Source organism: Anguilla rostrata, chromosome 7 (genome assembly GCF_018555375.3).
Source record: "Anguilla rostrata isolate EN2019 chromosome 7, ASM1855537v3, whole genome shotgun sequence".
In the NCBI taxonomy this organism is placed as follows: domain Eukaryota; kingdom Metazoa; phylum Chordata; class Actinopteri; order Anguilliformes; family Anguillidae; genus Anguilla; species Anguilla rostrata.
Window position 1 is genome coordinate 24760090 of NC_057939.1, and position 72089 is coordinate 24832178.

Consider the following 72089-nt stretch of genomic DNA (forward strand, 5'->3'; position numbering starts at 1 on the left):
AAGGATTTTGGTGAAAAAATAAATAAATAAATAAATAAACATGGAGTCTCACTTTTGAGTTTTAACAGCAATAGGTGGGAACAAGCACCACAAGCACGTTGTTCTCAGATGTGATTCTCCCAAAGTGTACATTTTTCACAATAAATGAACTTTAACAAGTACAAAAGAAGTGAAAAGTGGAGCCACTGAGTGGAGATGTGAATATCAGGCTGATGAAGGCGAAGCACAAGCAAATGGGTTTCTGGAGTTTAAAAAAAGGTCTGTCAGTGAGATGATACAGTCAAATGAAAGTCAAGTTTGTTCAGGGCTTGAATCACATAATCTGTGTGGGGCCCTCCTCAATCTCACTTTTACACCTGCTATTTCATAGTATTTAGAAATATAATTGTTTATTTTTGCTATTAATTTTCTATTATGCACCCTGTTTCCTGTTTGGGGGGAGTCAACATTATCAGTAGCATACAGTAGGCAATTTCAAATTCATTGGCGTCATGGGGGATAGCATTATTTTCAAAACCGTTTTTTAATTTGATCTGGAAATGCATGAGTGTGGGCGCAGGGGATAATTGCACCTAGATAGATATGCATATGCATTTGAAAGGGTTTTTTTTAAAAGATGTGCTGTACAATGTTTTCAGAACATTTTAATGTGTTCAGTCTGGTGCTTGGAGTCCCAAAAATGGCAAACACGAGTACCCACCATTTTATACCTGCAAGGAAAACCAATTTAGCAGGTCAAAGTCTAAGCTTGGGCAGTTGTCTGAAAATGTCTCTCCTGAATGTAGTTTTTAACAGTTTGATGGTCTCTTAGCACAAAGTTCCTGGCCACATAAAGTTGTGGATTCGATGCTGGGCTGAACTTTACCAGAAACTTGTGCGCAACTGTGGGTGCTTCACATTTCAACTGTGTTCACCCACCCAGCTATTCTTCAAGGGAACAGTAGTTTCTCAGTGATGCTGTTCCACCCAACCTCCCCCACTTACCCCAGTTTTCGTCTCCCCCGGTGACGGCGACCCAGAGGCCTGTGCAGCCGGACGTTACGGCCGACACGGTCTTTATTAGACGCGTTGGCCTGGCTCAGCGTGTAACCGCAATGAGGGGTGACTGCGCTCTAATGGTCAATGATGATTGCCTTCTCCCGGCCCACACTGATCCATTTATATCCCTCTGCGAGGGAGATAAAGATGTGCTAACACAGAGGCGCCCCAGCCATCTCCTTCGCAACATATGGGCTTTGCTCATGCTCTGACAGATTGCAGCCAATGATAGGGTTCCCCAGAGACATTCTCTCTCTGCCTCTCTCTCTCTCTCTCTTTCTCTGTAGCTCGCTCTCTTTCTCTCGCTTTCTCTCACTTTCTCTCACTGTGCCAGCTTAATTCTCTCACCTCTATTTCTTTCCCTCTCACTTTCTCTCTCTCTCTCTCTATTTCGTTATCCCTCTCTCTCTCTTTACCTCTGTCGCTATCTCTCGCTGCTTTGATCTACCCCTTTCTTACTCTCTCTTCCTCTTACTGCGAGCCGCCTTCTTTTCTCTATCTCTGTATTTCTGTCCCTCCCTCCCTCGCCTTATCAGAAGAATCTGTGAAAATATCACAGAAAAATAATGGCTGTCACACTTGTTTACGCTGAACATTACCAATTCCTGACACAACTGGTGATCAATCCCCATCAAAGGATATGTTACGGCTCGTAATAAGGATGTCACTGGGCCAGACACATCACGCAGGCTGCAGACGCATGCTTTTGCATGATCTGATTATGAAGCAGTGAGTTTTTTCTTGAGTCTTGAATCCATCCATTCAGTCTCCTATCATTTTTATGAAGTCCATTTGAATGTAAAATCTCCCAACAAATAAATATATAAAAATGTAACATGTAAACAGATGGATAAGTTTGTGAAAGTTTATTTTCAAAAAAATGAATATACCTCATAACTTGGGTACCCAAAGCCATGCAAAAATACTGCAAGAATGCATGAGGATGAATTGACATGATTTCCACATATGGTGAAAAGTGACACATGGGACATTGAGGACAAGATCCATTTCCAGGGTCTCCCTGCCCTTTTGTGTACACTCAGAGTTAAATGTTCAGTGTTAAATCAACTCTCACGAAGGACATGTGGTACCTAATGGAGTCCTGTGTTCCGTTGAGTTGAATTAACACTGGGGATTTTACTGTGCTGGTTGGCATTGTTTTCCCTGTAGTTTTAATATGATCCAATTTTAAGATATTTGCAGGTCTATGTTTGCCAAATACTCTCAACTTCTAATGTTACAATTTTTATGCAGCATCCAAACTTTTATTGGAACCAAGTAATGGGTCAGACGAGACTAGAATTTATTTTTCGGGCTGTTCACACCAGCGGTGGAATTGGCATCAGTAGAAGGACACTTATACTGAAAAGGGTGTCGTAACCACGGTGAAATATGACGGCAGTAGTTTGATTTTATGTGGTTGTTTCACATCGACTGGTCCTCTGGCTCTTGTTAAAGTCAGTGTAATCATGAACTCCAATAAGTACCAAAGCACTTTGACCAAAGATTTGGCCACAAATACAATTGATATTATGAGAAACGTGTCATTTTGCGTGATTTCATCGAATCTTAATACCTTAGTTTGTGCATTACTTGTTTTATATTCCTTTTCATTCATCTTTCTCCTGAGGGTAATTTTAGGGGGCACAATAATGGTGCTGTCTGTGGCTAACAGCTGGAGGAGAGTTCATTTGATTTATTATAGGAAATTAAGTCATGAAATGAATTTAAATGCAGTATGTTTATATTCATATGGCAAAACACTCACTTTATTAAACTCTCTTGTAAAAATGCACAGGAAGCCCACAATGCCCTCATTTATGGACATTGTTCTCACATTTCGTACCCTAGTTCAAATACAACCATGAGTCATTGCTGGGAGTTTCTTAGAAAGCAGGTTATGTTAGTATTTTCTCATATACTTTCGTTTACTCTCAGTTACTTTGTCATAAGGTGTTTTGCATGGAACTTTTTTTTTTTTATTAAATTAAGCAGTGAGCAGGAACATAAGTCTACAGTCCTCTGGACAGGGGTAAAACAGTTTGTGTTCTCTCTGTCAGAGGATATTCACTTTTTTCTAAAATTATTTTACTCCTTTATTCTATTAACCAGAGGTAAAACAAAAAGTAAAAGTCCTCCCCGGTATTTTGTTCCAATAGCCTGGATTTGCTAATTAGCACAATTCCTCAGCCAGGAGGTAGAACTAATTAGTGAAATTAGCTGGCTGAGTTAATGGGTGGAAGAAACACAAGGCAGAACTTTTATTGTCTGACCACTGGATTTTCTCTGCTATTTTCACCTTCCTCTGCTGTTAGCCACTTTGCCTACATACTGAAACATCCATATCGGGCGGCAATGTGTCATGTGTGAGGTGTTGGTATTGTAACCTAAAGGTCGCAGGTTCAATACCCCGGCAGGACACTGTCGTTGTACCCTTGAGCAAGGTACTTAACCTGCATTGCTTCAGTATAAAAAAGTTGTGCCAGTCGCTCTGGATAAGATGCTAAATGCCTGTAATGGAATGTAACGTAATTTAATCCAGACATAATTCTGTGATGGAAAACTAAAGAAGCGGAGAGAATGGGTCTGAGTATGTGTGTCACACTGATCTGAGAAACTTTATTCCTTGTGTCGTGCAGTGATTGCTTAATCAATGTGCCAAGGAATGCACGTTTTGCTCCACACGGGCACAGTGCTCACACACAGTACACAGTGAATTGGTCAGTGTTACTGTAAATAAACTATTACAGTGTTCATGTGGTCCAAACTGTGTTAGAGTTGAATTAACACTGGATACTTTACAATGTACCATTTTCTGTTTAATACTATAATCTCATATTCTGGATTTATGCATATCAATGGTCAGCACTGGAAAGAAAAGTGTTTTGTCCAGCGAACACTACCTTTATTGCAAAAAGAATATCTGGGTCCATATACACCCCCAATTATTGTCATACACTGATAGGGAAACATGTTTGAATAATTGTTTTTCTTTTTGCTAATAAAATTTGTGTTTTTCTTAGTATTTTTCTTGAATGCAGTCAACATACTTATGAATATTGCTTAGCATGTTTCATCAATACAGCTACATTTCCTGAGAACAGTACCTGAATAATTTCTGAAGCATTACTTGCAAGAGTATAGTCAAACTAACTCCAATATATAATGATTTACCTATCCCTTCAGGCTAAGAAGAGGAAATCATTACAGTGCCTCATGGTTTTAATCATTTATCTATTTATTTAAATGTCTTTCTCTAAAATATTACATTACATTTATTTATTTGGCAGACACTTTTATCCAAAGCGACATACAATAAGTGCATACCAAAGGCAATTGGAACAACTACAAAACACAGGTCCAATGAGGTTCAAATACTCATTTTGTACACTTATCCATAGCCATGAGCACATTAAGTCCAGTTCTTCTCATAGGAAACAATTACCCTGACCTAACCTATGCTAAGAAGCTACAAATGATACAAGGCACAATAAAATATGTTCTCATGTAACATGTTGGAAATCATTTTTACATGCAATTCTAAAAGAGAGTACAACTGGTACAAGCAGGGGGGGGGGGGAAAGTATGAGTGAACTGACTGAACACAGATTCTGGGGCTTAATTTAACGCTACGACATTAAAAGGAAATTAAAACTGCCATTTGGAAAGCTCCAAAGTTCCAAACCAAAGGTTTTTAGCGATGTTGATTTAAACAAAGGGTGTCTTCCCTTGCTTCCTTGAATATTTTAATACTTTTGCTGATGCTCATTTTAATTAAAACCATGCATATTCTTCCCTGCTCCTCAGAACATATGCAGCTTAAGTCTTAGTCAAGGACAACATTACTTAATATTAAATCTGGCTTATTTGCCTGCATTTTTCTTTGATAAATTTTAAAAGTACAATGTTTGTTTTATTAGGGTGAGGTTGAGTTTACTACCAGAAATATGCATGCCTGTAATAGAAATTTAAATGAATAAAGGTAATATCTGACTCCGCTCAGAATGTTATATAATCTTCTGTTCCTTACAGTTACAGTGCTATCGAACACGAATAGGAGTCAGAAGGACAGGCCATAAATTGAGTCTTTTCATATTTAATGCTTTATTCTGAAATTAGGGTGACTAATGTGACAACGCTATTTCATTTATGGCACCCTATATATCATTTCTCCAAGAATTTAGGCCACATAACTGTAGATAAATGACTGGTCTGCCAGATTTGAGGAACATAATCAATCACTGGCATCTACTGCTTTCTGGGGGGGGGAAAGAGCATGCTGTATGCATACACATACACATAGCATACACACACACAAGACAGAATCTTATGTGATTATTTATTTTTACATTTTTACACGCTGTGTGTGTGTGTTTGTGTGTGTGATGTTTGCATAGTAGTTGAGTAATGAGCATGCGGAGCAATAATTTTAACACATTGCTATAGCCTTAGGCACGGCAGTTTTCTTGCGATCAGATGTTTTCTTTGCTACATGTAATGTCCGTGTTTGTATTCCTCACGTGCTTAGGTTTTGAGTGAGATAAAAGAGAGATTTGACCTCACTTTAAAACAACGTAACACTGTATGAATTCCTCTGGCAACTCAGTTGATCATTAAGTTCTCTGAGCATGCTGTCATGTAAGGCCGACCCTCAAGGAAACAGGCCTGCATTGTAAATTCGTTTTGACCAGGAATTTGAATCTGTTTTTGAATCAATTCATTTTGACTGGATGGTGACATACCAAATGTCCAAATTTGTATTCTAAGGTCCCTTTAAAAGAGCAAAGTAAACTAAGAGCAATCACAGCTTGAAATGGCACCCCACTGCAGAGGGCTCAATATACAACATACATTACATGCATTAATGCATATCATGATCTCATCCATGTACTTTCCCCCCTTCCAAGATGAGACAGGAAATGATATCACTGTATGGTTTCAAGATGATGGTCTATTTTTATCAAGAAACGCATGTTTTTGTCAAGGTCTAAATAACACTCTCTGGGAAAGATTGATCATCAATCCCTCACTTTAAGATGCATTTCAGGTTCAGCACAGTTCGCCGTGTTGCTGCAGCGACGGGCACGTACAAGCAAGCATTCGCCCCGGTTGCTGTCTAAGGGTCGAGTTTGACAGGAGACAAAACCTGGACACGCATACCTGGAAGACACGCCGTTGTATTACTTGGTCAAGGTCGGCGGTTTGAATGGGACGCAGAGCGGATTTATGTGCAACTCTTTCCTGTCTCGTGGGATCCGCAAAAATAAAATTTCCCATTACTAGCCAGCAGTAGGGAGGCATTCATCAGAAGGCAGTCAAGCAGACAATGATCACTTAAAGTTTTCCTTTTTCCATGCTATTCTCCAAAGGTCAAATGGAATTTAGAATCTGACTTTGTCACTTAATGACCATTTAAGTTTTTCTTTGCAACTTAATAACCGAAAAGAAATGAAACCTTAACCCCCGACTCCCTTTGGCCTATAAGATATGAAAATGATATGGCTGAGTTATGGGCTGGCGTAAGGTCAGGACCACGTATGGTCATGGGTGCGGCATCCATTGTGTTTCATAGGCCCCCGATCATTTCCGTAATGTATTTACAGCACAGGAATGATTCGGTTGTCTGACACAGGGGTTTGAGGGACACCGCAAGAACCTAATTTGGGCTTGACGGTCAATTTATATGTTCTGCTGATGGATTTTCTAAAGATGAATTGCTTGAATCTTGCGCAATAATTTAATCAGGAAAAGCAAAGTGATTTTGAAGAGAAATGACTTGGGCCTACTAAGGGGCTTGGATGGAGATGGCAGGCCACTGTAAATGGAGGGTTATCTCATTGAAAGGTGGAGCCACGGATATTTAATTTATTAAACAATCTGTACGCTTACCTCACCGGGATTTTCCACTCCAATTATTGCTCTGCTTTTGTTAAAACTTAAGAAGTAACAAGATCACCTGCACTTATTGTGTATACCTGGTTGGCTAATAACATTTAAAAAACTTTTTTCTGTATCAAAATCTATGAGATATTGTTGTCTTGCCTTGTAATTTTGTTGAGTCATAAACACAAGATTGTAACTTTTTCCCATCGGAAATAAAAGTATATGCGTGATCGGGACCTATTTGGAATATAGCTTAAAAGTTATGGCTTTGGGGTGATTAAAAAAAGGTTGGTACAATGTTGTCATTCTCTCTTTTAATCAGTTAAAACTTCAGACAACCTAACTGCAACGTTGTAAGCTTTTTCAGTCCCATTGTATGTAACCTAGGTATTCATTGTTTTCAGAGATCCAGCATCCAAAGGCTTTGCAGACTGCACCAGAATATTCTGCCACCAGCCAGTACCTGCTAGCTATGGAAGTGTGGAAGAGAGAGAAAAAAACTGAGAACTGATATTAGCCTTCTCCACATTCCCTCGCCTGAATAAACACAGGGGCGGCTATATGACATCATTTGGGGGAAGGGGTTGTGGTTTTAAATGTAACACTATTTATTCGTAACAATTCCAGGTTTATTATTTATCACTTACATTCAGTTTCAGTTTGCAGCACAGGTTGATTATATATCAAGCAGAATTTGACTAGATATTCACAGATGGGTTATGCACAGGACAAATGCCACGCTGTGCAGAAAAGTGGGTCGTCCCGGCTAATATGTAAAGTTATCGTGTACGTAATTTGTAATATGTGTCATAACCACCTGACAGCCTCTCCATTTAATTGTCTCTGGAGTACTGTACATGTCTGTTGGAGGCCACAGCCCCATACCTGTTGCTCAGGAAGTGTCTGGCTCACGGGTGTCAAAATGGCCTCTTGTGTTCAAACAGTCTCTCAGCTGCTGACAGAGGTATCCTCTTTCTGAGCCACAGCTTGTTTTCTTTGATGCAAAGCCCTGTCTGGACCCTCTCTGTGATGTCATAGGCGTCGGCTGCAAGACTATTCCAACCATCTACCTAAAGTCACTGCAGAGCGTTTCCATCAGCACAATAGGCAATGTTGTCTCAGGTGCTTTGATTGGATCAACAGAAACACATTACTCGGAAAGTAATTCGCCATGAAATACATCAGCACCTTTATATTGCAGATATTGCATTTAAATATCTTCTAAATGTAATAATTTGGCTGCGTACCTTGCATAATTGGAGTAATTCTCAAGGGGAAGCTTTGTTTGTGTGTGTTTTTTTCTCTCACACTAATCAAAAAGCATCTGTAGCATCCAAACTTTTTTTTCGCCCAAAATGAATTAGCAGAACAACAGAATTTAAAATTTCAGTCGAATGATCTCATTTTGTTGTCAAACTTGGCAGACTTTGTCAGTGTAGACTAGGCCAATATGACTCACCCAAAGCGTTTCTTATAAGCTTTTCTGTTCATAACTTAATTTGATTGGCCTCGGCTGATTAAACTCACCCCCCTTTGAAAAGTGAACTCTATCAATAATAATGGAAATTAGAGGCTCTCTCTCTCTCTCTCTCTCTCTCTCTCTCTCTCATTGGGCTGGCTGGTACAATATCAGTTCAGCCACACTGCTGTTTATTCCTCCGTGGACTCCCCAAAAGCGAGGGATGCTGAAAAAGAATCAAATATGATAATTCAAACTACAAAATCAGTTATAATAGAAAAGCCTAGAAGAAAAAGGGGAGGAAATAATACAGGCACTGACAGGCATGAAACTTAAGGACACCGGTATGAGTTTGAGTAGTTTTGGAACTATTGTGCTTTTTTTAGCAGTTAAAATGGACTTTGAGGAGCAAGCAGGACTGAAATCTTCAGTTAGCGTCAAGATTCTGATATTTACCCACCCAGAGGTGACAGAGAAAACTATGCTAATGTCAAAAGCTCAAAGAAATTCACTGTGTGAGATTATGCTTCTTTTCTTTGAGTGAATGAGTAGTTTTCAGATTTCAAGCCTTCTGATTATCACAGAGTGCACTCAACAAGATATACTGCTTTTCTCCGTGTTGCAAAATAGGCTAACAATAAACCTTGTATTCCACATCACCGCATTTGTTAGTTTGGTCTTCTTTCTTTTCAATCTCTTCCTTTCTAATGAAGAGAGGATTTCAATTAAGCCTTTGAAGTTTGCAGGACCTGGGATATGTGCAAGTACACAGATTTCAATTACAAGAGACCTGTTTGACATTTCCAGTGGATTTAATGAGAATCCCTTCATTTTCCTTTCTGCTGGATGTTACACTTTGGTGGCAAGAAAATGTCACCACCGAGAGTCAGTGCCCTTGGCAAATGACAGGGTCACAAAGAAGATTAAGGCACCTGTAAGTAAGTGCTTCAGCCAGGAAAGACATTCAGCCAGAGCAGCACACTTTGACCTTTAACCTTTCACCTGTTGACTCCCGCCTAATGCAGCAGACTGGCTCAGGAAGCAATCTTTTTTTTTTTTTTTCCTATCATGTCAACTTTTGTTTTATCACAAAATAGACTGTCCTTACAATCTCTCTCCTCACAACCTAAGCTTTATTGTGTGTTGACAACTCCTGTTACACATTTTGTCCTTGAAAGACACAATTACCTTTTTATTTTATTGTGGATTCAATTTGTGACATATAACAGCCTTAGGCAATAAAGTATATAACTACTATTACTATACAACTTGTAAAGAATGGGTTATGTCAAAAGAAAAAAAAAACACTCAACTATCATCATTTAATCCAAGGGATGATTCAATATTCTGTAATATTTTACAGGGTCATTTTGGAGCCACATGTATATTAAAGAATCATGATAACATGAATGACTTCCCTCTGAATAAAAACATAGTAGCCCATAAAGAAAACGACAGTAATGTTTTGTGAAGAGGGTCCATAAACTTGGTTTTGTGAGATTAGAATCATAACGTACCAATACCAACAAAATTGTGTTTAACATTATGACTGTGTTTACAGTCATAATATAATAAAACCTACACCGATCATCCTAGTACTGCTGCAGTAATGTGCCATAAAAAGATGCGGCATCCCTCTCTGTTACAGTTTCATTCTGAATGCACAATATGGCCCGTCTCCCAGGTTACCCCACGAAGTTAATTGGATTTGATTGAAATTGAAGATCCACGCATGCCACAGAAGACATAAAAAGGTGGCTGTTGTGCGGTTATTTAAAGTCTGATTGAGTTCAAATCCAGACTTGCCCATGCCTGTGCTGAATGCCTGAATATGTTGTTGAGACATCTCACTTAAGCCAAGCACTTAAACACACCTCCTTCTTCTCCTAGACTTAATCTTCTGGGTGTTATTTATGTGCTTTTGAAATTCACTGAAGATTGTCAGCTATTGTAGGCTGCTTCCAAACACTGATGGTATATTACTTATTTCTTAGGCCATGTAGTTGTTAACGAATACAGTAAGCCTCAGAGGCAATTCAAAAGAGAAATACATCTCCAAAATCAAACTTTTCATCCATGAAAACAGACTTAATTCCCTTTCAATCAGCAATATATAAGTGTGCATCTGACAGCTCTTTCGTGTGTGAAATCCGTCTGGACAGAAAGAGGGTTTTACTACATCTGCAAATCCCTAGAAAATCAGAGGTGTGAGGACTTAATTTCCGTGGCAACTCTAGCATGCACAGATGTGCCTGTCCCAACACTACTACGCTTCTCCAATGGAGCTTGCAGCACTTCTGCCTCCACTGCAGGGGATTCCTCCTTAATTCATCATTAATATAGCGCCTTTCCACATCACAGGGCTCATCACTTTAAAGACACACCCCTCAACAGTCCCTGTAATATATGCATAAACACAGACACCCTGACACACAGAATGACCTGACACACACCATATACTGTGCCATATACATACACAAGCACACACACATGCAGGCTCCAACAAATGTTTTATTTTTAATCGCATGATCTCATAAATCTCACAATTAATGAGGTTTCAGTTACATCACATTATACCACAACTTTGTGGGATACTTGAGTTTGATAGGGATCGTTAACTAATGTTTGTTATTGTTAACTAGGTGACACCTTGCACCCAAAGTATATTGCAGTAATATTAAAGCAATTACCAGATATCAATAAATCCAACGTCCAATTAATTTTTAGTAAATAGTGTGAACTACATGAAATTAAAAATGTCCTGAGCTACCCTGTTTGTGGTTGCTAGGATACCAAATCCACTGTTGTTGTTTATTGGAACAATTTAATTTTTGTGGTGGAAATGGTAGAAATATGCACATTAAAATCACTTTAAACAATATTTTGTGGCAAATCATTTCTTTAGCTCATAGCCATTATATAAGTTGGATAATGGACAGCAAACAATTGTCCATTATCAATAGCAAACAGTAAACTTTTTCAATTGTTTCAAAATGTAACGACGGAAAACTTTCAAAATAAAGCCCCTTCTGGGTGAATTAAGACCACTCCGCTTAACATACATTATCCTTTACTTCTCCCCTTAATTAAAATAGTTTTACCTTTCTTCCCTTCCCTTCATTCACTTCCAGCGAATAATTTCTTGTATTAGCGACTCATTTCATCTGTTCTCCTTAGAACAGAGAAAGAACCACCTTAAGATGTGGTTGCCATCTAATATTTCTATCGTCCCTGTTATTACTAGAAGGCAAGAATTTCAAAAATGCACTGACTCGAGGCGTGTGCGTGTCTGGAGATTAATTTGCCCTCTTGGGATTTTTTGGCTTACAACTAAGTGAAAATCAGAGCCAAACACTGCCCCAGATATTGCACTAGATCTACAAATTTTTCACACATCATCTACCTCATTCTACCAAAGTGGTGAGTGGTGCAATATATATTCAGTTCTATACATTGATATACTAGTAATATAAAACATAGTAGTATATATATATATATATATATATATATATATATATATATATATCATTTTAATTTTTTTACATCCAGATTCTTAGTTTGTCGGCTTCATTCTGCATGGGCTGGTGCTTCTTCTCCAAATAATGAGCTAAAAATAAATATAATGCTCCTCTCACAAAGGGTGTAGGTAAATGGGAGGAGAGATTGGAGGACTTGCTGTGCTGTCTGTTAATGTTTCCATGCAATCGCCTGTTCGTCTCATGGAAAATGAAGTTCCAGGCACGGATCTCCTCTTAACGTCACAGTCCATTATGCTTGTGAAGTTAATAGGAGGAACAAGCAACAAGCAAGTAATTAATTTGGCCTGACTCTGACATGGAGTGCATTGAAATTCCACATTGCTTTGGGTCTCACAGTCCATGCAGAGCTGTAATTTCAGCAGTACAGTCGGATAGAGAGAGTGGGGTTGTGTTCCATAACTACTGTCAGACAGAAAGAGTGGGTTGTGTTTCATAACTACAGGCAGACAGAGATTGGTGCTGTGTTCCATAACTACAGTCAGAGAGTGGGGTTGTAGTTTATAATTACAGTCAGACAGAGAGTGGGGTCTTGTTTCATAACTGTAGTCAGACAGAGATTGGGGCTGTGCTTCATAACTGCAGTCAGAGAGTAGGGCTGTAGTTTTTAACTACAGTCAGACAGAGATTGGTGCTGTGTTCCATAACTACAGTCTGAGAGTGGGGTTGTAGTTTATAACTACAGTCAGACAGAGAGTGGGGTCTTGTTTCATAACTGTAGTCAGACAGAGATTGGGGCTGTGCTTCATAACTGCAGTCAGAGAGTAGGGCTGTAGTTTTTAACTACAGTCAGACAGAGAGGGGTTTTGTTTCATAACTACAGTCAGAGAGTAGGGTGTGTTTTAACTACAGTCAGACAGAGATTGCTCTGTAGTCATAACTACAGCAGACAGAGAGGGGTTTTGTTTCATAACTACAGTCAGAGAGTGGGGTTGTAGTTTATAACTACAGTCAGACAGAGAGTGGGGTCTTGTTTCATAACTGTAGTCAGACAGAGATTGGGGCTGTGTTCCATAACTACAGTCAGAGAGTGAGGTTGTAGTTTATAACTACAGTCAGACAGAGATGGGGCTTGTTCATAACTACAGTCGAGAGTGGGGTGTAGTTATAACTGCAGCAGAGAGTGGGGTCTTGTTTCATAACTGTAGTCAGACAGAGATTGGGGCTGTGCTTCATAACTGCAGTCAGAGAGTAGGGCTGTAGTTTTTAACTACAGTCAGACAGAGAGAGGGGTTTTGTTTCATAACTACAGTCAGAGAGTAGGGCTGTAGTTTTTAACTACAGTCAGACAGAGAGAGGGGTTTTGTTTCATAACTACAGTCAGAGAGTGGGGCTGTAGTTTATAACAAGTCGGACAGAGAGTCGGGTTGTGTTTCATAACTACAGTCAGAGAGTGGGGCTGCAGTTCATAACAAGTCGGACAGAGAGAGTGGTTGTGTTTCATAACTACAGTCAGAGAGTGGGGTTGCAGTTCATAACAAGTCGGACAGAGAGTGGGATTGTGTTTCATAACTACAGTCAGAGAGTGGGGCTGCAGTTCATAACAGTCGGAATGTAGATTGCTGTTTTAACTACAGTCAGAGTGGGCTGCATTATAATACAGTCATGTACACTGTTATTCATGGATTCCCCAATTTGGTAAATTCATATTTGCTGGTTGTTGGAGAATAAACCTCTCAGATAATGTCTGATGCCCCATTCATTTTCAATAGTCAAACATTCCCAGCAAGCACGTAGCCTCCCTCAAGTGAAGAAAAAATAAATAAATAAAATAACTCTGGCACAGCACCACCAAAGGGTAGGACCAATTGTAAGTGTCACAAAAAAGGGGGGAAAATGTTGCGAAACTGCATTTTCCTAGGGATTTCTAGAAGCATTTTTGCGCATTAGACATGTTAGATGATCTCTTGCCTGGACAGTTTAGAGAAAGCCAAACAGGTTCCCTGGAAACGCCCTGTTTCCACATCCGAGCATATGTTACAGTATTTCTTGACTCACTCTTATGTTAATGCATTCTGAACAGTCTCAAAATATAACTGCTACAGTATGACTGCAAATTAAAAATGCAACACGTGTTTGGTGTGGAATAGGAAATGGCGCATTATCTTGGAGTTTGGAAATCTTCCATAAATAGTACAGTCACATGTTATTACAACATTTTACCACAGGAATCCACCGTATAAAAGACTGACAAAACATTTTCAGATAGTCTCTCCCTTAAAGTTTAACCACACCAAAGACGCATGCTTCTCTTATGGCACTTACAATACAAGCAGAATAATGTCATTTGGTTATTATACATCTGTGAAATGAGTTTGACCTTTTCGAGTTTTTAATGTCGAATCATTGTTTTTTATCAATATTGTCTGGACTGTATTCAGTCAACATTTGTCCTGAACTGTGACTCATAAGCAGACGTGGGCGTTAGACATTTTCTTCGCAAACTCAGTTTAGCAAGTTAGTTTTAATGATTCTTGAACTTGGCAATGTGTGTCTGTGAAGAATAACTAATAGTTATTGATTTTAACTGTTAATGAAATTTAGGAACAACAGTTGATTGAATCCCACCCTTTGTTTTCTACTCAAAAAATACAGACAACCTATTTCAGGGAAGAACTGAATAGTATCATATGCTTCAATCAACCCCGCAATGAGCTATCACATGTTGTCAGTCATTGATGTGCACCAATTACAGTATTTCACTGTCTGTAGGACACCACTCTTATTGGCTCAAACGTCATATGTTGGTTCGACCCATATCTTTTAGGCTCACATTTTTTCCGATCTTCCTTTTCTTAGCCTCAACTCTATCAGCCAGTAATCCCATGTAACTGAGGGACGGAATCCCACCTCGTTAGGACGTGAAATCGCATTAGACGTAGGGAAGGTGTTGCAACAGGAGACGTGCCTCATTTACACTCGAAGTTCCATAAAAAGCGACCCCTCGCCTGAAATCAGCAGTGTCTTCGCTTGCCAGGGCTGTGAATAGAGACGCACGTCTGCTTGCACAGTCCTGCTGGGACTCTGTCGAGACCCACAATGCCTCTCTTCTTGCCAAAAGATTCCAACAGCGTACATTCAATAAGCTCCGTGTTTATCAGGCTCGGCAAAGGAACCTTATAGGTACACAAAGAAGGTTTTATGAATTTAACTGTGCGTGTGTGTGTGTGTGTGTGTGTGAGAGAGAGAGAGAGAAAGAGAGAGAAAGAGAGAGAGTTGGTATGGTGGAGTAGTTTGTGTGGATGGGTGGGGGTGTAAACTCAGACATGGAGAGGTTGTAAACACTGTTCCCCATTCCTGCTGGTTTAGCTAATCAGGGATTGTGTTATTTCTGCAGGAAACACTAAGGTGTTTGTTGCCATAAAGGCTGACACAGAGAGCAGAGGGAAATAAACATGGATAAGATCATCAGGAAGAGACAGTAGAAAAAAGAAAGTTTACAGAGGAAAATGAAACTGATATCAGCTCTAACAAACTGAGGGGCTTTCTTCCTTTGTGATGGTGAAAGAGGACTATACACCCAAACCGCATAACCTGCTATTCACAAAGCAAAAAGAACTCAGTCATGATTAACAGCAATCCTCTGCCAGGGGTATACTTCTGCCTTCAATACTTCTCACAGCAACACCTACAGCATATGCATTCCAAAACTGCTTTCCAGTAATTGTTTTTGTGATTTTTTTCAATTTCCAATTTTTATATATTTTATTTTTATCTGAAAGAATAGGTTACAGGGTTTTACACAGGGTACCTTGTTTTCTTAGTTTTCCATACAGATTTTTAGTTTTGTTGCACAAGGTCAGACATATTTGGGCAAATCCCAGGGGATCCCTTCCAACAGAGAATTTAGGTCTCTCCTAAGCCCTGTTTCTGGGATGTTGCATACAAACAAGGACATGGCGAAAATTAAGCTAATTAAACGTCCCAATTAATTCACAACTGCCTGAAATAATTACACAGTACTATTGACTGCCAGCAGCTGTCAACGACTCAGCACAAAGTTGCTCGCTTTTAAAAAGCTAGCGCTAATAATCAGAAAATTAGTCCAGGAGAGGGCCTTTAGGGCAATGGCTTCACAATGGCGAACTGAAATACTAATGGTAACCCATTACTGCTTTTTCTCTGGCATCCACTTCCATCCCACGGTGACTGACACACTTCTTGCTCTGACAGTAGACAGACCTCGTGGAGGTGCTAGTGCACAATACAGCACATAGCTCATTTTTCACGTGTCTCTTGGCATTGCGCCATTGTTTAGTTGCATTTCCTCCTGGCTATAACCTTGCTATACGTAAACAAATAATTTCATGTGTGAATTCCACACCTACTTCATTTTCCCTGATGAGGTGTGACTGTATCTCCATCTAATGCTGATTCACATGGTGATACCTACTCAACTAACAGCTAAATTTCAGAAACACACATTATCTGCTGTTTAGTTGCTCTACGTTTAGTTGCTCCTTTTTGTTTTGCCCATTGGGATTATGGATTGCATCACACTTTAAAACTTGATTTTTATTGGTCTGTCTCTTCATTTACTGCGACCAGGGTGAATAATTGTATGGTTGACTGCAAAATTAGCTCTTTAATTTAGGGGCATTAAATTGATTTTGTTGAGATGATGATTGATTGGCTGCGGTAATTATTAATTAGATTAAATTGGTTTGGCTGAGGTGATGATTGATGATGATGATTGATTGATGATGAAATTAATAGTATACATGGCAGACACAATAGCATGGCAGCTGTTCTGAGTAGCTGAAATACTGCAGCCTTTCAGGACAAGTTTTGAGTTGCCCTGTTGAAATGTAGTCCTCGGGAGCTAGGGTTGAGTTGCCCTGTAAGCATGTGTGGGCCTTCAGGACAAGTTTAGAGTAGCCCTGCAGAAATGTAGTCCTGTAAAGCTAGGGTTGAGTGGCCCTGTAGACAGCACAGACCTACAGGGCCAGGATTAAGTAGCCATGGCATTGCTGTTGACCTCCAGAGCAGAAATGAGCAGCCCTGCAGGCATTGTGGCCTCACAGGGCTAGGGTTGAGTATCCTTGCAGGCCCCCAAAGCCAGAGTTGAGGCCCCACTGACCCCTCAGCCCACCAAGGCTAATTTTTTGCAACACCTGTATGCTCAGGAGGGGAAAAGACAGCCGGCATGTGTCTCCGCCGTCTCCCCCAGCAGGCTGCTCCACCTGCGTCGGCATCCATTATGTGCCTCACTCTTTCGCATGTGAGTGACTTTGCCCCCAGCAAGTCATCAATCTGCCAGAAATCCACAGAGCCAGAAAAACCCAGCCACCATTCTATTGTGGTGTTTGCCAGCTGAATCACCCCTCCTCCCCCCAAAAAAACCCTGCCCCCCTCCCCTCTCAAAAACACCGGGTGCAGTGTTCAGACTTTTGCACCCCACTGGTTCATGTTCAAACAGCAATCCACCAGAATGTTACACTCCATTAAAGTTTTGAAATATCTAACCATTTCACCATGCAGCTAGTACCTAGCGAGCATTTACTTGATCTGAAACACTTCTGGCTTATTGTAATATGATTTAGTGAAAGCCTTTGTTGCACTTCAGCGGTTGAGGTTCGTTCCATTCATCATCGCTCCCTTTTGAGGGGGAGTTCATTGTCCTGTGCGAAGCAAGATTCAATTATTCATTTCATTTCTCTGAAAAGGAGTTTTTGCACGATACCCAAGTTACTACCCACGTGTAAATTAGTGATGTTAAATACGTTGACTTACATTACGTTTGTGCGTTGCAACTCATTGCAGCTGAACAAACTGGTTATTTTGCCAGTGGTTGTTCATTGAAGTCACTGAACTGGAATTATATGAATGGTGGAAACACATTGTTTGATTGTCTGCTGAGTGAACACCTTGTCCTGTTCCAATGCACAGTCCTGAAAAACGTTTTTTTTTTTTTTTTTTTTTCAGTTTTACAGTTAGTCTGTCATACCCCAGATGTCAAGTATTCCGAACAATTAAACCAGGGGTTCTCAACCATTTCAGATCCAGAGACCCCCTCCCAGATGGGAGATGAATACGTGCCATCACGGACCCCTGGTTGAAAACCCACTTGCATAACGTGGAACACTGGCCCATGAATGGGGCGGTGTTCCACTGGCCCATAAACTTGATGATGATACAAGTTTATTCCTATTGAATAAACTTGCATCATCGTCATGAAAACACACTTACGTAATGTGGAACACTGGCCCATGAAGGGGGGGGGGTATATAAACCAAACATCAGACACAAGCAGACAGGATCCTGCACTTCAAAGGTAATCAATCGTCTTTCTTATGAGCCATAAAGGTTGAGCTTTGATAATGGGCAAGAAGGACATTAGACAAATGCTGCACTATCAGACACATAAATCACACGGTGTCAAGGCAGAGACCACCGTGTCACCTACTGCGCATACATCCTGATCCGATCACTCATCGCAGAATGATGACCTGCTATTTCCTTTTGTTCATTTATTCATCGCATGCACTCCTCACTTTATCAGTAATGGAGCCATAAATGGCACCCCTGTTCACGTATGTGATGTTGTGGCATCAATAGATGTCCCTGATGAATTAATTTAATGGTGCCAGAAAAATAGCACATTTGAACTTGTACATATTAAAGGGAGGGAGGGAGGGGGAGAGAGAGAGAGAGAGAGAGTGTGTCTGTGAGTGAGTGTTGAAGAGAGAAGGTGGCTATTTATCAGAAAGTAATATGATAACATCTGATAAATTGCTGGCTGTCTTGGTTCAGCATTCAGGTGTTAGTGATGGAAATTCTACATGATAAACTCATGTACAACTCGCAGTTCATACACATCAGTCTTTCAGATTGTTTTAAGAATATATTTAAACATAGATCATATTTTATCAACCTGTTTACTGAAATGAATACAAATGTTCTGACATACAGCACCCCAAGCCTCAGGCAAAAATATTTAAAAAATATATATATGAGTTGGATTGCTGTAAAATGTTGAGATATGATTTATAACCAACAAAACACCAGCAGACATTTATTCCAAATACACTCCACAGACTTAAGTTCCTTATTTGTATAGCCATACAAAATCCTGACTCTTGCATCTGGGTCTAGCCAGCTCTGTAAAACCTATTACATAAACCCTTTATTTTTTTAAAACCCCTTTGAGAGATGGTTCTCAAAATGTAACCAATCCAAAGCACAAACAAAAAGTGTGTGTGTGTGTGTGTACGTGTGTGTGTGTGTAGGTGTGTGTGTATGTGTGTGTTGGCATGTGTTTGTGTGCGTGTGTGTACGTGTGTGGGCATGTGTTGCATGTTTGCACTGTCCGTGTAATCACACACAGCCACACGTTTACTCTATTATCACAGTAATGAGGATGTGCATTAAAAGCTGTAGCCTCTGAACAGCTACAGTTCTGGGATTAACTGGAGAGCAGCCTGGTGCAGACAAGGCAGAGGTGTGAATCCCATCCAAAGCATTCATTATGTAAGCAGCTGCATCATAATTACATCAAATATTTATAAAAGGCAGTTTAAAAAAACTGAGTCCTCAGGGCATGGATATGTAGAATATTTAGAAACAGCACAGGAATCTAAAAAAGTATGTTGTGTTAAATATGTGATTGTAAATATTTATTTAAAAAATCTGTATATAGAGGTCTAGGTTTCCTGTCATTTCTGCAGTGAAAATACACATATTCTAAGATTTTTTGGAACAAAATCAAACCTGCATATTAGCAGAAAAGTAAATGTCAGTCTGTCCTCTTAGACAAAGTGAGAGTTTTGCTTTCACTCATAAGGGAGTTGAATATGAAGCCATTTAACTGAATTTTCATTTTATCTGACCTAGATTGTAAGACTTCATTTATCTATTTATTTCTTTATTTACTTATTTATGTGAAAAGCCCCAGCTCTCAGGTGGGAATTGTGCCACGCTGGGAGAATGGGATAAATTTGGGGAAAACTGGGAGCACGCATGGGAGTCTAGCCTTGGGACGGAGAGCCGAGGAATTTGGAACAGGGGGCCCCTGGCACTGCCGATCCGCTGGACGGGTTAATTAACCGTCCCGCCTGTAATCTCATAAAAACCTGGCTGTGACAATATTGGGACTCGGAGCAGAATAATGCAGCGTCTCATCTCCTCATGTATTAAACTTTGGGTTTGAGACCACCCCCTCCCCTTTTCCCCCTTCCTCATCCCCCCTTCCACAGAAGAGGGAAAATAGATAGCAGGGCTGAGGGAGGGAGATAAGGCGGAAGGAGAAAAGGAAGGATCTAAGCGAAGCCCGTGCAGAAGAGCCAGAAATAATGTTTGAATTGGGTGTGGAATGTGGCATTGCAGTGCAGGGAAATGTGCGTGTTTGTGGTGTGTGTGTGCCTGTGTGTGTGTTTGTGTCTGTCTGTCCGTCTGTTTGAGTGTGTGTGTGCGTGTGCATGTGTGTGCGTGTATGTGTGTGCATGTGTCCGTGAGAGCATGTGTGTGCGAATACCTGTGTGTGTTTACGATTGTCTGTGTGCAAGTGTATGTGGAAGTGTGTGTGTGTGTGTGTGTGTGTGTGTGTATGTGCGTGTGTTTGCGTGTGCATGTCTGTGTGTGTGCACAGACATGCACAGTACATTTTCACAAAAAATATTGTTAATACCTGGACTAGGTTACCAGGTCACATAGCAGACTGTCGACTCAAGATCAGGCCTGCCACACGGCATATTCCCGAGAGAGCAGGTGAACTGACAGACCTAGATGGGCTGAACTATCTCCGGGTCTTCAGACATCTCTGCTTTCTTAAACTCTCTTCTGTGGAGTACAGCCAAACTCCCTGTAACCTGCCCTGAGGTGCTGTGTATCTCCTCTGTCAGTGCTCTCATAAGGAAGTAAATTGCGACAGCTCATTTACATAAAGTTTTTTTCTGGATTCTGTCAAGTAAAGTATTCTCCGCAGATCCCTGGGGGAACAACCAACGCCCCCCGGCTCCTGCACCTGGTGCCTGACTCCACCTTTCGATGTTTGCTCAGGGGCAGCTGATAGCCAGGTGCACACAACACCCCGCTGCATTCTGGGTATCCTGCACGAACGGCAATGGAGTGCGTGGGAGGGTTGGGGGGTTGACTGAAGCGCTGATCGGTGTGCTAAGCTACGCGGTGGGGGCCATCATCACTCAATTGTACTGACCTGGTTTAACCCCTGCAGCTGTGGAACCACAAGTTGGCCACAGACCGTTTGAACTCCAGACACGTTATATTACATTTCATTCTATTTGGCAGATGCTTTTATCTGCAATAAGTGCATACCGCATGTCATTGGAATGACTACAGAACACAGGTCTGATACGGTACAATTGTAGACATTAGCACTAAAACCCACTTCTAAAACTGTTTCTTCTCCTTAAAATGGTCAAATCCACACTATCAGGGGTTCCAAAAACATTTCATTTAGACCCCGTGGAGGTAAGATCCAAAATGTTTTGAAAACCCTTAATTGGTTTTAGTGGTTAATGCATAATTGGTTTTCGAAACCTAACTGTAGAATCATTTTCCTTGTGTCATAAATCATTATGTAGAGTTCCACAGGAATTTCAAACATCTTCACATTTAAAAATTTTATTCATTATAACAATCACATTTTATTTCTATATTATGCCGATCGCAGTTCAACTTGAACGGAGACATGTTGCAAACACTTGGTAAGCGACAAATCGTTTCATTTTTTTCAACTGTAAACTATGGTTACCAAGTAACACAAAAGATCAAATCTGCTGTTAAGGAAATGTGCTGTGTGGATCGCATCCTAAGGTTTTAAAAATGATTGAAGTAATGTGGATGGACACGTGAAGGTAGTGAAAACCTCTCAACTAAAACATTTCTGAAGCGTTTTGAAACTAAAGCCGCTAGTGTGTCTGAGGCCTCTGAGTTAGTCAAGGTACAGTCCGAAGAGATGCATCTTCAGACCACACATGGGCAGTGATGGAGTGGTTAAATTAGCATGTCGGGTTCAATTCTGTCCTGTAGGTAGTAAGGGGCTGTCCTGATGGCTGCAGCACAGGACAGAGTCAGGACTTTGAACCTGACCCTGGAGGCAACTTGTTACGGGGAGCTAGGCTGGTGAACCCAAGTGCAAGACACAAAGGCAGGGAGACTGGACTATGGTTAAGCAGTGTATTTATTTGGGGTAGAGGGAACAGGGAATGGAAAGCCAAGGAGAGGACAGAGCTGGGAAAATGGCTGGGTGAATGGAGAGCCGGGCTAGCAGCTGGCAGTGGAAGCAGGGGAGAATGCAGAGGGAGAGCTGGGGGGCCGAGCCGAGCAGATCCGGAGCGTAATCCAAGGAGGAGCTGAGCAGAGCGGGATCCAGAGCTGGGGAGCAGGACTGACAAGACGGGGGGCAGAGGACAGGGACCGGAGACAGAGCAGACGGGACTGCAAGGGAGAGAGCACAGGTTCAGGCCAAACAAACAAGCTATCAGAATGGCTAGGTCTAACGACAGGAAAAAATGGCTAGAAGCATAGACTGACTGAGCAGAGGCTACGATCTGGCAGCGTGGATGTGGTAGGGCTGAGTATTTGTAGGAGTCTTGCTTATGAGATGCAGCTGGTGGCGCTTATGCTCTGGCTCCAGTACACCTGTCTCCGCTCAGACAATCACACACAGACAAACAGGGAGAGAGAAGGAAGAGCTACTGGGAAGGTGACAGATTAGGGAGACACCGAATGGGAAGTGGAGGGTGTGTCCGGGGAACTAGCAGAGGCGGATGCAACACAACTGGTAGCCAGTGGAGTGACCTCAGCAGGGGAGTGACATGCGAGAACGTTGGAAGGTTGAAGACAAGTTGTGCAGCAGAATTCTGAATGAGCTGTAGTGTCTGTATGGTACAGGCTGGAAGGCTTGCAAGAAGGGAGCTACAGTAATCTCAGCAGGAGATTACCATGGTCTGGATGATTAGCTGGGTAGAGTATGTTCAGGTGTAGGAAAATCCTCCTGACGTTCTACAGGAGGAATCTGCGGGACTGAGATGTTGTTGTGATGTGCTCCTTGAAGTCCAGCTGGTCATCCAGGACCACCCAGGCCCATGGCAGGCACTGTGGCCCTACAGGGTAAGGGTTGAGTAGCCTTGCAGGCTCCCAAAACAAGAGTTGAGTCCCCACTAAGGCAAGATTTTGTAACACCCGCAAGTTTGTAACTTGCTATCATCTCCCCCACAGGCAGCTCTGCACCATAGCATTATGGCGTTTGCCAAGTGAATCGTCCCGTCCGGTCCCCCCCAATTCAAAAAGACCAGGTGAAATGTTCAGAATTGTGCACCCCACTGGTTTAAGTCCAAACAGCAATCCAACAGAATGTTACACTTCATTAAATTGCTAATCTTTTCACCATGCAGCTAGTACCTAGCGAGCCTTTACTTGACCTGAAACACTTCTCTCTTATTGTAATACGCTTTAGTGAAAGCCTTTGTTGCACTTCAGCAGTCGAGATTCATTCCATTCATCATCGCTCTGTTCATTTTGAGGGGGAGTTCATTGTCCAGTGCAAAGCACAATTAAATGAATCACTGCATTTCTGTGAAAAGGAGTTTTTTCGTGATACCCAAGTTACTACCCAAGTGTAAATTTGTGAAGTTAAATACGTTGAATGACATTATGTTTGTGTGCTGCGACTCATCCTAAAGTTTCAGCTCGTTGCAGCCGAATAAATTGATTATTTTTCTAGTGGTTGACCATGGAAGTCATTGAACTGGAATAATATAAATGGGGGAAACACATTGTTTCATCCCTCCTGAGTGAACACAGCATTCTGTTCCAATACACTTTTCCAGTTAGTCTGTCATATCCCAGATGTCAAGTCTTCCAAACAATTAAACCAGGGGATTTAAACCTTTTCTGACCCAGAGACTCCCTCCCAGACTCAAAGGCATTTACATAACCCCTGTCATAAATTCAAAAAAGGTTATATGTAAAAATATAGATAAGACAGATTAGGCTCTTACATGTACAAGTGCCTCCGTCACAGCCAGGAGAGCAGTCTCAGTTGAGTGCCCAATTCGAAAGCCAGACTTATGAGGGTCAAACAGATTGTGATAAGCACTGCTCATCCAAGAGTTTTGGACAGAAAAGGCAAAAGTGATATAAGTCAATAGTGATCAGTGATCAGGAGTGTAACAATACATTGATCTAGACTGATATATTTGTTCAAAGGCCAATATTATGTACCACTGATAAGTACCCAACATAATCATTGCCAACACCAGGTTTGCCAAAATAGAATCGTTGTTATTCCCAAAAAAGTTTGCTACATCTAAGCAAAAACAACAATGTCTGAAGTAGCAGGAATCATGGCCAAAGCAAAGTGGTCCAGGTGAGAAGGAGAGAGGACGAAGAAGCCAACCAGGGCTTCTTAAATATGATCCTTATAGGTCCTCCCCATTACCTCCCCATTACGAAAAAGAATTACATAGTCTAGGGGGCGACTAGCTCCCCCTGCTGGCATATGGGCATAACCCTCCCACCGCCAGCTGGGGACACTATTTCCCACAATTGACATACATCCAAGCCCAAATGACACCATGGATGAGAACACATCACACACCTCCTTCCTCACTACCACTACATGTCTCCGTTCAAGATGAAAGCATCAGTAAGAAACACCAGAGCCAAGGCCTCTTCCTCAATCGTGGAGCAGTTATGTTTATGTTTGTTAAACCTGCATGAAAAATAGCGAACATGGTGATCCATGTGGTGCTCATCTGCCTGTAAAAGCACAGCATTGGCACCAATGTTGCTGGCATCCACAGCGAGTTCAAAACACTCTGTCAAAGTGAGGAGCAGCCAAAATGGGAGTGCAACACAAGAGTTTTTACCTCACCAAGCTAATTTACATATTCTTTCAAACATAGTTTAAGGCTTCTTTCTGGCTGAAACTACAGATTAGCTATTCTACTGCGTACTGACTTACTTTCACTATTTTCACTGCAATATAAGCTGCACTTTCTTGGGCTTATTATGCAAAACTTTGATAAAAATACAGCAGTAGTGATAAAGGGCATAATATTGTAATAGTTTGATTCATTTATTTTGTTATTTCTCTTGTGAGTTTTCCCTGGTGATCGAGGTATACTGCTGACAAGCAGTCTGGCAGCTGATTGCAGGTCTGAGTACACAGCAATGTAAAACCAAATGGTTTAATTGTTTCTAAGTTTGTGTGATGATGAACCGTTATGGCATTATGAACATATTTTATAAATATAAGCTCTCCAAAAGGACAGCATCTGACTGAAATACGTGGCTTAGTCAAAAAGAGAGAATGGGTAAATAAAGAATATTTATTTTGTGGAGCTCCAGAGGGTACCATCGTCAATTAAATTAACATCTGGAAGAATACGACTGGGAAAAAGCTATAAACAATATTCTAAATTGGAGAGGTTTGGTGCCATTTGCAAAAGTTTTCAGGAGATTTTGGCCCACCCTTGGAAAAATGCATGTAAAATTTTAATGCTTTGTTCAGTCCACTCCTGGTGTTGAATACATACTTGGGTACGATTGGAAAAATATATCTGGTTTTGTACAGTATTAGAAGTACATATGATCACTACAGAATAAAGAAAATGCAAAACTATTTTCCAGAATGAGTATGTCCTGTATGTTTACGCAGTGAGACTCCCATAGGATCAGGGGATTTAGCCGTTTTGGTGCTTTATTTCAAGATTTGAACCATGTCTGTACTAAATATAATTTTGGAGATAATGGGTTTATTTAAGACAGGGGGTATCATTACAAAAAACCCTTGATTTTAAGTGGGGTTTAAGGGATTAAACCACACCCCTGGATTTGATGAAAACCACCAAGGCATCTTAAACAAAAGAGATATTCAATCAAAAAACAGGCCATATTATTTGAGACATTAAGAAAACAAACAAAACAAAGCCATTGATTCATCTCAGGGCAAAGAAAGGTACAGTTGCTATAATGTGTTTTCATCCATTTAACAGAAAAAAAAAAAATCTTATTTTTGAAGTAATTCCTAGGGGCTAAAAATATTGTGTACTGTAAAGGTTAGAGTGCAAACAGAATCACGATTATGGCAAGGATTAGTTGTTGATTTTGATTACCCAATTTGCTTTCACTTTTCGGAATAAAAGATAATAGCCTTATGTATTTTCATATTTTTTCGGAGAAATAGGTTTTTCATAATAAATTACTTCAAGCACATTTTTACATTTGAGTTGTTCATATTTACATTTGAATGTAATTCATTTTATCATGAATCACATTTTAGAAATGCTCCTTGGTTTGAAAATCTGGGTTAGGGTTAGAATTATGGTTACGGTTATGGTTATGGCTAAATAAGAACCGTGTGTACCTGTTCCGACTTACCTACAAATTCGACTTAAAGACAGACTTAGGAACGGATCTCGTTCGTAACCTGGGAACTGACTGTATACACTCATGAAATCCTCCATATCTATTGCTACTGTATATGAAAATATTTCAAATTTACGTGCCATTCAACTTTGTAATCGAAGGCTGCTGTGCTGTTTTTTGTTTGTAGTAGGGGGTACACAGAGTTGTAGTTAAAAATGTTTATAGCGGGGGCTGCTGGAAGGCTCGCTGTGTTAAGGTACTGTTCTAAAATTTAAATGATTTCTGAAGTTTTCTCAGCAATATTACTTATGAACAAGAACTTACTCAAAATTTGATGGCAGGTGAAATTTACTGTAAATATAGTTTTGCTGTAAATCTCAATACAGCAACTGGCCTATTTGACTGGCAGTTTTCCTGCCACAAAAGGCTAAGCTAACATTGCTGTCCTTAAAATATTGGTTATTTTTATCATTGATCATGTTTTCTATAGTTTTGCCATAACACCGATCATAGCCTACTTTCATGCCCTGTTTTGCATTGTAGCCTACACTGAATTCTCGCAATGATAGCAAACAATAAATAAACAGAATTGCAATTGTTCAAAAAGCATATCCTAACAACCAATGTACTGTATCTTAATCCAAGAAAGCACAAATATAACACAAGGGTAGCCAAAATCATCTATTTCCACACTACTGGAGAGATCATTGTTGTCAAAATTTGATAAGCAGCCTATTCATCTATTTTAAACCAGTTCCAGTTCCTTAGCAATTACATTAAACTGCTTCCCAGGCTTGTAACCTAAAGGACACAGATTCAATTCCCTGATGGGACACTATCATTGTACCCTGGAGCAAGATAATTAGTTCAAATTGCTTCAGTAATTGCCAGCTGTATAAATACGTAAGAAAATGCAAAACCTGGGTAAAGCAAAATTCTTGTAATGTAATAGAAACACAGATGCTAAAGGCTAGTTGGGCAAGATAGAAATATCTGTTCATCTGTCTCTGTCTTTGTCTTCTGCTTTGCTCTATCAGCTCATTAGGCATTTGTGTCATACTATTAACAGAATGTGTGATTTTTAAAGATTGGTTGAGTGACATTTTAGGAAACTGGTGGTAATTGGATGTTCATAATACGGAACAGGACACCAATGTAATAATATTGATGTCCCAGGGTTTGTTCCCTATGACCACATTGTTGTTGTTGATTAGCTTGAACAGAAACTGTTCAAGCTAATTTTTTTCCCCATTGATTCATGCAAAAAAATGTTTTCTGTTAATTTCAGTGACAAACTGTATCAGGGTCTTCATGTTGTGTACAGGAAAACAGATGAACAATATGTTTTCTTATGTTACTCAAGGTTAGGGAGAAAGTGTAGCATTCACCCATCTTATGGTGTTTGATATTTAGTTTCATTCAGTGCTTTGTTTTGTTTTTGGTCAGTTATATATTATATATATAATCCTGCTCAAAGTCTTTCTTTTACCTATACAACTCCTTGTCATTCATTTCAACTCATTTTCTGTTGACTGGAGAAACAAATCTATAAATTATAGTGGGAAAGGAAAAGAAACTACAAAGACACTTATTGGTTTTCTTCAAAACTAAAGTGGCATTCATTGATTATTCCACATTGAATAGGCATTTGTTCATTAATACAAAAGTCATAACTTCTGTTTTCCTGAAAAAAAGCCTCTGTCACACACCCGGCGTGACACCCCTGGGAGGAAGATGTGGCAGTTTGGGCAACACTGTTGGTTGCCGCATAGAGAGAGAGAGAGCACACCCACACAAACATGAAATCAAATAAACAGACACCTTCACCCTTCCCCCTCACGGGTTCCAGGCAAAAACAATAAACAAAAACAACAGGCTAAAATAACAAAGACAAAATAAAGTAAAATGGCGCAACCACTTTCCAGCCGGTGCCAGCTCCTCCAACATCCCAGGATTACTTTCTCGGTCTTTCTTGCTTGCTTGCTGGACCAAATCTCCAAAAATAAAATGAAGCGAAAATCATAAACACGCTCTTGGCGTGAGCTCCCGATCTCGCTCCCGAACTGTGGAGAGCAGCACGCTTTTAAGCACCTGAGCTGATTAGCTAACGCAGCCCAGGTGTGTGTGCTCTCTCCACCAGCCGGCGCAACCGAGACCAAACCGCTTCTCCGGCGGTCCGAATGCTACAGCCTCCTTTCCTTATTTTATATGGTTGGAATTCATACTCGGGCTCCTTCCCGATCAGCTGGTTTGTGAAAATGGTACCGCTACAAAAGTGCATTACTGTAAGACTGAACTACGCCCTTGTGCCATTTCTGAACACAGTTTGTGTCTGTGTGTGCCAAAACTGCTACCTAATTTTAAGGGTAATCTGCCTCTCAGAGCGGTGGTCCATCAGTGGCTATTTTCTGAGAGCATAGACGTGGGAAGTATAGGGTGCTGAGGGTGCTGTTGCACCCCCTACTGGTTGATAGCCTACTCTAATAATGAGATTGCCGTTCTAGAAAATACCTTGTTGGTCACTGACACTTAAAATTTTAGTTACACTAAGAAAAATTACAAATGAAATCACATTTGCGACCCAAACAATTTGATGTTAGACAGTCTTGAAACAACTTTTAAGAAATGGTTGCTGGAGAAAAGCGATTACAAGGTTTAATCAATGCGAGATGATGAATTTGCAACAGGCTGGGTCCAGAGAGTGACCCATGACACTGAACGAGACAAATACATGGCATCTTTTCCTTAGGCTGTATATGAATTCACAACATTAAAGCCCATGACTTCTGCTTTTTAAGCCTTTGTGAATCATTAAGCCAGTGGAAAGGCTTTAAAAGCAGAAGTCATGGGTTGTAGTGCTGTGAATTCATATGTGAAGAAAAGATGCTGAGTTTTTGTTTTGTTCAGTGACCTGAATCACTCTCTGGATACAGCCTGTTTTTATTCTGTATGCAAGGTACAGAGGTATGTGCAAGGACTTTTGCTTATTTTGTATTGTGAAGGAGCTTTTTGTATTGCATTTGTGCAAAATTTATATCGGATAAATCTGTGTTTGCCTTAGTTATGTGATCATGTGCATGAAGTTAAAATGTAATTGAAAATGATCTATTTCCAAGCCACGCCCTGCTACTTAGTTAAAATACAGTTAAAGCAACTAATATTTAAATAGTGATGTTACGATTTATAATTTCTGCAGGCAGCACCCCCTGCTCAAAACACCTTCCCATGCCCCTGCCTGAGAGCTTTTCGTTTTAAAATCTCCATCGCACAATGATACAGATTAAGGATAAATACAGCTGAAATGATCAAACCCAAGTGTATCAGCATCCTGATGTGGTGTTTAAAAATATTGGTATTGTGACGGTTCGGGTGCTGGGACCCAGGCGCAGAGTGGGAAAAAAACACGAAACTCAAAAAGGGGAAAATTAACAAAGACTTTACTAACGGGTAAACAAACAGGGAACAAACAAGGCCACAATGGGCAAAACCACAAACTCAAAAAATAACTAAAAGCAGAAAACAAGAGGGACTCACAATTACAGGCAGGGCAGAACACGGTCAGGGCAGAACACAGGCAGGCAGAGCACAAAGGAAGGTCAAACAAAACAGTCAGGAACAAAATACAGGCAGGTACATATAAGTCATGAAACAAACACAAGCAGGGCAGAACACGGGAAGGCAGAGCACAAAGGAAGGTCAAACAAAACAGTTAGGAACAAAATACAGGCAAGTACATATAAATCATGAAACAAACACAAGCAGGGCAAAACACGGTTAGGCAGAGCACAAAGGAAGGTCAAACAAAACAGTCAGGAACAAAATACAGGCAGGTACATATAAGTCATGAAACAAACACAGGCAGGTACATACGGTCTCAACAAACGCTAGTCGGGAACAAACACAAGGCAGAACAAACGCAGGCAGGTAAATACAGTTTGCAACAGGATTGGAAACAAACACAAGCAGGCAGGAACATGTATGTCAGGTAACAAACACAAGGAACCAGCACCCGAGTCAAGGGAACAGAGAACTTAAATAGACAGGGGTAACAAGACACAGGTGAATTCAAAAAACAATCAAACCAGAAGGAGGGGATAAGACACAGGTGGGAACAATGATGGGATAACGAGACAATGAAACAATCATACAATTAACAGGGGGGGAGCAGGACACAAAACAGAAGTGCCGCCATCTGGCGGCCCAACAGGGGAAACACAGACAGGAAAACAGGACCATGACAGGTATAAAATAGACAAAAGCCAGATCACCACACCATCGTGTTTTCATCTTTTAAAATGTAAGCAGTCAAAACAAATAGTTGTTAAACTGACCTTGGAATCTGTATGGATATGTATGATTGGAGATAAAACTGAAGATACATTTGATGGATAATAAAGTTCTATTCTATTCTATTCTATCTATTGTTCTTCAACAACATTGAAAAATGTGAACATCTTGACTGTGCAAAACTTGGCTGTATGAAACTTTCTCAGAGCACAGAACAGACACGTATAAAGGAGTGAAATGTCACTATGTGAGGATATTTCAGTATTCACTGAAGGGAGAACAATGGGGCCGATTCAAAGCACACTCCACTAAAACTCTGTTTACAAAGGCAATAAATCAAACTGCTGCAAGCAGCTCAACACAGAAAAATTATTCCATCAGAGAAACCAACAAAATTCTTTGTTGCTTGCCGCATTTAGCTCAGGGAAACGCGAACATTGTCAAGATGCTGTACAGGGCTCCTCTCTGTGCTCAATGTGTCCTGTCTGACACCTTGCCAGCAGGGCATAAGAAAATGTTTTTAAAAATAAGTAGAGGTGTTGAAGGACATGTTCTTGAATGGCAAGGAAAGTGCTAAACAGTGGGACTCTGAGAATCATGAAGTTTTGCAGGAGAAATTATTGATTGTTTTGGTCTTGAGGCCTGATGAGAAGCCTGAGGTAGGTAATCGGCTAGCAGGGGCACTACACTGTGACCACAGGCCCCGAGGACCCGAATAGTGCAGCCTTCCATTGTCTGAATTGCCCAGAACATGCAGCTGATAGGTGCATTTGGAGCCACAGAAGTCAACAGCATGTTCCCTCCGAGCCAAACCAGGTAGGGCTCTGCTGGCCAATATCTGCTGATCCTATATCAGCCCCCCTCTACTCTGAGACTCTTTATAAATACAGGCCCTGACCAGAAATATTACCAGTTTTGTCTACAAACAATAGGGGTGAGCGGGGCCAAATCTAAAAAGGAGTAAAATGTAACAGACTTTTTAGGTAAATACAGTAAACTTGAACTACGTATTTCAGGTCAAACATGCAGCATTACCATATTTTTGTCTGTAATGAATTGTGGGAGAGTTGAATAAATATTTCTGGAGATATTGCCAAAAGTCTGTTTTTGCTATATGCAAGTTAATTTTTTTTAATGAAAGTTATTTTCGCCTACTGTATTGTGCATGTATGTCAAATAATAAAAATTAATGTAATTGTAAACAGTGGTTTAGTGACTAACAATTTGCATAGTTTTGATATAGCATGCTAGCTTGCTGGGATTGCTAGCCAGGAAAAAGTGCAGACACCTCCCCCTGCAGGTTTTAACCAAACAGGGTTGTTAACCTGTTGTTTGTGAACTACTGATTAACCAATTGATTGAATTTGTTAAACTCTGACCTGATCTTCATACATATATTAAACTCAACTTTAACTTTAGGCTACGGGGTGACATGTGACATTAACGGATACAGCTGTTTGGCTCAAAAAGACATTAGATGGAACCAGGGAATAATGTACAGTTATGTGATAGATGTTCACAAATATAGGTAGGCTACGAAAAACATACAAATGTAATAAACAAATAGATTAAAGGTTAGTTTGTATCATATAGCATGGAATTGTATTTAATTGCCTTACTTTGTGTTAACCTTTAAAGTTATTTAGACTGTTAGGTGTACCCCATGCCTCGCTCATTTTTACTCCGACTACAAGGTTAAATGTAACATTTCACTCTTTGTAATTTTGGTCAGATTGCTAGTGAATGGTATGTCCTAGAAACATCATTATGGTGTGTACTCATAGCCAAGGGGTGTAGGTTGTCCATTTTAAAAAGAAATATTAATCTATATCTAGTAATATTTTCAGAATTGAGCCAAAAACGAAAACCTTTTGTTATTTCCTCACTCTCCCCTACAGCAGAGCGAAGAAAGCTCATACACTTAAAGATCCTTCAAACCTGCAAAATTCACAGCCTATAGTGCAGTAACACTGCTCCGCGATCATTCATGTTGTTATATTTCCTGTTTCATCTTCAGGAGCCTTAGACCATGCAGACTTCCAAAGCTAATTAAGGTTTAATTAGGGTTAATCAATGTTTAATTGCCACATAACAGAGCGGAGGTGGTTGCCAGCCAATGTCGATACATGTCAAATGGTCCACTAGGCTGCCCCGTTGTACTGGACGGTCTAATTTATCGGCCGCCGTAGAGCCAGCCTGTGGGAAATCTCACCATGGCTGTCCAGCATAAACCCCCCATGGGCAGGCTTGCTGTGCATCCAGTATACGCTTCTGTGCTTACAGTGTGTTACATCACTAGCTTAATCATTGACACTGTCACGATACGGGTGCAGTGTAGGCGCAAGTCATCTGCTATTGGCTTGGGCGTGCACGGCACCGATCCAAACAACACGCTCGATTTCTGGCCTGTTTTACCACATGATCCCCTCTCCTTTCAATGCGACTTCTTCCGTACGTGTGCGTCAGTGCGAAGCTGTGAGCCACGGGGTGCGCACAACACGCCCCTGGCCTTTTCACAGCATTTTTACGTTCAATTATTCCACGCATTCGCCGTGAAACTGAATAGCGTTGCAAATAAATGGTAAAGTACCTTGACTTGCGGCCAGATGCTCTCAATGATTGGACTGCAGTGAAGGGGCTGTCGCTGCATCCTAGAAAAGCACTTCAATTCTTAAACGCACTTAACCTGCTTAACCTGCTTCATTGAGTACTCGGCTGTTATGAATGAGGACTAAGAAAAATATGTCTTTTTTTTTGTAGGTGCAACTATACTAAACTGGCTCAGAGCAGCAGGTGCTGTGACTCTGCTCTACCAATCAAGAGCAGGCAAATTACTTTGGAAGCCAAAGCAACGGTTAAAGTTTTTTTTTTGTTTTGATGGCCCAGCTGGGCTGTAACATAGAAAAGTTAAGAGGGAGCCAAAGAGTAATAAAACTACCAAAATATGGACTAATAAATGCAACATAAAGACACCTGCTGAACATCATGATAAAACCTCCATATGGACACGTCACCTGCTCTTCCTGTGGCAAATACAAAAGTTGCAACCATTCCAATGTCGATTTAAAGAAAACCTTTTGCCTTAAGATCTGGCTGCAAGCTATCTAAACAGAGCCAGTGATGAGCCAGCAGGTCACAGCTGTAGTCATTAATGAGCATGATACTTATGCCTGTAAGTAGAATTGGGTGGGAAGGTAATATAATGGTTAGGGAACTGAGGTTGTGGGTTCACTTCTGGATAGGACTCAACTGTGACCAGTGCCCAGTGCTTAGGCATATCCTGCTCCTGCCCTTTTCATCCTTCATAAAGCATTTATAAAGCATTCATTAATGTTTTATGAAGCATTTCACATTTATAAAGCATTAACAATCATGTTGACTGCTTTCTGACCACTAATGCAGGGGGATGTTTTGCAGAATATTGCATTATACTTGTAGATGAAAGCAACTAAATAAATCACTAAATTAGAGGGTGGACATGTACAATTTCTATCCCCTGGCCCCAACTGATTAATGTGGTTGTTGTCTTTGAAATGTGCTTAGGTGACAGAGGAAAATATTTGTTCTAAAACACAGATGAGTCGTCAGCATGAAACAAAAATATATAAATAAAATCCCCTTGCCAAGAAATCTGCAGGCTCTGAAAGTGTCTGCTTTTGCAACACTTTAATGTAATATGTTTACAAAAAAAGACCTCAGTTAGCAAATGGCCCGGAAAATGATCATTTCTTTCCACATTAAATTTTTTCCTCACTTATATCTGCCTCAGAGGTGCGACCATGGTGTCACCATGTATTCAGTTATTCGGTGCCAGCCAAGACAAAGCAAAAGTTGTCAAGAGCATTCCAACAAAGCGCAAGTCTCAGCTCTTATAGCCTTCCGGAATGAAGATCATCTGCAGCATGTTGGCATGACAAAGGACTCCGTGTCGCTTGTAAAGGGATATAGAGAAGTGAAAGATGATAGAAAGAAGGGCAGAGGCACGAAAAAGTACAACTTTTCTCGCAATCTAACCACTAGCTGTTTCCTTTTTTTTTCCAGGGATGGAGAAACATCAAAAGGAGGCTTTCTGGGATTATGTCCTGTGCCAATACTGAGTCAATACACACAAGCGTCAGAGCCTCTGCGCTCTGACGCTTGTGAAGCCAGGAGTTCACAACTTGTTTTACAGACTTACAGAAGGCCCTCGACAGCAGAGGATGTGCCAGGAATAATTTATTTGGTGAGCAAACCAAGTGAGAATTCCACACGCCTTAAATCCAGTCTGTACAAAACTTCTGGTTCATCACTGGTACAGTTCTTACAGGGCGAGCGTTTTCAGGGGAGGGATTTTACCGGAACCTTGCTGCATTGGGTTGACACACAGTTACAACCGTACAGAGCCAAATCAATAAAAAAAGTATATTGTTTGGTCCCAAACATTATGGAGCTCACTTTATGTCACTCTAGATAAGAGTATCCAGTCATCGCTTCAAAAAATGTAAATAGGTTAAATTGAGTACCTCTGAGTTAAAAAAAAAAATGGAAATGTTATTCAACTATTAATAACTTTTCCATTATTTTTAAGAAATGTTTTCTGGCTGTTTGTGTAAGCCATTTCCCAAAGGTTTACAGGATTAAAATGTGATCTGAGGGAGGAGGAGCTCAGGCATCTTCACTGAACACATGGCTCTCAGCACCTGGCCGCCTGGCTTCAGTGCAAGTGCAACTAAGAGCAGGTGATTGACAGACGTGGTTTTAATTATTCAAATTGTAATAAATGAGGAAGAACATTCCATTAAGCGGTTGAGCGGAAACCGAGGATGAGTCAGCGGGAGGCGACCAGCGAGTGGGATTCGGGTAAATAAGGGGGGACACCCACTGCTAAAAACAGTTTGAAAGAACAGGAACCATATGGGATTACAGATACGCCTCACACTGCGAAACTAGAGAGGGGGAAAAAGGAGCTTTTAGAGCATTAACAAGAAAAATACACAGGGAAGCATGTCACATCTTGCACATTTCTGGAAGATTAAAGGAAGCACAAATCCGTATATTTATACAGTACATTATTTGGCAGGAAATTGCACCAAATCCTTGAGGCTGAGTCAAACTTGAGAAAACGAAAACTATAGGAAATATTTTAAAGTGTTATATACAGGTCAATGTGAAGGGGGGGAAGGAAGGAGTAGCCTGGTTATGGTGAGTTCTGTGGTCTCATTTGGAGTCCTGACATTATTGGTGATTGCTGTTGCCACAGGTCCCATAAATCACTATATTATTGGCTATAGCATGTCCAAAGAGGGAGGGTTAGGGTTAGGGTCAGGGGTCAGGTTAAGGTTAGGTTTCAGGGTTGTGTTATGATTAAAGTCAGGGTTATGATTTGGGTTCTAGGTTAGGCTTGGGGCCCGGTTACTGGCTGAATATGTATCAAGGGTCAAGGAATCCATAATTAGTGCTCCAAAGGGATTATTGTTACCATTTTGTCCTTGTGTTGTAAGTAATTGAGTTTCTCCCTTAATTTGAGAAATAAGCTGTTACAAGTAAAATTAAATAATAATGAAGTGGCTGAATGTAAATATGATAGATTGGAACAAATCCTAAAAAAAAGTATGATTTGGGATTTAATTACACCTTTGAACATGTGATCTGTTTCTTTCATCGGGTAATTAGTCGCATATTAAGAGGGATAATCCATGTCGAGGTGGTCAGCTATTGAGAAATGATGATTTTCATGGAGGGTTCTTCACGTCTGCGTTGGTAATTATTTCTAAATTTCTGACCACCTCACCGTGAATTATTCTTTACATAATTTCCAAGCTAACTCCGTAATTTAGAATTTGTTGTTTTATGCGCTTAGGCACATGTATCTTCCCAATATTCATCCGCCATTTCCAGGCCGTTTTCCAGTATTTTATATTGTGGAAAACACACCTGCCACAGGCCACCTTGGGGCCCTCCAGCACAGAGACACAGGGCGAAGATGTTCAAACAGTCCAGATTTATTTTACGAGGGTTTGGCAAGGTGGTACAGCCAAATGAGCAGATCTTAAACCCTGTCATGACAGAGAGCTCCCCGTGTGAGTGGGGATGGCAGATTTAACCTGTGCGCAGTGATTACCTCACTACGCACAGGTGCAGCCACTCCTGTTCCTGGGCCCAATTAGCCTGGCCAATTATCTAATTCTTAAGCAATTATCCAATTGGCCAGGTCTAACTAGCTTGACCCAGGGCAGGTGTGGCTGCTTAAACCAGCCATCCCCACACCACATATATATTTTCAAAAAGGATTTTATTTCTTATTTTTTTGGTTTTTAATGAAAATGAAACATTAACATTCTGAAGGTATTTTTAAAAATGGTAATTCATATTTTGATAATACTGATTCAAATGAGTCAAATTAGTTTATCATCTGGAAGTGTGCTTTTAATCATGTCATTATATTAATGTCAATATTTGTAAAATATTGTCCATTGTATAGGGTCTGAAGTCTTGATCCCATGCCATTCCTCTAAGAAATAGTAAGTCCTTATTTATTTTCTGAGTTTTACATATTGGTTCTGAATTACCATTACAGTTGTTAAATTCCAAGTTTCAATAATTTGCATAATTGTAACAATTTTTCACTTTACCGAATTACTTAAAGCCAATGCACTCAAAAGCTGTGAAATCACACTGCAAAAGTGCGTACACTTGTCTGCTACAATAAATAACATTAAGTTTGAGGAAATCACAAACGGTACATGTGCAATTTAAACAGTTGTTAATATGGTCCGATGTTATAGTTGTGAAGTATGCGCAGGACAGTTAGAACAGGGGTAACTTAAAATAACTACATACATTGGTAGTATCTGAAATGTTTACAGGATAAAATGCTGTTGTTTCTAAAGAGCATACATGAATGTTTAAACCAGCAAATATTTATTTATTTTTATTGCCAAAAATGGGCAGGATCAGTTATGGTTTCATCATATTTTAATTACACTTGTTTTTTCTATGTAGTCAGGTAAGTAGGGAAGAGTGAAGAAACCTTTTTCAGCCAATCCTGATTTTCTGTAGGCTTCATTTCATTTGTTGACCAGTTACTAATCACATGTGAGGTGGAAACCAGGCTTTTGCCTCCTCTATACGCTTCTATATGTATGTTATTTTCTGTATGTAGATGTGACAGCCATGTCACATGGGGATACACTTGTTGTTTTGTTAGACCTATGCTGATCTGGAGCCGGCAAATAAATAATCGAAATAAGTGTATTTAAAACATGACAAAACCACTACTCATCCAATCCCACTCAGTTCAGCTAGGCAATGCCATTGTTGTGAATTAATGATGGACTTGTATGTTGTAATTTTAATTTATTTCATTCTTTCAACACCGATTCACTCCCTTGGTTTTATTTTATTTAATGAAACTTGAAGATACTGCCATCATTGTTTCTTAGTTATGCAGCATTTTAGCTATTAGCTACAGGTTTAATAGGAAGTTAAAACTGACCCATAATAAACATTTAGCCAATGTTCTAATTCTGATAGAAGAGAGTTAGAACAAACAAATTAGAACACATTTTTCTTAACTAAATGTTTGAGTCTTCCATTGCACACGGCTCTTAAAGGGAATGAAAAAAAGGTAATTTGATTGGCTATTAACAAATGCAGCTGCACCACACCCACTGTTAATATATTCAACATAACCCCACCTTGTTGCCAGGTGCATTACAGATTTTATGCGGTGCACTGCTTGCCTCTGGTCCCAGAAACACCAAGAATGGTAAATGGTAAATGGACTGCATTTATATAGCGCTTTTATCCAAAGCGCTTTACAATTGATGCCTCTCATTCGCCAAAGCAGCTAGGGGTTAGGGGTTAGGTGTCTTGCTCAAGGACACTTCGACATGCCCAGGGTGGGGTTTGAACCGGCAACCCTTTGACTGCCGGACAATCGGTCTTACCTCTTGAGCTATGTCGCCCCATAGAATCATAAGGCATGCCCAGTGCACCACACGTCGTGGCATTGACTCCGCCCATGCTCCGTGCACTGGAAAATAGAGCCCTCTATGTCAGTTAAGGAAAGGTAAAGTAATCTTTATTATCCCCGAGGGGCAATTTGTTGCACAGCCAGCAGTAAATGCAATCATCATCAACAATCAACACACACCAATCAACACACAACAATTCACACAAAAACATATAATTACATAATGTTATTCAAAAGGCCAATAGCAGCAGGGACAAATTAGTTCTTAAATCTATTGGTCCTGCATCTTGGCAGATTATATCTGCGACCAGATGGAAGCAACCTGAACTCACTGAAGAAGAGGTGACTAGGGTCAGCAAGGATTGACTGGGCCTTCGTTGTGGCTCTGATTTTGTGCAGTTGGGAGAGGTCATTTAGTTGTGAAGAGGAAAGCATTCGAAGGAATGGTAACGGATCACAGCTTTTCTTGGAAATCATATGTATCCTTGATGTAACTGGAGTGGATCAGTCAGCAGGATTGTCCCTGACTCATTTTACATGAGTGATTCTTCTGGCTAATGGAGGCCCAATAACAGACACACATGACGTGTATATTTTCAATTGCAATGACTGCGCAGCTCAGCATGGGGCAATGTAGAGTGAATTGAAGAGGCAGCTAGATGCTGTGGAGGACAGAGTGTGCTAGTTTACACGCATCAGAATTTGCAGGTGACACCGATGGGTGTACAAATTTAATTTCAAAATGGGAGTCACAAGGAAATCAAAAATAAAAATGGTTACAAAATAAATGTGGAAGGTTCATCCTCAGGGTGAAAACGTAAACCAAAAGCCCTCACAAAATGTGCAGTCTATCCATCTGGAGGTTCATGAATAATATATCAGAATTACCGAGTTATGCAATCGAAGGGAATGTGTGCATATTTGGAATTGCAGATTTTAGAGCACTGCTGTAACAGAACCTGATTGATCTTGAGGGCTTGCCGCACTGTAGTGCTGGCTGATCTGTTTTACATCAGACAGTAGTTTTTCATCCCTGACCAACTCTAACTCTCTCACTCTATCGCAATAAGCACAGTGTGTAGTAAATATATTCATGACCAGGCACAACAGAACTTGTGTCACTAAACTTAGGTATAGTTCTGTTGTTATTTAAATACAAGTAACTCTTAATAATTTAACTTGCAATTGTATTAAATGAGCCCTTATGGTACTTTTTTTATATCAAAAACTAATGGTACAGTATGACATTAGGATTGTGTGTCTAAGGGACATTGCAGAACTGTGTTCTTTTACAGGAACTATAATTGGCCAGATGTTTTTGGACATCTTAAAGTTCCCAGTTCCCCACCGGTTTTCATCCTAACCAAACCACCCACTCATCATCCAGCTCTGAACCCCCAACTCAAACCCAAAAAGTGAGCACAAGGCCCCATGAAACCCTGCCTTCTGCATGCCAAATAGCTGGAGGAAGCAGCAAGCCGTCATTTCTCTGGAACCAACGCTCTCGTTCATAAGCAGTGGGGGCAGACCCTGCTGCTCCGAACCCCCCCCTCACTTCCACAGAACTCTCTTAAACCACTTTCCCGCTTTCGCTGCATCTGGTCTGGAAGGCAGGCCTGTCAGAGACAGATTTATTAGCAGAGAGAACGCCGCACATTCTCCCTATGTGGTGCAGCTCCCCTCTGTAGCTCTGAGGAACTTTTTTTTACTTTTTTATTTTTTTGGCTTTTATGTGCTGTTGCTATTCAAAAGTTCAAAGAAAAAAGAAAGACTTTTTAAACAATTCACTGAAAGTTTAACCCAGAAATGAATTCCTGAAATGGCAGACATGGGACTTTGTCAACATATAGTGCTGATAATGAATGTTCCACAGTGGTCTGAGTTTTTCTTGAAACACCTCAGTGGGAGGAGCTACAGTGAGCTGTCAATCACTGATCAGTTTAAACAAATCAAATTAGGTTGTCTGAAACAGACAAAAACACATTGACTGGTTCAATTTGCTCTACACATTCATTGGGTAAATGGTGCCTCATTTTCCCACTTCACACAGGGATTGTCAATTGTCATTTAATTTTAATTTTCTTTTTTTTGTTGACAAAATTACATTTCCCCTTGAGTTGGTCATGGGGAATCAGACCTGTAAAGAGGTGAGTAACGTGTCTGACATTTTGTGAAACGCCACACTACTGATTATTTTGCCTCTAACACCTGTTTTTTTTTACCTTCACAGAAACCCCTTTGTCTGAGGTGCATCAATGCTGGAGGCGTGTTGGATGGGTGTTATGTGTTACTCCAATGATAGAACACAGCTGAAACTCTCAAGAAAAGCAAGACACCTGGCCTCTCTCTGTCAAAGCGTGACTAACTGGTGAGCCGCCTCTGTCTGTTACTCTGGTCAGCCTGTTCCTTCTCCAGAGCTTCGGAGCTGCCCCTGAGGGGGCCAAAGAAGCACACACGTCCATATTCCTGCACAATCGTTGGAGTTATCTGCTGTGTGGAGATGCCAGAGAGGAATGGGAGGTGAATTCACTTCAGCCTGGAATGGTCTTACAAAGGGAGACTTTAGAGCCCCCCTCCCCCAGCTGGTCTTTGTGTCAAACTGTAGGGAGAGGAATGACGTGATGGAGATGAGAGCATTCATGCATCCATACGAATAAGGTGAATTACACTCTCTGTCTCTCTCTCCCTGGTACTTGTTATTTCTTTTATCTCAGACTTCTCCTACTCTCCAGGCGTATAGCATTCCCAGGAACAGTTCATCACAGCCAGATAATCCGGCGTCTTTTTTTCTTTCCTTTATGACAAATTTGGATTTCCTAAATTAATAAATAAGTAATACCCCTCTTGGTGTCGCTTTTGTTTTTAACCAGTGAAAAATCATCTATTTGGAAAATAGTAATATAACATAATATAACCATGTATACAATAGGGCCTATTTCCTATTTGACTCATCATGCAGTTTAAAAATGGTGCTTCCTGATGACTAAATCTGTGGCTCTCTGGACAGGTTTGGTACTTTTTTTGGGGAAATTTCAGAGGTTCTTTGCTGGTTGCGGTGGGTGGATGTGTCCAACGTGTGCTGGCGGCTCAATTTTTTTTTCTCCAAAATACAGTTAAACTGACAGGAGAGACATCTTTTGTTGGCAGGTTCAACTTACTGGAAATCAATATTAATGACTGAATGGATCCTATTGTTAATTCCAGCTGCATCTTGCTATTTTAATTTCCTGATATTTCATTCCCTTACTTGACTTTGGAGAGGCCAAGAAGTTTGGATAAAGCTTGGTGAGTTTGAAATGAGCTAAAGCTAGGGGATTATGAACTGAACTATGTTAGTTTGGACCGTGTTAAGGCTAGAGGAGTTTGGAGCTAGGTTAGTTTGGACCTAGTTAAGGGTAGGGGTGTTTGGACTGAATTAGGTACACTGCATTATGCTGCTGGTTAGATGGTGTGGATGTCATTGAGCTTATTTATAATATGTAACTGAATACTCTGCAAATTAGCCCTCTCCCCCTTTTTGCTTGGTTTCACCAGAGGGCACATGGGTTGTTAATATTCTGAAAATATCCTAAAATACTGTTTAAAAACAAGGTAAATTAAAGAAAAAGTTAACAATACTAGTTGCATGCACAGTTTGTTTCCTGGACCTCCTGTGTTTGGAGCTGAACCTCTCATTTTATCCATTTCTCATTAATGATGACATCTAGAGCCACTAAAGTAAATGAATGCTTATTAGAGGAAAGGGGGTTTGGAGCACTTTATTGTAATGGACAATTTGTCCCTTTAAGAATGTTTCTCCAATGTTGCTCTAAATGGGACATAGCACAGAGGACAGACTCAATTCATCATATGAGAATTTGTCAACATAGAGTGCAAGATGATAGCTTTGAACCAAGGTGCTCATTAAATTATCTTCCTTCCTCGCACATTTTTGATTTATGGAATTGAAATGACTTCTTAAACGTTTTGGCCATTGTGTGTTTGATTCAGTGATTAATCACACTAAGTGCTCAGTCAGTCATTTGTGTGATCAAGCCTCTTTGCATTCGAAACATCTGCAGCTCGAATATTGGCGGTCTTTGAAAAGATCTCGCCCGAGGCAATGCATGCAGAACACGCTTGTTGTAGTCCAGTTCGATGCTAATTACCGGAAGAAAGTTGTTTAAGTTTTATATATAATATATATATACATACACCGGTGACACAATAAAGTAAAACCAACATAAAGTGACTTAGTAAGGTGCTGGGCCATCATGAGCCACCAGAACAGTTTCAGTGCACTAGCATATAGATTCGACAAGCTCTCTGGAGCTATACTTGAGGGATGGACCATTCTTCCAAAAGATATTCCCTCATTTGCTGTTTTTATGATGGTGGTGGAGAGCACTATCTAACACGTCAGTCCAAAATCTCCCATGTGTGTTCAACTGGGTTAAGATCAATCCACTCAGTGACCCCTTGTGCCCTGTGGATGGGGCATTGTCATCCTGGAAGAGACCACTCCCACCGGGATAGAAATGTTTCATCATTGTATGAAGGTGATCGCTCATAATAACTTTGTGTTGATTTTCTGTGACCCTTCCCTCTAAGGAGACAAGTGGACCCAAACCATGTAAGGAAAATGCCCCCTGCACTGTAAGGCTTAAGCATTCAGACTTGTACCGTTTTCTTGGTGTATGCCATATATGCACTCGCCCACTTGTTGAGAATATAGTGAAGGATGAATCATCCTTCACATTGTTCTGAATCTCTGTAGACTAGTGCCTGTGGTTTTTGCACCACTGAACTCTCAAATGTGCATTCTTCTTTGTAATGAGGGGTTTATGCACTGTAGCCCTACTATAATATCCCTCTGTATGTAGTTGTTGATGACCTGTTCTTGCCGACACAGTCTGATCACGTCCCACATTGACATTCTCAGTCACCTAAGGACAAGTTGTTCTTCTGTTCTTCCTTACATAGCACACTAATGCATGAGTATCATGATTATTTAAGGCGTGCTTTCGACCACCTATTTACTGATATCATTCCCATAGATCTAAATGCAGATGTTACTTTAGTCACTATTCCGACTGAAACATTAGCCAGTTGAGCAGTCTTTGTGACTGAAGCTCTAGCCATCTGTGCCCCAATAATGAGCCATCATTCAAAGTCAATTAGATCTTTTCCCCTTGCCATCTTAATCCAACATTGAGGTCAGCTGGGCTAGCTCAGAATGTTTATACATGCTAAAGACAGGACGTAAATTGCTTAATTGTATCATGTGGTAGACCTGTATAGAAGCATCTGCATTTATGTTTCTCCACTCTTTTGGAAAGGGGCAAGGGATCTTTAATCACCACAGCGAGTCAGACCTTTGGTTTAACATTGCATCCAAAAGCTGCTACAGCTAAGTGTGCTGGGGCATTGAGTTTCCATGTGGCCAAGAGAGTAGAGTGCCCCCTACTGGCCCAGCAAAACCTCTTCCTGTTACATGTCTTTTTGTGCTAACACCTTGTCGATGTTCATGTTAGAAGAAATGGAAGTATGCTCCGTAAGTTACCTTGCTAAAAGTAAAGATAAAACAAAATAAAAATTGGTGTTCCAACTCCAAATGGTTCCATTCATTCTAACAGACAGGCATAATGCATGATATGCAAGACTACAAGTCATCTCCTCTAGGCATGTGAATCAATGTAACCTTTACTCAAGGTGTTTGAATCAATAAGGCCCCTACTCCAAGTGTGTGTTTCACTGGAACTACTACCCCTGGTGGGTGAATCATGTGATCCCCATTCCAAGTGTACGAATCAATGGGTGCATCCCGATACTCTAAAAATGCATCTTCCTTCCCCCCTCTACCACCTCATCTCCTCTGTGCCCTCCTTTTCTCTAATGTCCCACAATTGGAGGATTCAAGTGAAGTGGCTTTAAACTGAGCTCCTTGTCACCTCTGGGTGAAGGATACTTGGATGTATCCTACTGTGAAAGTTTTTTTTTTTTCCCCCCACATTTCTGAGTGACATCGTCGTGCTCATGTCCACAGAGATTTAAAGACCATCCCATAGAATCTGACACTGGCCAAACTTTAGATGATGGAGAACTTCCTCAATTATGCAAGATTTTTAGCCAAGTTTGTGTGTCAGTGTTCAGTTGGTCATTATCAAATACAGCATTATACCTGAAAGCTAGGTTGCCTGCAATGGATAACAAAATGTCACTGTTTTTGTGGCTCATATTCGAATTTGGTAATTCATTATGAGGAAGTAGGTTTTTTAATTTGCTTGCACATGAATGCAGTTTAAACGAACACGACAAAAAGCATGGCAGCTGCTATTATGTCAGCATGGGAATATGCATGAAATAATTAATTCAACTAGTCATTTCCAAATTAGATTTCAGATGGGAAATAAGTCTTTTTCAATGTGAACACCAAACACTGGAAAACAGTTCCTCAGATAAAACAAACTGATTATTTTGTTTCACTAATCTATGGAAATGTTTCTAAATTAGTCTATGTGAATTACTGGTATGTTACAATGAAATATTATGTATGCGTATAGTACTATATGTTTACTTTGATCTAATGTTGCTGATTGCGTGTTATTTAGGACATGTCTGTATAGGCTACTGTAGATGTACATTACTACTTGTGCTTGAAACTTACAAGCACTTTTGACACCTTTAAATGGGCTGCCCATGTGTAAGATCATGGGGTATTGGTTACGGGACTATTTGTGGGCTTGGCCAAAAATAACGCATATGATGGGGCTATTTCATCAACGGTCAACGTCGACTATGATGACAGAGAATCAGATAAGCTGTCCCAATTTTCTTCACTCCTCCTTTTTCTCTCCTTTCTTCCACTTGTTTCCTCCCCTCCTTTCCTTCGTGTACTTCTGGGAAGGAGATGAGTGATAGTGGAGTGGAGTGGAGGAAAGGAAGTGATGAGGGAAATGTAATGGGCACACCCAATATAACTTCTACTCTGAGTGTATAAATCAATGTGACCCCTATTCCAGGAATGTGAATCAATGTAACCCCTACTCCAGGTGTGCATCAGTGTAACCCCTACTCCAGGTGTCAGTCAGTCTCAGCTCTTGAAGTTACAGCTGCACTCCAGCTCAAAGATGCCAGTCAGAAATTATTAGTGAGAAACCAGGAATTTAACTGTTTTGTACACCCTGTCCATTGTAAGAGCTCAGCCATGAAACAGCGAGACCAGCCTGTCTTCCGGCTCTCAATAATTAAGAGCGCTTAGCATGTCAGCGGAACATTTTCAAAGGGCTGACCTTTGACCACAAGTAAACGCTATCATGCCATTAATGGGCCCGGCACAGGGCCGATTCCTGCCAGAGTATTTAATGAATATCTTTATTGTAAAAGGGGCCTGTCTATCAAATTATCTCTCTCTCTCTCTCTCTCTCTCTCTCTCTCTCTCTCTCATTTTCTCCCTCTTTCGCTCTCTCTTCCTGTCCTTCTATACACACACACATGCACATATAGCATTAATATGCAAGTGGCGCCATGTTGCCAACACAAACAAATTGATCCAAGGTCCCCACACCACTGAGATTAACAGAATGATTCGACATTTCACGCCAGCTCGCCATTGGCTGTTTTGAACGCAGGAGAGAAATTTCAGCTCCTTCCACTGGCCTGATTGTTGGGGCCATATTGATCCTGGAAACTCATCAAGCTCTATGCAGAGAGATACTTGAGAATCTGTGTTCTGAACATGGCCTTGAGACTCATATACTGTATATAGACCCTGGTCTGCTAGCGATAAGGAAGAGCTCTTCCACCAGCTGCTGGTTAGTTTCTCAGTTTCCAGTCCAGATTCCTGTAGTAAACTTACCTTTGACTTTGGGATAACTTTGTTCACCTCATCATTGTCTGTCAGCCAGCAGCCTAGCTCTCATTGTTGATGGGGTCTTTCAGTACTCTTTGTTTCTTGGAGAAAAACAAAGAAGAAGAAATCTTTTTTTCTGTCCCACGTTTTTTGACTCTTGAGTTGGCTTGATCACAGCATGGCGTCATCATTTTTATGGCACAGTGAGGTTTGATAAACGGCTTTGGAATAAATGTACAAAACCATAATCCAAAAAAAGAAAATAATTCTATGTTTATTCTGTGGGATTTGAGATAAAAATTGATTATGATGATGATGAAGAGGAAGAATATGATGAAGATTACTATTCTGGTCCCAACAAAGAATACGCTGTGTCTCTGCAGGAGCAAACAAGTCATTAAAAAATAAATTTTTCTACATGGCAGCAAGCTGACATTGAGCCCAATATCTTGTCATCAGCAAGTCCATGCTTGACACACCACAGCAACCCAGCAGGGAGCAGAGAAGTGAACTCATGTAAGAAACTGAAAATAGCTCAGCTCAGGGTTCTGTTCAAACAGCTCTCTGTGGCATGTGGCAGACAGCTCTTCTGCTTGACTCCTCTGGATCAGAGAGAGAATGCCACTGAGCTGGCACAGGGCACCTCTGCCAAACTCCTCAGTCGTTTGCATTAACCTGTTAGACCATCCCACAATGCAACAGCACATTCCTCCAGGCATGAGTTTATCATACTCATCAACACATACCATAGAAATAACACAAACACAGGCATGTACAAACACATACACACACAGTATAATGCATATACTGTGGTACTTTAATAACCTTTGATAAACTGTTTAATAGTTGTACAAAAATGCAACAGTGGTAATAATTGTATGAGATCAATTTGAAAATTTGTTGATCCTAAAAAAAGAACCCCACGTCTGGAGGTGAGCTCTGTGCACCCATTCCTTTAAAGCTGATGGAAATTAAAGTGTTTTGGTGTAGGAGGGGTAAAGCTGTCATTCACAGCAAGTGGATTTTCCACTGTTGTTTTCTGTCATGCTGTTTCGCCTTCAGGTGGAAATGTATATCAGCCACAAACACTTCAACCGTAAAACAAACATTATCATAACTGATGAGGGACCAGGAAAAAAAAGAGGAGTCTTCTGTTTGATTTGTGCTTTTATTTATTCATCTGAATATAAAGAAATATACATGTTCAACGCCACATTGGGCAGTTCCCACCCTAATTTGGAATGGCCAATTGCTGGTCACACCATAGAGCTACTGGACCACAGAAAGCACTGGCATTCCAATTCGAGACAATGGAGCTCATCCTTACACTACATCATGGTGCCTCAACCTAATGAGCCACCTAGCTCTCCCGGATGTGTGTTTTCACTGGTCAAAGCAGAAGAGAGCTTTGTGGGTGCACTGATGCTGGGCTCCATTGGATCAGATCTGGGATTTCAGTTCAGATGATGGGATTACACTTGGAAGGAAGAGTAGCTGTACAGTGCAGCTGGATTATCAACAACAACCAGGGCAGGCACCAGGGGTTCTGGGCCCCTTGAAAAGATTTTACGTTAAGACCCAAAATAACCCAAATAATTTTTTGAGGGCCTTGTCAGTCAGGACCCATTAAAATGCCTCTACCAACATGCATTTATTTCAGATGTGGGAAAGTGAGGTAAACAAACAAAAATAATAATTAAATAAATGAAATAATAGGGATTCTAAAAACTGTTAGCGAAACAAATACATTTGAAAACACCTGAACTTAGGGGTGCCTGAGGGAATGAAAACACACTGCTTAAAACTAATTTTAGGAGATGGTTCTGTGTTCTAACCTAGGACTGCAATCCTATGTTGATATACAGTATGATTAATGTAAGCACAGGATATGCTAATATGTCCTTTGTAGTGTCTATCTCCCACATGAGTATCATAATTATACAAACCCTGCATTGATGTATAATATAATGCATCATAGAAATGACCTCAGTAACAGGAACTCAAATTAACTGTGCCTTGTCTTTCAGTAGTAATAAATTCAGGCAAAACACCTAGTTCAGTACTGTCAGCAACCAAGACAAACACACATACGATTTGCATAAACAGGAAAATATTTAGAACATTTCAAATGTAATGCCCTATTGCATAGCCCAAAGGTGTCTCAAAGTTATTTTCTGCCAAAATACAAGTGAGATTCCCAGGGGGAAAATACATTCTTTTTCATATGCATGGTTCAACTGAAATCATGACATTACAGTAAGGCTCCTATTGTCGAGATGGATGAGTCATAGTTTTAATTATAGCTGTAACTTGAGCAATAGGCACAAGTGTATGGATAATGGGTCATTATTTGCAGTAAACCTTTGCAAGCTTATTGAAAGCAGAAGCAGTTTAAACATGTGAAAATGCAGGATGTCTTTTGTTTTTTAGAGCCCAGTATCATGGCAAGTAGAAACATAGGCCCATTTGGACCAAGAAGAAAACCGTCAGTTTCATAATATGCTTGCATTTTCTTTTTTTTGTGAAATGCACACACAGTGTACAAACCTCCTGTACACATTTTCTTGTTACACTTACCATGGAAATGCCCTGATGGCCTATGCATTATCTTGAGTTCAAGATAAATAAGCAAGGGATTTTAGAAGCTCAAGAGGCTTAAAAATTGGAATCACCTTTCTCTAAAAGTGATAGGGAGAGGGATAGGGAGGGATGAAGCCACAGGGAGAGGGAGATAGGAGAGAGAGAGCTGAAAAACACAAGCCTTTAATTTACTGAGTTCACAACAATTTGGGTAGAAATAAAAGGAAACAGCCTTATCTCAGATGAATGAAAAGAGAGTAAATCAGGTCTTTTGGGTGAGATAAGGTTATTCTGTTTATAGAGTAGTCAGTGCATAGTCTTCTCTTCATATAATAGCTTGTCATTATTTCATTGTTAATCTCCATTTAACAGACCTCAGCAGGTGCTGTGTCTAAGCTGAGTAGGCATAATGCTATGTCCCCAAATCAAAATCACCGCCCCACCACCACCACCATTGCCCTATTCCCCGTTCCTCCTGTCCAATTGTGACCGCTGTAATTAATGACACATTTGATCCCCCTGGATGCAATCCAGGATTGTTGAGTCATCTTCAGAGTAAGTACACAATTGTAAGACCATCTCTGTGCTATGATATACTCCAATGCATTTTGGTACAGTACAGTGTTGTGCTTCTCCCCTGAAGCAAATACAACCAACGGCTGGAAAAGTGCCATTGAATCAAAAAAAAAAGAAAAAAAAGAAAAGAAAACAAGCCTTCACAGATTTAACACTGAATTACATTAGTAAACCCTGGGCTCAGTTCAAGCATCTTAATTACAGGAAAAAAGTTATCTATAATGCAACTACCAGATTATTATTATTATTATTATTATTATTATTATTATTATTATTATTATTATTATTATTATTATTGGAATAGTATTTCTCTCTAAGACTCTAAGACTGGGGGTTAATATCATGCCACATCTGTAAGCCAGTGGACGCTTGCAAAAGTGCAAAAGGAAGGTATAATCAATTATTAACATTTCCTTGTCTGCTTAGGCCCAAGGCCTTATTTTTAGTTGGTGTTATGACTTATAATGGCCATTTATTAAGTTTTCTGTATCGGCAAAATCATTGAAAGGCATCTAGCAATAGACCCCATTATTATGGTTTTTGTGATTAATGAGACTATCTGCATCTGTACTGATGGATCGTGCAGTGCATAACCAAGGTTAGCAGTATTTTATTTATTTATTTATTTTTAAATCAGTGAGGCAATTAAAACAGTCACTGGCTGCTGTATTGTCCAATGCTTTAGATTTGTTTCAGCTAGAACAATTGATTCAGGTATATTGAACACAAATTAAATAATCCTATTTTTTTTTTAATATAAGTGAAGTACTGGAAAAATATAAGATATAGGCAGTTCTTTCTCATTTATAGACCTGTTCTCAGTAGAGGTTTCCTTGCCTGATCTCAGTAGAGGTTCAGTTACCTGTTATTGTTTTTTAAAATATTTTTTTATTATGAACCATTTACATGGGAGCGACAAAAAGGGGACAGGTACTCAAAACACTGCATACATATACAAGCAAATAAATAATTAATAAATAATCTTCCAAATAGTAGCAAACTAAAATTCATGCTTTCTTTAAAATAATGACAATGCCAGTCCAGCTGCTGTCTCCCAGGCCCTAAGAGTTGCATTAGATGACCCGTTAGTTACCTGTTATTGTTTGACATTTGCTTACCTGCAGTCAGTGGAGTTTTGCATAGAAATATGAAGATATTGTAGAAGCTGTTTGGCAAGAATGTTTGCCTATATACATATTTTGTTCAAAGTTACACTTGTGCATGCGTGTGAACATGTAAAGTTTTCATTTTAGTTTGCTAAAGTCTAGAAGCTAAACCAGGGGCTGCATTCACACTGCAGTTTGAGCTGAAAAAAAAATATTATATCGTGTAGTATTTTGAAACTTCTGAAACTTCACTTTCGGGGATTCAGAACCTTTTGGGATCGGATTTGTATTTTCCAGCGAGGACCAGCCTGAGGAGCATCGGTACAATGTGTTAGGACAGCGTGAGCACAGTGGCTCATTTATATCTTTCCTAAACACAGACAGGAGTAATATGTTCATTGATTCCACCCGTCCCTTTGGGAAATGGCAAAGGTCGACAGAGCCGGTGGTTGTTTTAAATGAGTCCGAGGGGAATAGAGCTAGTTTGGTCCGTGGGAATTTCAGCCTCGCTATCTGAGCTGCAGCCGCTGTGTTTTCAGAAAAAGCCACTTTCTCCCAGCAATGTCAATATTACCCGATGGAGAGGTCTTAATTTTTTCTTGTATAACAAATACTTTATTTTATATTCGCTTAGCGGTCTGGGGTAACTCGCATTACTGGAATGCTTGCTGAAGAGGTTGAAGTTCAGTTTAAAAGCGTGTGCCTCTACGATACAGTTGTATGCTTTCACCAGGGAGTCCAATTCTACAACCTTTGGGGAGCCATTACCATTTTGTGTCAGCTCAAACTTACAGAGGATCCCTTTTAAACCCAGATACCTAAATTTAAGTAGCATTTTATAAAAAAAATGTTGTATCAGTGATTATGCTTAATTCTTAGGTACAATAATTATTCCTTCAAAAACATGGAAATGGCAACATGACTTCACAGGGGAAGATTTCTGGTAAACTAATCCCCTGGACAGCTTTGATGTTGCTAATTTTTTCAGTTCAAACTGACTGAATATTGCGTATTTTAACTAGATTAAATGTTTACCAAAGCATCACACGAGGTTCCCGTCATTAAAATGCAATCAGTAAGAATTAAATGAAAATGGATTAAAGTGGCCTAGAAACAGTGTTGCCAGTTTTGAAAATGGTGAACCCACCCAAATCCATTTTTCCCCTGCACAATAACATAAAAATGTAATGCAATCAGGCAGGAATCCACCCAATTTGGCAACACAGCCTGGAAAGAGGCACATTTGAACAGGGTGCCCTTTCTTTTTTATAATGACCTTCATAAGGACATAAGAAGGAAAATATTTACATTTCCAGATGACACAGTACTCAGGGATTTAGAAAATAGTTGTGGAGAAAGAAGTAGCAGTAGTGGTGGAAGCTACTCATATGATTCAAGAAAGCTGAAATAGCAAGCAGACACATAAAATTAAATTTAACACAGCCAAATATAAGAAATAACAACAGCAGGCAGAATATTTTTTATGGAAGGGAATTAATTGGAATGTATAAACTTATACTCTTTATTTATGTATGCATTTTGTAAAGGGAATGTTTGAATCTGAACACTATAAAAGGAAAAAAAGGATGTTTGGATATTTAATTTAGATTGGATGTTTGGGTACAGTAATTTAGAAATTGAGTGCAAATGAAGAGACATAATCCTATGCTTTGATTTACATAACGTATTTCCAATATCAGGCATTAGATTTTAAAGGATTTATAAAAGCTATTGGGTTAGTGAGACTGTACACTGCAGGTATCACTGCATATATAAATTATAAAGAAAGAAAAAAACACATGTTGTTTCCCTTAACTCTGAAAGTAGGTCTTTCCAGTTGCAAGATATTGCATGTTTTTGAGGCCTTATTTAAAATGTTCTGAGCGTGTCACTCTTGAAGCATCATAATAAGTACTTCAACAGTTAATAGAAGCCCTTTGCCATACCATCGGGAACAGTGATCGCAAAGGCTTCCCTCTGATCAATGTTCTCTGGAGAAAGGATGTTCCAAAATCTATCTCTTAACTTCTGGTTTAAACTTAAGTCGTTCTTAATTAAACGGTTTAGAGAGCATTTTGTTTATTCTTGTTTCTATTGATATGTAAATTCACTGATGTGGAATCTTTCACGGGATGTAAGCACTCCTGCTAGCTCTATTTCCAGACCCAGCATGCAACACTCTTGCTTACAGAGATCCATTAAAGCGACAATAAAACATGTTGGTTTGTGAGGGAAATGCTGCAAGAAAAAAACTAAAGCAAAAACGAAGAAAAAAATATATAATAAATTGACGATACCACAGAGTACATTAATATATATTTTTTAAAAGTGCTCAAATAATGGTCAGGACCTTATCACTTATTACACATCTTCCTTATATTTATAATATTTACTCACTACTATGCACAGTATAATATACAAACACACATGAGGCCAATTATTTACATGTTGACATCCTGTAAAGCATCTTAGTGACAGTGTATAAAAAGCGCTAAACAAATCAAGTTGAATTGAATTGGCAGGGCCCACCAACAATGCTTTTGAACTGTGAATTCTGAGGGGTTATGGGTGGATTATGGATAATGCATTAAACTGAAGCTGCATCAAAGCTTTCTAATTGGCTCAAGGGAGGTGGTATAGCAGAGCTCTTTGTGGCGGGAAATCTATCCCGTACACCCCCCCGTCCAACGCACACTCACCCCTCTGTCCCGCACACACTCACTCCTCTGTCCCGCACACATGCACCCCCACCCCCTGTCACACACGGATGATCAGCCTGTCATTTACACACGCCCTGTCCCTCTATCCCCCTGTCCTGCAACCCCCCGCCCCCCCGCCCATCCTGCTCATGCACCCCCCTGTCCTGCACACACACACCCCACATCCCTGTCTCGCATACAGACGCCCCCCGTTCTGCCCTATGCACACACAACATTCTGTCCCGCACGTGTGACCCCCATCCGGCACACGCGCCCCCCAATGTCCGGCACATGTGCCCCCTGTCCCTCGCGTCCGAGTCTGTCAGGGTTCCGTGTCTTCCCCCTGTTATTCCTGGTTGGGCTGCCAGATGGCGGCACCTCTGCTTTGTGTCTTGGTTAATTGTTTTATTGGTTTCTATTATCCTATTATTGGTTGCTTATTGTCTCGTGTTCCCTTCCCTCTCTGTGGCCTGATTGTTCATTGTGCCCTCCTGTGTCTCGTCTGCGTCGTGTCTATTTAAGTCTCCCTTCTCCCTGACTCAGGTGCTGGATCCTTGCTTGCTGCCTGCCCTATGCTTGCTTCTTGCCTTATGCCTGCCCGTTGCCTGTTGCCTGTTCCTTGCCTGCCCGTTGCCTGTTGCCTGTTCCTTGCCTGCTCGTTGCCTGTTGCCTGTTCCTTGCCTGCTCTGTTCTCTACGTTTTTGGGACTTATGTATTTTTGTTTTCCCGCGTTTTTTGAAGTTTTTCTTTGTGATTGCTATAGCCGCCCTGCGAGGCTTTCTGTTCCCTTTGTTCCCCGTTTATTTAAGTAAAGTCTTTGTTCTTTCTACTTTTGGAGTTCTGTGTTTTTCCCCGCACTCTGCATTTGGGTCCATTCCCGCGCCCACCCTGACAGAGTCAGCAGAACCGCACACCGACATCTGCGTGACATCTGCCCCACCTGCTGGGCCCGGGGACACAGAAGGAAAGCCATTTTTCTGTGCATCAGAAATTACTCGCTCTCTTCAATGGGCATTGCCTGTGAACACCCCATCCCTTGCTTCTCTTCCCCTGCTTGGATTAATATTTAACGGCGTCTCATTGTGGAAAATAATATACTGCATGTAATGAAAACTTTCTTACTTGAAAGAAAGGAGTTAAATAACATTATTTTTGTTAGTTTTTTTTTTTTTTTTTTAAATGGAAAGCCCTGATTTTTTTAATGAGGTAGTGGATAACTGCTTAAAGAGCTGAGAGGAGCAATCAAAGCTCAACTTCTTTTGAAGAGACGAGGTGGGATACATTTCTCATGCTTTTATCTTCAAACTGCTATGTTCCATTTTACAGTGTTCCTTCTTTCACTTGTAATTATTTTCTACAATACAGGCATGTGACATTACCATTGCAATCATTTTATTAAGACCTGTGCTTTTCAACCAGGGATCTTAATGCACATTCTAAAAAAGGACAAAAAGATATAATAAAAACGTTTAAAAGCAGAAATGTTTAAAAAGCCCATCTGAGACAAATCATTCTATAATTTTTCTCTTTATCTGTGCAGGCCTCTACAGAATATTTTAATACATTTAACCAAAACCAAGTATACTGTCATAAAACCTGCTGTGAAACACAACAGTGTATAACTGATATAGTACACATTTTTTGTTATCATTTAATGTGTTCTGTTTTACGACAGGCTCTTGGTGCCACGATTTAGAATCCTGATTTGTTTACAAATTAAAATCTCCATTTGATGACATAAACGGTGCTCTCAGGGCAACTTTGTTTGATTGATCGAAGTCCAACCAAAACAGTGAAAGCTATGTATCAATATTCACTTCAAAAATACTAAAACTTCAGAGAACCCAGGGAGCCTGCTTGTTCTTTTAATAGGCAGGCTGGACAGTGTAGGTTTAACCCAGCTGCTGGGGGACTTTGTCCTTGACATTGGGTTACACTCATCATATATAGCATCCTTTCTTACTGTTATTATTCTGAACTGAGCGAGCGTTTGGTCATCCACTGCAGAAGGTCTCCGACCAGATAATGGCCGAACAGAAGGAGAGGTGGCCGTGCTGGTGGTAAATCATTTCGTTCCGCACAATGATGACCAGTTAGGATAGAAAATCGATGCGAATATTGTGAGCAAAAACAGGTGCTGAAAAAGAAATACGGCTCCTGGGACGGGGGGGGGGGGCGGAGGACGACAACCATCCGCGCTGAAGGCACGCCGCGCGTTTTCGTTGATCTATATCGATCGGGCTTTAAAGTGAAACGAAGCTGACTGCCCCGGCTCCTGTGGCCCTCTGCACTGGGGACGTGTCACTGACCCCCCTCCCTCCCTCTCTCTCTCCCTCCTTGGGACCATGCGCGGTATTAATATCCCCAGTCAATTTAAAGCTGCTGTCAGATTATTGACTGTCTCTGTGCTTTATTTCCAAAGAATTTGTATTGACATCTGGAACTTTGGGTGGGGGGGGGGAGGGGATGTAGGGGAAAGGAATACAGATCTGCACCCCCCACCCGCTTCAACCCAAAGCACATAATTCACACTGTAGGGTATACACCCGTCTGATACAATTCCCAGATTCTCAATAAAATAAAACGCTCACATCGATGATCTCTCCTGTCTACTCTGGTTTTCATTATGCATAAAGGTGAGTGCTGAAAAGTTAGTTATACCCAGGCAATGTCTCTTGGTATTATGCTTTACTTTCCTGGTTAACCCTGTTGCTTTGGTGACTGTCTGCCTAGTTACGCTCAACACATTGAATGTCGGGATGATGTACGTGAACCTCTTGTGGATAAGGGACTGATGTTGGGGCAGTTCGTCAGTCCAATATTGAATGTTATTTCCACTGTTCAGTGACCGGTGTGCCTGCACAGACACACGCACACGTCAGTGTTCTGCAGATGGTTCTCAGCCCTTGTCACACGCAGACTGGATAATGACGGACAGAGATACACTAAAAGGAAAAAGCAGTTCCTCATTAGTGTCCATATCTTCTATCAAAACAATTAAAAAATGCAATGCAGCTGACACAAACAGCCTTTCATGTGTTTACATACTGAAATTAAGTATCTTACTAATTATGCCTCCATTAGGCAAGGAGGAACAAATAAATCCTGCTTCACAGGTCTGTGCTCAAACAGAAAAGTTCTCTTGGCTGACTCAGTGATATACCAAAGTCTACATTATTCTCCTAAAATACCCCAAAGTTATTCAGAACCACATGATGCCACAGACTTTCTCAATGGCCCTATAAATCACAGGGCAGGCATTTAAAGTGAACGGTGCAAGACCACTGCCCAAAAAATCCCCTTATCATCTTCTCTGCTTATTTATCCTAATCAAATTAAAATTAAATATTAAAAAAAAGAAAAGATTTGACAAAGAAATGAGGGTTTGGAAGGCAAGCATTTCAACAGTTGATCAGCTGGGGGGGGGGGGGGGGTGCTCTGGGGAACTTTAGTCCCATTTCTCAGTGCTGTGACAACAGCCACCTCTTTGGCATGTTTCTGGAGAGTGAGTCTGCACAGACTGAGGAGATTATGATCTTAATCCCTCAAAGACAATTCACCAGGAACAGCAGCTTTGATTTTGGTCAGTCTTCTGTCTACAGATAAAAAATAAAAGAAAGATAATGCTCTTAAAGGCGGTAAAGTACAGACTTTGACTTTTTTTAAAATTCTGTGGTACATCCGAATGCTGGGAAACGTGTATGTCCTCCTGTGAGGCACGCTCTAAGTAAACATCAGCACCCGTATATTTATCTTTTGCGCACTGAAAGAGCTTACCGCACAGGGACATATATAACCTGGCTGCTCAAGGTTATCTTCTTGTGTATATGCTTGTGTTTTCAGCACGCTTGTAAAGGATCCTGCAAAAACAGTGACTGACTGATTGACATTTCAAACCATTTTACATGGTTTTGTGATTTAAATTGCACTCAGATATAAATTTATCTCATTATTATACCTAACAATGTACAACGTAATAATAATAATATACTATTAATTTTTTAAATGTTAATTTGAAATAAAAAAGGATTTTTAATGTATTATAAAATAAAGTATGCAACCAAAGATCTTAATACTGATGATCCTTTAATATGTGGCTAACAATGTATGAATCAGACAGTACCTGAATAAATATTTAACATTTGTGATTGTGTATACAGTTATTGAGTCATTATTAATGTCTTCAATAACTGTCAATATCTTGCTTTTTTACATTGTGAGTTGCAACCATAAAGTTCTGCATGAAGCTGATTTCTTTCATTCTGATACCAAAAATGTATAATTTCTCTTTATTTTTTGGCTCAACGTTCATTTCCCACCTGCAAACGCGCATGGAGAGTTATTGCTAAAGCATGTGCTTTCTTCTGACACCCTCCTCACCTTGAGCCAGCAGATATTTTCCCTACTACAGGCCACAAAGTACTACATGAGGCTGACTGGAAACTTGTAGGCCACTGCCATGTCACTGGGAGGAGAAATTTTACACATCTACCTAGTCTTCAGTAGGTCCCATTAGATTCATTTTTTTACCTTAAATATTCAAAAATGTCAATGTGAAAAAAAAGGCTACAACGATTGTGAAAATGTGCATTCCTTCTTATCATTTTGAATGGAGTCCCAAGAGGAGAATATGAGGGTGTTTGTTGGCATGACGATGATGCTGGTTGACACCCCCTTCCCGCGGCGGCCTGTAAGCCCGCTATCTCCAGCCGCACATGGTACGCGCAGCCAGCAGGGGTTCCAGTTCCGGAATGGAAATGTTCCAGAATCTTCTCCCTCCCCTCTGAAGGCATCTGCGGGTTTCCCAGGACACCTGATGTGCTGTCTCCGTGGTGATAGCGCAGCACATGGGCAATAGAAGGCTTTGGTGTGATATTCAGCTTTGGTGTGATATTCAGCTACAGTAAAACGTGTGTGGCTGTGTGGTGCTTCAGTAGCAACAGGACAGATACATACATCATTTAAAACAAAATTCCAACAAACAGGTTATTATTATTATTATTATTATTATTATTATTATTATTATTATTATTGAATCCAGCCTGGGCCGTTCTGTGTGGAGACTGCATGTTCTCCCCTTGTCCGCGTGTGTTTCCTCAAGATACACCCACAGTTTCCTCCCACAAGCCATTCAGGTAGGTTACTTGGAGACTGTAAATTGGCCATAGGTATGAGTGTGTGAGTGAATGGTGAGTGAATGGTATGTGTGCCCTGCGATAGACTGGCTGCCTGTCCAGGGTGCATTCCTGCCTCTCACCCAATGCACGCTGGGATAGGCACCAGCAGGGACCCTGCTCAGTATAAGCCGGTACATATAGTGGATGGATTATTATTATTATTAACAAGAGTATTTCAAATATTTAAAAAAATTAATATTAGTACAGTCCTTCACAAAATTCAAAGTCCCACTATGACCATAAGGCTTTTCTTCATTGTTTGTTTCTGAATGCCCTCAAACGTACATTAGACAAAAAAAAACGTTTGTTGTAATCTAATCTCAGGAAAGTTGCGAGTAATTCAATGCACAAGGGCTACCGTACATCTCTCCAGTTTATAGGTGTTATATGAAGTGAGGTGCAGCCACATTGTAAAGCGATTTGAGGTTGTGTAGGGTGCTGTGCAAACACAATAGACTGGCTAATTCAATACAAGGCAGAGAGCTTGGCCATACAAACAGGGCTCAGTCCTTCATAACGACATCACTGGCAATATCCGTTTACCCTGCTGAGAATGTACTTCGATATGAACCAAGGGGTTCCTCTCCTTCCGTGGAAATGAAACTGAGTCAGGTTTGTACAGTCCAGATGTTCAACTCAGGTGGGACATAAATGTGACCCCATTGTGTTGAAAGCCACATAAATTTTAAGTATTGCTGAGATATTGAGCATTGGAATGTAGGTATTTATTTGAAACAGGCTTTGCATTTGTAACCCGGTAGAGAATATGGGTTATTAACATTTTTTGATAAGAAAGTCAAGTCAAGTTAACCCCCTCATAGCCAATCAGAAGTGCAAAATAGGGAAGTCCCGCCTTTAATTGATTTTGAGTGACTCCTATTGCGTATGTGTACTGCAAGATCAGCTGAGCTGTGAGATCGAAAAGGCAAAAAATTCTGAATGTTTATGCCCACATTTGAGCTACTGGGAGTCCGCTTGGAGTCCAATTTTCACATTCTTTTGTTCTTTTGGAGACCCTTGTGTTTGTGATTCCGTGATTGTGATGACCCAGTCTTCTGAGGAGGGAAGGGAGTCCAGCGTTAAAGATCTCAGTCTAATGGCTGATCCACAATTAGTAATGGCGAGCCACCCAGCTTGATCGTCATTGACAACTGTATGCAGAGGACAGACGCATCATCTCCTGGAAAGACTGAACTTCTCATTGCCACGACGGCGTGGTAGGAGTGTATCTACACTGGACATTCACACTTGCATTCATTCTAAGGGTGCACCCAAGAAAAAAAGAGACTTACAAACAAACACGCATACTGTGAAAAAGCCCTATTTATCATTTTCTTTTCTTTGAAAGGAGTTTATTGATGTGTGCTCATTACTGTTGTAACTTGGGACAAACCTTGTTTTCTGATATCACCAATATGACATTCCTATCACAAATCAAATGATGGCATCACAAACAATGATTATTAACTGTTTTAAAGAGGTCAAGTGTTTAAAAGCGCCCTGCATAAGTGAATCCGCCAGCGTTTAAATGATGTAATGATTTTCAACCCTCATGGCATCTTTATACAGGAGGGAGATCTCCCTACTGAATGCAACCATTATTCCCCTGGTTAGATGGCTTGAAGAGTCCTGGCTTTGTCTCAGAAGAGCCTAAATGAAAGGGAAAGGACTGAAGGTCAGAACGCGTGTCTTGTGCACAGAAGGCTTTATATTCAAAACCCAGGTAGAATAGTGCAGTTCTGCACCTCAGCACGTCGAGCACCACCCAAATTTATTTCAGACTAAACCCAGCCGGATGTGGACATAACCTGTGCAATAATTGTTTCACTGAAGACGAGGGCCTGTTGAGAAATAAAATGAATATTTTTTGTCGGTTCTTTTGTTTCCATAAATATTTGCTTAGTTGAGAACCGTTGAGAGAGTGCTGGGGAATTATTTCAATTTACGGTTTCCTCAGACGGTGCAGCAGGAGAAAGGACAATTGCACAATTGTTGCGATTCCCTCGTTTCCTTGGTTACTGATGCCTCCCCTCTATCTGAGCTTGCTGCAGAGGCAGGCAGGAGATGCACAGGAATTTTACCTGACCAACTGCACACAGGTCGTAAGGAAAAAGGGCTCGGAAGGAAATATTGAACAAGCTTACAATGAGTATCTCAATGGGAAAAGAAAAATAAATGAAATAACCCCTCTCCATCTGCGGCACACGTTCAATTTTGACAGAGTTCCGTTATTGCTGCATCAATAAGCATTAGTGTTCCGCTTCAAAACACAGCTGCAAGGCAGAAAAGCATTTTTTTAACCTCCCGATTGTGATCCAATAGGGTTTCATCATGTTTCCTTTCATTTTGCTGGCAGCCAATTTTCACGAAGCATAAATTAACAAAACAGGAGAGTCGAGATTATCAAGTCTGTTTCCTCTTAATGCCGAGGCAAAATGTTTTTTTTTTTTCCAACTTCTGCTCTAATTGAATAACAGTTGCACCCAATCTATTTGAAATGTTGACTGCATTGACAGGTTTCATCTGCTCTGTTCAAACCCAGAAAGCAAACGCCTATTGGACTGCCATACCGTGCCAGCTCATGGTGAACCAGCAATATGCAAACGAGGTGCACAGCAGTCCGCTGGACCGTAATTGTGCGACCTTGCAACTGTTGATGCACATTTAGACGGCCTCATCGAAACTGTTCACAAGCAGACCGCCGTGGCGTTGATTTGCAGGCGGACCGGTTGCTGCGCTAACGGTTGCGCCGCTAGCATCAGAAGTCACAGAATCCTGACTAGGTCTGGAAACCCAACAGGGTGTCTGTGCCAGGGACCAGGGAGGAAGGGTTACATTCGGTAGGGGTGGCCCCGTCTCCTCGTGCAACAGCGACCCCTCCAGAGCCTTCTCCATGCATGTAGCACACGCATGGACACGATGACCGAGTGGCTTGACTCGGAGTGAATATGAATGTCTGGCAGGAAGTGGTTTGGAGTGAAGTGTGAGCTAATCTGAACTGCCCCCCAGGGTGGTACTGAAGCATAATGGCCAGAGGACTGGCTTTGTATCTGACAGGTTGCAGGTCTGAGGTCCATCAGCAATGTACTTTACATGAATTGCTAGGTAGATGCCCTGCTGTGTAAATGGATGGTATGTTGAAAGGATCTATGTAAACCGTGCAGGTTTCTCTGGGTAAGTGCCTGAGTGTATTGTAATCAGTACAATCTGTATTGAATGCATTGTAATCAGAACAAATGTCAGTTCTGAAATGGGATAAAATTAGGTTAAAATACAAATATATGAGGTGACTTGGACACAAACCTTGGCCTTTTTCCCCCATGAAATTTGTAATGATTGACCTTACCTGAAAACTAACTATGTTCATAATGATCCATTTAGTGGGATTTAAATCCACAGTCAACTTAATAATGAAAACAAGTTTGGAGATTCCAAAGTTACCACAGAGGATATCCCTTATTGGTAAAATGATTTTAATCTGTTAATATTACCATGCTTGTTTCTTAATATATATCTGAATATTTTAAGTAACTGTGATGACTAAATAATAATAATAATAATAATAATAATAATAATAATAATCCAATAACATTAGGAGACCCAAAATAATGACACCAAGTTTTAATGAGCATATCTACATATTAATTTATGTTGTTATCCCTTTCTAACTTTTGTGTGTGTGTGTATGGGTGTGTCTTTTTGTGTGTGCATGTGTTGCCAAGCTCTGTATAACCAACACATATACTATAACTATAGCACAAGTACAAGCATTAATAAGCAGGTCAATTTCAAGGAGTCAGATTCTCCTATTAGGTCATTCTATTTAAGAAAATGTATATTGTACCTAAAATGTTACATCATTACTTATATGGCAGAAATGGCTTCCCATGCATCTGCGCTTTGATGAGGTTGTAAGCTTGACTTCTTTTAGTTAATTGAACATTCACTCACTCCTGTCAATGCCTGTAATGAGGGTCAGTGAATTAGATTAGCCAAGACAGGAAGTGCCAATATGGCCCTATAGATAGGCATGTGGAGGAATGGGCTAGTATCGGCTCTGTGCGGAGCCAATCGAAATGTAGGATCGTTAATCACTCACAGGAGGCCAAATCGGCATTTCCATTGTCCTGGTTCATTCACGGAGATATTGGCTAGGGCTACATGTAAAAAAAAAAAATAATAAAAAAACAGGGCAAAGAAAAGTGCCTGGAACTGCCGTACTGTGATAACGCTGCCTACATGCTGGTCAGCTCTTCTTAGTAAACTGCGTATCAGGCTTTGACACCGTTTCAATGAGGGCCGTGGCTTCATCGACCTTCAGGAGCTGTCCTTCCTCTGCCGAGGTTGTCTGTCTTCCACGTGTGACATTGTTTTCTCTGCAACCCGCTGGTTGACCACTGGGTTCCACACCACCGGGCATCGCAGTCCCATCAGCCATTGCTTCTTCTGGGAAGTCAACAACTTCACACCTGCGGAAGGTCATCACATGAAGAGATGACAGAATGTCAGAGGCACAATCCCTCATGCTTGTCTGGATGAGGCGCAATGGTAAAAAATGGTGTATGAATGCGTGATTGAATGGTGTGTGGGCCCTGCAATGTATTGGTGACCTGTCCAGGGGGTTTTTATTATTATTATTATTATTATTATTATTATTATTATTCATTTGCAATAGTTTAATAGTTTGCAATATAGCAAATGTATATAAGCAAGCGCATACTTCTGCTTGTAATATATTGATGTTTTTGTCTAAAACGCTCTCATTAAACTATGAACTTTCCATATTTTGGCCAGTTTCATAATTACAAACTTACAAAGTGCATTTCTCCTGAAGACCAAACCCAGACAGTCCAATATGCTTCCCACAATAAAACCCAGAAAATACCATTGTAGGATTTTTATGAATGAAATATGAAGTTCTGATCAAACACAGCCAACCCCTGCTGGAATGTAAGCGGGAATGTATCGGGACAGACTATGTGATCAGCTCTGAGCCTGGTTCTTGTTCTTTAATATTGGTAAAGTATTTCTGCCTGAACCCATTGTTTTGGACCCATAGGAGTTCTGCTTGAATGTTTGGAAGTTTGGATGCAAATTAAAACTTTCACTGATTAAGACCACATTCAAAAAGTTTAACAATACAGGGCTGGGGGGCCGGTGGGGTTAGGCTGTGGTCTGGAGTGAGGGTGGGTGTTCTGAAGTTTATCTGTTGAGCGTATTTCTTTCAGAAGTTTGGAAGTTATTTAACGCAAGATAAAAGAACATTGATTGGAAAGGAGGAGGAAAACAACTGCTTAAAAAAGCCAACGCGCTCTAAACCCCCCACCACCCCTCACCCCCCACCCCCACCTCTCCCGCTTAAGTACCCAAATCCTCCATTTGCTGGGATGGCCGCTGAGTTTTATTGGCCTGCTGAGTTTGCAAGTAAATAAGAGTGATAAATCAAGCCTTACACCTTCTGGCAACCGGGGCGATGCGGCACCGTCAGCCACGGAGCGTAGCGAGGAACGCAGGCGCACAGCGAGCGCTGTACCAAAAAAGAACAAATGCAAAATTCTGTAGTGTTAAGAAACAACTGGAGTTTCGCACTCTCTTCTCTTCCTCCTGTGCTCTTGCTCTCTTTACATTACATTACATTACATTATAGGCATTTAGCAGACGCTCTTATCCAGAGCGACGTACAACCAGTGCATAGGTTCATGATGTAGAGGTGCAAAAGAAACACTAGAGAAACACTCTCTTCTTTTCCTTCAGCCATTGTTGTCTCTTTCCCAATGTATCACATCACAATTACTGTCTGCATCTCTCCCTCTCTTTCTCTCTCAGGCAAAGGGGGAAGATTGTTTTGTGATCTCCTGAAAACATTGCAGCGCGAGGAAAGGCTTAAACCTGCGATTTGTCTGTTGAAAGTGTTTGGCTGATGGGTGTGGAGTATGTGTTGGGGAAAAGGCATAGTTTGCAGCGGTGGTACGGCATAGTTTCGCTGAACTTTCTGTATGGGAGGGAAAAACTTGCCACATGTATAACATGTTGGAATGAGCATCAGGGGTGTGGCCCACAGATGTGCACTTGGTATTTATGGGGTATGACTCTGTGTGCTTAAGGGTGGAGTTTGAGTAAAATAAATTTGAAACACATTATGAAAAAATCCGCATTATGAAAGATACAGTATGGCAACATGGTTTTTGTTGCAAATGAAATGATAGAGGCATGTTTGGGATAACTCCTGCATTTAAAAAAAAATATTTTATGTTCTCTCTCTCTCTCTCTTTCTCTCTCTCTCTCTCGGTTTCTCTTCCTCGCTCTCTCTCAAAGAATAACCTTTATAAGGAACACCAAAAAGAGGAGGTTTTCTTTGCACAGATAGCCGCATTTGCCTCTTGCATTGAGAGAGCACAGCCAAGTCTTGCCTTCAGGAAGCTGATGGTGTAAGCACAGTCCTTACTGCCTCTGATGTAAGCATGCCCATCTGTCCTACTTCTGATGTCAGTATGTCATCTGGACTCCATAGAATCTATTCCTCCATGCTTGCCACTATTGCTGCGGTTTTATGCCATGCTATAATGTCCCTTTATCACTGTGTTGTGTTCTTGTACTCATACCTCTACAAAAATTAAATAAACTGCACTGTATCACAGATACGTGGATCATGTGGAAATATATTTAATCACAGGGCATTTGGTATTTGTACTTGCTAAGTATTTTGGCAGTGACACAATTTTGATGACATTTACTGTCCTAAAATGGGGGGACTATGCAGAAAAAGGGCTGTAAATCCTACAGGGATCACCTGATGTCAATCTGAACACCTTCAAATTAAAGGTGACACTTCTTAACCTCATATTGATTGTTTCATTTCCGATCCAATGTCCCAGCGTATAGAACCAAATCAACAAAATGTGTCCGAATACAGACTGCACTGTCTCTGAAAGCTGAACTATTTTTTTAATATATATATATACTGGCCTATATGTGGTTTGGGTAATGGGAAACCAACAGGTAGAGACTTTGTTTGACTTACACCTGCATAACCGATGACAGGAAGGAGGAATCACTACATTTTTGCTGATGTGTACGCTTACTGCCTTTTTGGCCCATAATAATTTATAATTATTAAGACCTGCGTGTATTGTTTGTCTCATTCAATTTTATTTAAACCCTGTATACATAGCTTCTACAGGGGTGTGTTCCTGTAAGGAGACCTGCGCTCTTCACTGCCAAAACTGACAGGTTGAATAAATGATTCAAATATTTTATACCAGTTTTTTTATTGGGAATTCAAAATGAATTATTATTATTATTTCCAGGCCATAAATCTCCCTGTATTCTGTTTCTTCCACATCGTTTTCAGCCAGTCTGCATTTCAGGTTGTCATACCTTTTAATAAATGCAGTATGTGCAAAGTTCTATGTTCTATTTTTTTCTCTGGGAATTTATTTGGTTCCATGATGCCCTGGATCCCATTTTGAATATCATGATTTCTCTCTCTCTCTCTCTCTCTCTCTCTCTCTCTCTCTCTCTCTCTCTCTCTCTCTCTCTCTCTCTCTCTCTCTCTATCTATCTATCTACAGTCTCTGAATATAAATAGATCACCATGTGACAGCTTCTATTCAATGCTGTTCCATTTGCCATGGAACGATGGGAGAGCAGGTGATGCAGTGAAGCTCCACTCCATTAGTCAAGAGATGCAATGGGTCCGATATGAAATCTCAAACTCTTCCACTGCACTACTTCCACGTGGCTGAGTTCTGGATTTAATCAAGGTTTGTTGTTAAACTTTGAGAAATAAATGCAAGTGTTCTCTGCTCAAATTGCCAAGTTGCATTCATGAAGACAAAAAGCAGGTACTTGCATATAAACAATTGCATTTAGTGACATATTCTGATTGAATTCAGAAAGAGTCAGCAGAGCCTTTTGGAGAGACCGTGTGTGTATTTGTACACATTTGTATTTGTGCCAAGTGCCAAAGCTTCCTTCAGAAAAAAATTAGGTGCTCTATGTATCCATGCCTGCTTTCTTAAACATTTGGCTCTCTTTAAAAGTGGCCTTATTCTAACTCTATGCAAATAGGTTTTCTCATCTGTCATTACAGTTCCCTCTCACAGAAAATCTGCATGTCCTCATTCTCTTGCCAACCCAGAATGACAGTCCAAATGTCAACATTGAACTGGCCAAGTATATGTCAGGTGGCCATATTGGCTATAAACAGCCCCAAAGTATGTTATAGCTATGCATCATATTTACCAAAGCAAACGTATACAGTACAATGCTATTATAAAATCTGACATGAAAACTTATGACATATATAATTATATCATTATTATTATTAGTGGTAGTAGTAGTAGTAGTGCTAGTAGTAATAGTGGTAGAAGTAGAATTACTATTATTATTATTATTATTATTATTATTATTGTCACATAAATAAGATATAAATTATAATACATAAGACATCAGCATATCTTGGCTGATAAAGTGGATTAAGTAATTATTTTGATTTGTGTGATTAAATTACATTTATTCTATAATTTGCAGATTGAATTATCTCATAAATGGCAGAAGAGAATCTGCAAATGAACCTCAGCCCCCATGCATTGTAGGAGAAAGGCATCCCATTCAGAAATTGTGGGTTTGTTTTAATGCAAATAATGAACCACTGGCACTAATACATACTGTCATTTCCAAAAAAAAAAAAACGTGGCACATTTTTGAGATGTGGTTGCTCGCGTTTTTTGAGGCAATAGAAAGCCAGGTGTAAAATGTGCACCAGATGAAAGAAAATTATCCCAATCCAGCAGCTGCAGAAACATTTGTAATAATTCTCACAAGGCACAAGTCAATTTGTGGCTTTAAAAAGGCTCTCTCCATAAATATCCCCCCTGAGACCCAAATGACCTATGAGAATAATACATTAACTCACCCTTTATTTTTTATTGAAATGAAAATGACTTCCCTTTATATTTTATTGAAATATTACATGATACTTGTGCAGCCGGCAGTGTGAGGCATGTCCTGGTGCATGTGCGTCTGTGTGTGTGTGTGTGTGTGTGTGTCTGTGCACTGCGGTCTTACACTGAACTGCTTCCTGTTCTATTCTGTTCTGATGGTTGCTGTTTTGTCCTTTACATTTTAGTTTGGGCAACAGATGTCATTGATTTCCTGCTAAATTTGAGGGATTATGGTCAAGTCTAAGGAATTGGAAAACACGCTCTTGAGATTTCTAAATGAAAGAAAGTGATTAGAGGTTGAGTGAGCTGGGGGGAGATGGGGGTGTGTCTCTTAAACACATCCTCCTGAGGTACCCTGCCAGACAAAATCATTACTCAACATTCTAAGAACAATCCATGGAGTGGAGCCAGCAGCGTGGAAATATGAAGCGTTGGCCAGGGAATGAACCCAGTCAGGGGGTGGGTGTAGAGACACACTGTGCAAACATGTTCTGTCCATAACAATAAAACCGCTTTTTTAAACCAAATCAAGGAGGGGGTTGGTCAAGTGTTTCATTACCGTGAGGCTTTCTCCATCTCTCTCTTTCTCTGACTCTCTCTCTCTCTCTCTCTCTCTCTCTCTCGCACACACACACACACACACATATATGTATGTAAAAAAAAAAAAAACTTTAGGTAGAGATGGATATAAAAATCTTAGGTAGAGAAGGATTCAGTTAATATATGCACATTTATTGAATAACAAGCCAAAGTATAAACTTTTTTTCTTTACTTTCTACCTCCAATAAAACAAAGAGTTTTACTTAAAAAATAGTCTTAGACACGACTTTAACTCTAGTACTACACGCCCAGAAAATATTGGTTGGATTTGCTTAATAAAATAATGCCCGCAATGTAGTACATGTGACTTTAACCTTTATCATTTTTGTCATAGCTAACGTAATAATTGTGTGCACTGTCTAACAAATTATTTTTCAGGGTAGATATCCCCCAACCCCCCCACAAAGAAGTGTGGGCACCCCTGCCTTAGAGGGAAGGGTCACTGCAAACCAAAACAAAATTATTGTGAGTGATGACCTTTATCCTATGATCAAACATTCCTATCCTGATGGGAGTGGTCTCTTCCAGGATGATAATGCCCCCATCCACAGGGCACAAGGGGTCACTGAATGGTTTGATGAGTATGAAAAATATATGAATCATGTGCTATGGACTTCGCAGCCACCAGATCTCAACCCAATTGAATATCTTTCAGAAAAATGGTGTTCCCTCCCTCCTGTAGAGTTCCAGAGACTCGTATAAATTTATGCAAAGATGCACTGAAGCTGTCCTGGTGACTTGTGGTGACCCAACGCCTTACCACGACACTTTATGTTGGTTTCTCCATTCATTTGTCACCCATCTGAATATATAAAATTCAGTTTAATGCATAAATAGAGAAATATTGGGACCTTGGTACGTTTTTTGTTGTTTTGGCACTGTACTCCAGCACACTGGATTTTAAATAAAACTATCAATATCAGGTTTATGTGAATGCGGTCAGCTTTAATTTGAGGGTTTTTACAATCATATTGGGTGATATAGGACTTACAGCCCTTTTTAGGCATAGTCCTAATAATTCATAATTCAACTCAAAGTGTTTTTATGAGCCCAGCAGAGATCACATTTATTGGTGCTTTTACATTTTATCAGAGTAAAATGTACTTTGTAAACACTGAAAATTTTACTGTGCGATTTATTATGCAGCAACCATTGGTTTTAGAGTGGCCCAACATAACTACCTCATCTTATATGTACCAGTAGCAGAGTACCATTAACAGTAAAAACAGTAGTGTCCGTAAAGAGTAGCAGGTATAGCACTATTAATGAAAATGAGGAGCAAGCTCTCCATCTCGCAGAATACCTATTTATTTTAAGGAGCACCTCTATGGATGACAGTCTCAGCCTCATTCTGTCCTGTGAGGTTCCTGGAGGTTCGTTTATAGCACTTCCTCTGACTAAAGTGCCTGAACCTACATTACCGAACTTCACAGTGAATCTGAAAATAAACACTGCATCCTTTTCCTTAGACTTGTTGCGGGAATCGCTCCTGTTCCATTGTAATGTGCCTCTGAGCCATTTCCCACTCATTAGAGGGGTCTCCATTTACCATTTTCTTCCAGACTGTACAGATGTAAGAATGTTAACCTTCATTCCATATCCAATGATATTGCCATATGTTACACTGTTGTAGTTTGAATGATACATTTGAATGGATGTTCTACTCCAAATGTTTCAACACATGCCAATATATTGCCATTTTTGCTTCATAATGCTGGTATTATTTAATTACATAGAAAGCATAAGTGTGTAGAATATTTTTCCAGGTCCAGTATATGAGTCATAGACCTTGGGGCTTTTCCAGTGCAGGATTGGTGAAGTGTGAGACCATGGATACTCAAACGTGGCCCTCAAATCTAAATCCATCCCTGGTTTTCTTTACTCCCAATTCATTAATGGAACATTTAGTGCTACCGATTGGCCAGACAAGCAGTTCTCGGCCACTGTTTGCATAACAGGGTGCTAGGCACTCTCTCATCCATCGGTAGATTGTGAGCATAGATGGGATGAATGGCCACTTTTTGTCATCATATATTCTCAGGCATATGATTTTGTTGATATTATTCATATATCCCAACACGACCAAAGGTGCAGCAGATGGTACATTCTGAATAATGTTTACACATTATTCAATACGTTTCTCAGTACAAATTACAATATGTTGTGCATTTCAAGTAACAGTTTTTTCTTTCACAAAAAAAGACCTTCCTGTGTTTCCTGATATCATTGGTGTGTGTGTGTGTTTGTGTGCGTGTCTGTGTGTGTCCTGAAATGCTGAAAATATCACACTGGATTTCCATTGTCATAAAAAAAAATGACATGAATAAAATAAATATGTTGGATCTCCACATATGGGGAAAATATGTTTTTGCTTTGAAACGTAAATAACGCTCATCCTCATTCGTTTCGGTGTTCCTGTTTGTTAAACCCGCACTGTCCAATCTGACACCCTTTACCTCACAGACATATTAACATGGTAACCGAACAGAAGTTGCCAGGTTTTTTGCCTACATCTGGCAGGTAGCATCAGTGATTAATGATCAGAGTGGGGAGAAGAAGCCGATGGTGCCGTTAACGGTAAACAAGGTGTCTCTGGGGAAAAGGAGGGGGGGTGGGGGGGGGGGGGGGGTGGACTTTCAACCACGTATTAGTTTTTTCTGGAAGATCAAAGAATCACAACTGCAGCAAATTCTCAAATAAAGGCATTTAAAAGAAAGAAAAAACAGGAAAGGACTTTTAAACCCTAGAAGAATCCCATTAGCATTGCTTCCTGCCACTCTTGCCTCTTTTTCTTTTTTTTCTGGCCACTGTTTCATTCATTGTTGAGTCATTATGAGAAATAGAGCAGCACCAAGGAGACTTATTATTTTTTTAGTTTAATGTCAACTACTTCCTTTATTCGTGGCCACCTTGACATGACCAGGGGCTATTAGTTGCTTGGGTGTCCTCCCTCTCTGCCTCTCTGCCCCCAATTAAACCTGGGCTCTGTGAACCCCATAACAAACGCCAGGACTGGGAGTCGCACAACTAATCTGAGACTCTGCTGAGAGAGATTAAAAAAATGGGGTGACTTTTATGCTAGCTGAAACATTCGAAGAACAAAACGGTTCGCTTGTGAAAAGCAACCTTTTGTTAGAGCTCATCTGTTTAATGAAGCTGCTGTTCTTTCTAAGACTGTGTAAGAGCGAACGAAATGCAGGCTTGCCACTCAACTGACGATAAGTCTCCACTTGGCTGCTGGCTCACTGGAGATGGAGAGAGAGGGACAGGGAGATACTGTACACAGCAACATGTTCAGGGTTAAATCAACTTTTGCAGAGTACATACTGTATGGTCCTTATTGGACTCATATGTATTCTTTTAGAGTTCAAATTAGACTGAGAATTTTCCTGTGAGGGTGGTGGTAGGGATGTGGGGATTACCGATCTGCAGAGACTGGCAGAGGGTGTGATCTGAGCCTATGTAGTGACCTGGCCCATGGGTGATGATCCAGCAGGCGTTAGTAGGACCTGCCAGGTTCAACGATGAAGATGGAGGACAGCGGGATACAGTGAAGACAGCCGTGGGGCCCCAGCGCTTGAAAGATCGAGCGAGAAAGAGAGAGAGAGAGAAAACAGTGGAGAGCGGAGGGGTGCTGCTGGATTATGGGACTGAGGACGAGGGAGATGAGGTTGGAGATGGCGATAACGACATGGAAGTCACCGGCGGCATTGATGCATTGGGGGGCTCAGGAGGCAGGATCACAGGGGCAGATGAAAGGGTGCTGGAAAATAAAGGTGGGAAAATGGGGCGGGTGGGGACAGGGTGATGAAGAAGAGAGATGAATAGGTGGAGGTTGATATATGAGGATGGGACATTTGTCGGGGGCATGGAATGTGGGTTGGGGGTGGGGGTGGTAGCAGGTCACAGATGATGAAAGGAATGGAGAGAAGGATGCTGCAGGGAATTATGAAATGATGGTAAAAATGAAGAAGGAGCAGCAGGAGGTGGTTTGAAGACAATGAAAGAAGGGTGTTTGCCAGGGTCCAGAACCCTGAGACAGCAGGGGATAAAGACTATGAAGAAGGTGCTAATAAAGCATCTA